At 39.9% G+C, this 65,866-nt stretch overlaps 1 protein-coding gene across 3 annotated transcripts; it reads left to right on the forward strand.

Moving 5' to 3' along the window:
* The first annotated feature begins 1,499 nt into the window (after positions 1–1,499).
* On the forward strand, positions 1,500–24,174 carry SLAMF6 (SLAM family member 6). 3 transcript variants are annotated; one of them, XM_037024066.2, is made up of 8 exons: positions 1,500–1,735; positions 14,962–15,294; positions 19,496–19,759; positions 20,170–20,199; positions 20,629–20,667; positions 21,703–21,782; positions 22,481–22,555; positions 22,913–24,174. In XM_037024066.2, the coding sequence occupies exons 1-8, from the start codon at positions 1,687–1,689 to the stop codon at positions 22,925–22,927; spliced, it is 885 nt and encodes a 294-aa protein (XP_036879961.2). In that variant the 5' UTR covers positions 1,500–1,686; the 3' UTR covers positions 22,928–24,174. The 3 variants fall into 3 exon arrangements, with proteins under 3 accessions (XP_036879961.2, XP_036879960.2, XP_073078245.1); XM_037024065.2 differs by having other exon boundaries at positions 1,506–1,735; positions 20,170–20,286; XM_073222144.1 differs by having other exon boundaries at positions 1,509–1,735; positions 15,111–15,294; positions 20,170–20,286.
* The last annotated feature ends 41,692 nt before the right edge of the window (positions 24,175–65,866 follow it).

The raw sequence follows: 65,866 nt of genomic DNA on the forward strand, positions 1-65,866 counted from the left end.
GTGAGCAGTAATGTTTCGAAAGGAGACTTTTTCTCTGAGTAGTAGGTCTCAGCTATGGGTTTAAAATATTCAATAAACCATGTTATAAACAGATGTGCTATAATCCAGGCTTTGTTGTTCTATTTATAGAGCTCAGGCAAAATAGATTTAGTATGATGCTTAAGAACCCTAGGATTTTCAGAATAGTCAATGAGCATTGACTTCAACTTAAAGTCACCAGCTGTATTAGCCCCTAACAGGAGAGTCAGCCTGTCCTTTGACGGTTTGAAGCCAGGCTTCAACTTCTCTCTAGCTGTGAAAGTCTCAGATGGCATCTTCTTCCGACTTAAGGCTCTTTTGTCTTCATGGAAAATCTGTTTAGTGCACCCACCTTCATGAATGATCTGAGCTAGATCTTCCGTATAACTTATTGCAGCTTCCACAGCAGCGTGCACTGCTTGACTTTGCACTTTTCTGTTATGGCAACGGCTTCTTTCCTTAAACATCACGAACCAACCTCTGCTAGCTTCAAACTTCTCTTCGGCAGCTTCCCCACCTCTCTCAGCCTTCATAGACCTAAAGAGAGTTCGGGCCTTGCTCCGCGTTAGGCTTTGCCTTAAGGGAATGTTGTGGCTGGTTTGATCTTCCATCCAGACCGTTAAAACTTTCTCTGTATCAACAGACAAAGCTGTTTTGCTTTCTTATTGTTTGTGTGTTCGCTGGAGTAGCGCTTTTCATTTTCTTTGAACTTTGGCTGTGTGTTTACAGCTTGGCTAACCAGTGCAAGAGGCCTAGCTTTTGGCTGATTTCGGCTATCAACACGCCTTCCACACTAAGCTTAATTATTTCTTAATTATTTGATTTAAAGTCCAACTCTCCTCATTGAACACTTGGAAGCCATTGTAGGGTTATTAACCGACCTAATTTCAATATTGCTGTGTCTCAAGGAATAGGGATGACTGAGAAGAGGGAGAGAGACAGGCAAGCGGCTGGTCAGTGCAACAGTGAGAACACAATGTTTATCAGTTAAGTTTGCCATCTTACACGGGAGCAGTTCATGGCACCCTAAAACAATTACAATGGTAACATCAAAGGTCACTCACTCATCGTGGATCAGCATAACAAATTGAATTGTAATGAAAAGTTTTGAAATATTGTGAGAATTACAAAAACGTGATGCAGACACAGAAGTAAGCAATTGCTGTTGGAAAAATGGAGCCGATAAACTTGCTTAATGCCAGATTGCCACAAGCCTTCAATTTGTCAAAAAACACAATGTCTGCAAAGCACAACAAAGTGAGGTGCAATAAGATGAGGTACTGGAATTAGGTGGTTGTATGACACCGTGAATGGAATTAATACCACTGAATTAAACGGTTAAAACAGTATGTTTTATGTTATATCACCACAATAGATAATTTCAGTTGTCTTACCACAATAGAATAATTTCAAAAAACAAGAAAAGTATATAGCTGGGAAGTGAAAATTCCAGCTCACATCGCACCCGTAAGATTTCTGTACTCTGCTCAGAAAAAAAGTAAAAGGAAAAACAAAATATAGTGAGGACTGTTAGTCTGGAGGAAAAATAATTTACCACGCCTCTGAGAGGAAGTAGAAGTCCCAGAAAGAGCCAGTTTCAGTTTCTGACAGAATGGTGAAGGATGCTGCCTGCCCGGAGGTCCCCGCTGCCAGTCTGCACCGCCGAGCATGAACTGGCTGTTCCCGCCCTTCGCACTGGTCTTCTGCCTCCGCCCAGGTAAGCGCTGAAGCAGACCCGTGTGGTCACTGAGTGACTCCCTGGTTTTGTGCAGCTTGATCGGTCTCAGTCACCTGTGCACAGGTGTCTGTCTGTCTCTCTGCCAGGGGACCAGGTGGGGCTCACGGTGGTGCCGGATGAACAGCCACCCTCTCTCACCTTAGAATGCTAAAGCCTTGAGGCACTTCAGAGTCAACAGCTTCAGCTGAATCTGCATTTAAAGCCTGTCTGCTGGGGCACTGGAAATAACCTTTTGTTGTGGAATCAAGATGTAGGATTAGGAAAATAAGTCCTCTTATGAAATAAGCTGCTCTCTTGCTGTGTGACCTCAGGTGGGTTACTTATTCTTTCTGAGCCTCACTATCCTCTAAAATATTGAAAATCTATGGATCGGCTTAGCCAGAATTTCTGAGCCCAACTAAAACACTAGAAATAATCCTCTGAATATTTGCTTACTGTGAAAAAAGAATTCTCTAGCTCTCCCTTCCTCTGATGCAATTCAGGGGCTTGCTAGTCCAGCAGTTCTTTATATGGGAGAGAGAAAGGAATTCACTGGTCCGGCCTCCTCATTCCCCGCTATCCAGTACATGGAAAACTAAAGGTTCATGTTGTGTTTGGGGAACCACAGGTGATCCACGGGGGCCAAAGTATAACATTTAAGGTCAGATGGGGCAGGAGATGAGAAAGAGAGGTAAGCCCACAACCAGCAACAGGTAACAGATAAAAACAGCTAATATTCATTGAGGACTTACCCTGTTCCAGGTGGGCCGAGTGCTCTATGCACATTAATATCTAAGCCTCATGAGAGCTCTATGAGTTTGTGCTATTTTTTGCCCCACTTTCAAATGAGGAGCCAAGATAATTTAAATAACTTGCCCAGTTTTCATCATCCAGCAGGTGGCAAGCTACTGCAAATAGTTCTGAGTGACAACTGAACAAACATGGCAGCAGCGCAAGAGAAAGGACAGAAAGGAGTGTCACCATAGATGTGAAATTAACTAGACTAACTGGCAATGGGAATGAGGGGAAAGGAGAACACACTCAATAAATACTCGTTGCCTAGCATTGTTCCTGTTTCTGGGGATGCGTCATGAACAAAGCTGGCAAAAATTCCTGTCCTCGTGAAGTTAGCATTTTAGCAGGGGAGACAAGCTATAAACAAGATGAGTAAGTGAAACAGTATATTGGATAGCAATAAATGATAAAGAGGAAATAAACCAAGCAGGGAAAGGGGATTTGAAGTGCGGTTTAAGGGGCAGTAAACTTCAGGTAGTGTAGCCAAAGGAGGTGACAAAGTTGAGGGGAAGAGGGAACAGCCATGGAAAAGGTGAGTTCAATTTTGGACCTACTAAATTTAAGCCATGAGGAGACTTCCTGAAAGCACCTGGAAGTTTAGGACTAGAGGTAGAGCCGAGGACAAAGGCTTCTAAGTCATAGCATGCAAATAGTAAGTGGGGCTAAGGAGAAAAGCAGAAGGATGGAACCTTGGGAAATACCTATAAGAAGAAGAAAGAAGAATTCATTCATTCATTCAACAGTCACTCCCTGACCTAGGGGCAGAGCCCCAGATCTTTGCCTCACTCTTAGATCCCTACACAATTAAACCCATCTTTAGAACTCAATATTTTGAATGTCCTTAGGTTAAAATTTCTCTGCTTCTCCCGGATACTTCCCATAAGGACGCTATGAAGTACACGCTGTTCCCATCCCCACTTCAAGGAAGAGGAAAGAAGACAGCAACACTTTAGAAACTTGCTTAATGTCACATCATTATGATGAGGTGGGGTGTGAAAATACAGCCCCATGAATAGTGTAGAAAAAGAAACATACTTGAATGAGTTTGCAGAGGCTCTGAAGCCCAGGAGGAGAGCAGTGATGGCCAAGGCTGGAGAACAGGAAGCCTGGCTCTGGAATCTGTGCTCAGTACTACTTCACTGCCCCTACTTAAGTTTACACACAGCTACACAGTTACATAAATGCATCTCTAATTACAAAGTGTGATGCTAGGAGGAAAATAAGCAGAGTTAAATGGGAGAGAACACATGGGCATCTGCTTCACCTGGGGTGATGTGGAAAGGATTTTCTGGAAAAGTAGCATCTCATCTGATAATTTAAAGGGTGTGAGAAGTCCAACAGGGGAGAAGTCTAACAAGAATCACTGTGGAAGCAGAGGGAATCACATGTGCAAAGGCCCTGAAGCCAGGAAGAGTTTGGATTGAGGGAAGAAAAGAAAAACATTGTAGCAAGAACGCAGCACAATCAAAGTCAATCTTGAAAACAAGCATGAAAGAAGATAACTCATGCCAGCCCACGTTCTTTCCAGTGGGTCAGACACAGTAACTTGCTCCTTTTAGAAAATTAAGCTGAAAAAATAAACCAGGTTGAGAAGTAATCCCAATATGTACAACTGAAATCAGGCAACATTATACCCTGGAAACAATGAATTTCATTTGTTTCTCCATTTCATTCTTTCTAGATAGGAATTTGTCAAACATTAATATGCCTACAAATTACTAGGGAATCTTATTATAATGCTGGTTCTGGGATGGAGATTAAGATTCTGCATTTATGAGCTCCTAGGTAAACAGAATGCTGCTCCATGGACCACACTTTGAGTAGCAAGGTTCTAGATGTCATGAGATGCTAGTCAAATTGGGGTTGGAGGGAGGGAGAAATAGGAACTATTTTTTTAAAATGTGTTTGCAGGAAGCAAATAGCAGTAATTCTGATGTCCAGGAGAGAAGAGTGGTTAGACATATAGGCAAAACAGATACATGTGGGCTAGTCAAACTATTCTGAGGTTTTGAGTCAAAACCTTACAGGCTCTTCTGCTAAACAATTGTAATCTAATGACTCCCTTATCACTCAGCAATGTTATTTTATTCTTACAGACTACCCATACCTTCAAGTGTTTATAGTTGCTCACAACAGGCAAAGAATCGTTTTACATTTTGTCATTATCTTCAAGAACAGCTGTGACTCCCCACCTCTCAGAATCTGCAGTCTCTCCCCCTGTAACCTCTAACCTCCAGTCTTCCATACCTCTCAATTTTCAGCCGCTTACTCTATGTAGATAGCCTCAGCTATGCCTCCATCCACACTCAGACTTTTTTTTTTATTTCATTAAGGTGAAATTTACAAAACATAATAATTTCAAAGTGTACAATTCAGTGGCATTTAATAAATTCACAAAGTTGTGCAACCACCACTCATTTCAAAACATTTGCACCACATGAAAAGAAAGCCCTGTACCCGTTAAGCAATCACTTCCTGTTTCTTCCCCCAGCCTCAAGAAAATACTCACCTGCTTTTTGTCTCCATGGGTTTACCTATGTTGGATATTTTCTATAAATGAAATCATACAATATGTGACCTTTTATGTCTGACTTCTTTCACTCAGTACATTTTCAAGCTCCGTTCATGTTGTATCCTGTGTCAGTACTTCATTCCTTTTACTGATGAATAATATTCCATTGTATATATGTACCCCATTTTCTTTATCCATGTGTCTCCAGATGGACACTTGTGTTGTTTCCAACTTTTGGCCATTGTAAATAGTGCTACAATGAAGATTTGTGCACAAGTATTTGTTTGAGTGCCTGTTTTCATTTCTTCTGGGTATATATCTAGGAATGGGATTGCTAGATCGTATGAAACTTCTATGATTAATTTTTTGAGGAGTTACTAGTTTTCCATAGCGACTGTTCCAGTTTGTATTCCCAACAGCAATGAATATTTCTCCACATTCTTACCAACACTTTTTTTCTTCTCCTCCTCCTCCTCCTTCTCCTTTTTCTTCTTCCCGCAATTCTAGTAGATATGAACATTTCTCATGTGATTTTGATTTGCACTTCCCCTAATGAATAATGATGTTGAACATCTTTTCATGTGCATATTAACTATTTTTATATATTCTTTGGAGAAATGTCTATTCCAGTCCTTTGCCCATTTTTAATTGGATTATTTGTCTTTTTGTTGTTGTTTTGTAAGAGTTCCTTATTAGACCTTTATTAGACACATGATTTACAATTATTTTCTCCCATCTGTAGATTGTCTTTTCATTTTCTTGATAATGTCCTTTGATGTAAAAATGTTTTAATTTTTATTAAGTCCAATTTATCTTTTTCTTTTCTTTTTTTGCTTATGCTTTTGGTGTCATATCTAAGAATCCCACTACTAAATTCGAGGTTATGAAGATTTACTGCTATGTTTTCTTCCAGCAGTTTTTTAAATTTTAGCTCTTATATATAAGTGTGAGGTAGAGATCCAACTTCATTCTTGTACATGTGGATATCTAGCTATCCCAGCATCATTTGTTGAAGCAACAATTCCTTACCCACTGAATGATCTTGGCACTCTTCTCAAAAATCAATTGGCCATAAATGTATAGGTTTATTTCTGGATTCCCCCCAATTCAGTTCCATATAGACAACTATGTGTCCATCCGTATGCCAGCACAAGATTGCTTTGATTACTGTGGCTGTGTAAGTTTTGAAATTGGGAGGCGTGAGTCCTCCAATTTTGTTTTTCTTTTTCAGTATTGTTTTGGCTGTTTGAGGTCCCTTGCATTTCACATGAATTTGAGAATTAGTTTTTCCAGTTTTGAAAAAAGTCACAAAGAGCATTTGAGTTTTGATAGGGATTTCATTGAATCCATAGGTTGCCTTGGGTATTATGGCCATCCTAATACTAAGTTTTCTGACCCATGAACATAGGATGTCTTTGCATGTATTTAGGTATTCTTTCATTTCTTTCAGAAATGTTTCACTTTTTAGTATATGTCTTGAATCTACTTGGTTAAATTATTCCTAGATATTTTATTCTTTAGATGTTATTATAAATGGAATTGTTTCCTTTATTTCCTTTACAGAATGTTCACTGCTAGTATGTAGGAATACAACTCAGTTTTGTATATTAATCTTCTATTCTGCAACTTTGCTGAATTCATTTATTAGTTTTGATGTCTTTGATGATTTTTTTACGGATTCTTTAGGATTTTCTATCTATAAGATCATGTCATCAGTGAATAAGAGTAGTTTCATTTCTTCCTTTCCAGTGAAGATACCTTTTATTTCTTTTTCCTGACTAATGCTGTGGCTAGGACTTCCAATACCATGTTGAATAGAAGTACTGAAAGCAAGTATTGTTTTGCTCCTGGTCTTAGGTGGAAGGCTTTCAGTCTTTCATCCTTGAGTAGGAAGTTAACTGGGGGGTTTTCAAAATATCTTTTATCAAGTTGAGGAAGTTCCCATCTATTCCTAGATTCCTAAGGATTTTTATATGAAAGTGTGTTGGATTTTGTCAAATGCTTTTTCAAATGTATCAACTGAGATTATCATGTGGCTTTTTTCCTTCATTCTATTAATGTGGTATATTGCATTGATTGATTTTCACTTGTTAAACCACACTTGCAATTCTGAGATAAATTCTACTGGACATGGTGTATCATCCTTGTACTGTCCTGCAGGATTCAGTATGTTAGCATTCTATTGAGGATTTTTGCATAAATTTCATAAAGGACATTGGTCTGCAGTTTTCTTTTTCTCTGATACCTTTGGTTTTGATATTAAGGTAATGCTTGTCTCATAGAATGAATTAGGAAGTGTTTTCTCCTCTTCTATATTTTTGGGAAGAGTTTGAGAAGGATTGGTATTATTCTTTAAATAACTGATAGAAGTCACCAGTGAAGCTGTCTGGTTCTGGAATTTTTTGTTTTGTTTTGTTTTTGCAAGGAGGATTTTGATTACTGATTCAATCTCTCTTCACTTGTAATAGATCCTCTCAGGTTTTCTAGTTCTTCTTAAGTCAGTCTTGGCAGTTTCCTTCTAGGAATGTATCTGACTCATCTAGGTTTCCTAATCTGTTTTCATACAGTTATTCATGGTATTCTCTTACAATCTTATTTTTTTTTAATTTCTGTAAGGTCTGCAGTAATATCCCCAGTATCATTTCTAATTTTAGAATTTGAGTCCTATCTTTTTCTCAATTAATATAGCTCAGTATAATTTCAATTTAGATTTCTTTTCAAAGAATCAGCGCTTGGTTTCATTGGTTTTCTTGGTTGTTTTCATATTCTCCGTTTTGGTTATTCCTACTCTAATCTTTAGTATTTCCTTCCCTATGGGCTTTGGGATTATTTTGCTCTTCCTTTTCTAGGTATAAAGTTAGGTTATTGATTTGAGATTATTCTTCTTTTTTAATGTAGATACCTATAGCTATAAATTTCCCTCTGAGCACTGCTTTCACTAAATCCTACAAGTTTTGTATGTTGTATTTTGATTTTAATTTATCTCAAAGCATTTTCTCATTTTCTTTATGATGTCTTCTTTGATCCATTGGTTGTTCAGGAATATGTTGTTTAATTTCCAAATATTTGTGAATTTTCCAATTTTCCTCTGTTCTTGATTTCTAGTTTCATTCTATTGTGGTGGGAGAAGACACTTTGAATGATTTTAGCCCTTTATAATTTTTGAGACTTATTTTGTGGCCTAACATATGGTCTATATTGGAGAACATCCATGGGCATTTTTGAAAACATGTTTTCTGCTGCATTTGGATGGAGGGTTCTTTGTATGTCTATTAGGTCTAGTTGGTTTATTGTGTTGTTCAAATTCTCTATTTCCTTATTGACCTTCTGTCTACTTGTTCTCACCATGAGTGCAAGTGAGTTATTGAAGTCTCCAACTATTCTTGTAGAATTGTCTATTTCTTCCTCATTTTTGTCAGCGCTTGCTTCATATATTTTGGGGCTCTGTAGTTTATAGTGCATATGTGTTTATAATTGTTATGTCTTCTTGCTGGGTTAATCCTTTTATCTGTGTATGTCCTTCTTTGTCTTGTAATAGTTTTTTACTTACATACTTGATATTAGTATAACCACTCCAGCTCTCATTTGTTTACTATATCTTTTTCCATCTTTTTATTTTCAACCTTTTGTGCATATGGGTGTGAGTCTCTGTAGACACTTCTAGATGTAGACAATAGTTGAATCATGTTTTTTAAATCCATTCTGCCAATCTCTGCATCTTAATTGATGAGTTCAATCCATTTACATTTAAAGTAATTACTAATATGGGAGGACTTATTTTTTGCATTTTTTAATTTTTCTCTTTCCCCCTCAACTCCTCCATTACTCTCTTCTTTTGTGTATAATTGATATTTTTTAATTTTGATCCCTTTCTCATATCCCTTTCTGTATATTTTTTAGTTATTGTCTTAGTTGTTACCTTGGGGATTATTATTAAACTCTTCAGAACCTATTTTGAACTAACATGATCTTAGCTTCAGTAATATAAAAATACAGATTCATTTTATGTTGTTATCACAAACTACATCTTTATACATGTGTGCCCACTAACAGAGACTTGTATTATGGCTTTATTCATTGGTCTTTTAATTCACATAGGAATAAAAGAGGAATTACAAAGCAAAAATACAATAATACTGACTCTTAATTTATCTATATAGTTACTTGTACCAGTATTCTTTATTTCTTGCTAGGAGTTTAAGTTACTGTCTGGTGTGCTTCCATTTCAACTCAAAGATTCCTTTTAGCATTTCTTATAGTGCCAATCTACTAACAATGAACTCCATCTGTGTATGTTTATCTAGGAATGTCTTCATTTTTTTTTCATTTTTTGAATAATAGTTTTGTTGGCCATAGAATTCTCAGCAGGTTTTTTCCCTCCACATTTTAAATATGTTATCCCATTGCCTTCTGGTTTCCATGGTTTCTACTGAGAATTTTATCAGTTGTACTGACGAGTCACATCCTCCTGCTGCATTTGAGACTCTCTCTTCGCCTTTGTCTTTCAGCAGTTTGATTACAGCATGTCTTGGTGTAGATCCCTTTGCAATTATCCTTCCTGGAGGTCACTGAGTTCCTTAAATGTGTAGATTTATGTCTTTTATGAAATTTGGGGAGCTTGGGGCCACTTTTTACAAATACTAATTTTGCCTTTTTTTCTCTCTTCTCTTCCTCTTGAAGTCTCATTATGTTTATGTGGATATGCTCAGTGGTGTCCCAGAGGAAATTTTTCTCCCTTATTGTTCTTTCTGCTTCTTAGACCAAATAATTTCAATTGACCCATCTTCAAGTTAGCTGATTCTTTCTTCTGCCTGCTCAAATCTGCTGTTGAAACCCTCTAGTGAATTTCTCACTTCAGTAATTTTTTTTCAGCTCCAGAACTTCTATTTGGTTCCTTGTTATAATTTCTATCACTTGTCATTTAGTCTCCTTTTTTACATATTCTCACAAAATACTTTATTTTGAATACAGATCTTCTTTAACTTACAAGGGGTTATGTCTCAATACACCCAATATAAGTTAGAAATATTTTAAGTCAAAATTCACTTAATGCACCTAACCTACTAGACATCATAGCTTACCCTAGGCCACTTTAAACATGCTCAAAATGATGCTTATATTAGCCTAAGTTGGTCAAAATCGTCTAACACATAGCTTATTTGATAGTAAAGTATTGGATATCTTGTGTAATTTGTTGGATATTGTACTGAAAGTGCACAACAGAATGGCTGTATAGGCAAAGAATGGCTTTAAATGTTATCAGTTGTTTGCCCTCATGATTGTGTGGCTGACTGGAAGTTGTGGCTTCTCCTTCCAGTGCCTTCTCCTTCCAGATGTGGGCTGCTCCTGCCCAGCATCATGACAGAGTTTCATACTGCATATTGCCAGCCCAGGAAAAGATCAAAATGCAAAATGCAGAGTATGATTTCTACTTAATGCATGTTGCTTTTATATCATCATAAAGTTGAAAAATCATAAATCAAACCACTGTAAGTTGGAGACCATCTGTAGTCCCTTTCATTATATCTTTAGTTTCTTTCTTTCCACCAGTTTCTTCTGCTCCAAATGAACTCATGACTCTATCACCCTAAAGAGTAACAACCCTTTACCCTACATTCTTCTTAAGGTCTTATCTGTTTCTCCTCCTTTCTCTATCAAATCTCAAGATATCAATCCTTACTCTCCTTCTGAACAGCAATCCACAGCTCCCAGCCAACCACACAATCAGAGGGTAAACAACTGATACACTTAAAGCCATTCTGCACCTATACAGCCATCTATTTTGCACTTCAGTAAATTACACGAGATACCCACCACCAAGCTGAAATAGTCCACTACATCCTTCTTTCCTGTAGACAAGCCTAAGCTAGTTCTCTAAGTTGAAAAACCCAAAGTTTCCCTAACTTTTCTCTCTTTTTCAGAATCAACTCAATCCTATCTTCCCCCCTCCTTCCTAAAACATTGCTTTCTATGTTTCTTAAAAAACATTAATCAGGTAACCATTAATGTTTTTCATTTCACTACCAATGGAGTGTTCATTGTTAGTAGACTGGCACTATAAGAAATGTTAAAAGGAATCTTTGAGGTTGAAATGGAAGCACCCTGGACAGTAACTCAAACTCCTAGCAAGAAATAAGGAACACTGATACAAGTAACTATATAGATAAATTAGAGTCAGTATTATTGTATTTTTGCTTTGTAATTCCTCTTTTATTCCTATAAACATTAACAGCATTTCACATTAAAATCTCGGTCTACCTAGAGTTCACTGATTTCCCTGGGCCAAGTTCTGGGGCTATAAAGAGCTAAGACATTGTTCCCAGAAGCACATCATCCGATGGGTGTAACGTGTAAACAAATGTACACCAAGTGTCTGCTGACTCAGGCAAGACCTCAGTACCACCCCCACGCTCCAAACGGTTCCCCAGTGATGTCTAAGGGTCCTCAAAGGGGTGCTTCCCATGGGCCCCCAAAGCAGCCTGCAGTTGCTGTCCTGAGGCATTCTCCCAATTCTTAACCTCTTCTGGCTCTAGCCCTCCACAACTGCTGCCTCCAGTGCCATTCAGAGGAGACCCAACGTCCTGTCTACCCCAAGAACATCAATATCCATGCCAAGGATGCTGGCCCAGATCATTCCCAAAGCATCAGTGCTGGTTCTAGGCAGAGTAGAGGAAAGGGCCTCCTTGCATCCTCTGGGCCACACCACACCACATCACCTGGCCCTGAAACGGCTCTCCTTGTGTCTAAAGTCTCACAGAGAGTCTTTTGAACATTTTCAGTAACTTCTTGCCTTCCTCTTCCCTGAGTTTAGTGCCTCAAATCTTTTTTCTTTTTCTTAGACTTACAAGGAACTACTTCTACCATCTCATTCTCCTTCTTCCACCACCTTGTTCTCTTTGTCCATCACAAACTCCTTTCTCCTTCCCCTGTACCAATGCAAAACCCCCACAAGTATAAGAGAGGCACACAGATATTCGACCTCATTATCAAAGGATATATAGGAGCTCACCAAGTGGGAAAGGTAGGGAAGAGCATTCTGGACACAAGGAGCAACAAAGCAAAGGAAGAGCAGGGCATTCTTGGAAGAATCACAAATAACTGAGCAATGGAGAAGCTCTTGCTTTTATTAAATCTTGTTACAATATTATCTCTTCTGTGAAGTGTTCCCTGACAACCCACAACTCTCCTGGGCTCATCATTGTTTGTACTCCCATAGAGCATATGCCTCTATTCAATTCAATATATGTCTTTTCAATTCAGCATGTATCGAGCTAGAAATAGTGCTGAGTGCTAGGGATGCAGAAATAATAAGTATGACCCCTACTCTCCAGGTTATGGAAAAGAGAGAAAAACAATCTCAATTATAATAAGGAGAAAGACGTACTTGATATTGAGTCCACAGGATGCAGTCGGTGGTACAAAGGCAATGACGAGGCAAGCCCTATCCTAGGTTAGTGCCTAACTCACCGCACCATAATCACTCATGTGCCTGTCGGGTTCCTCTACCACATGCTGAGACCAGAGGACTGACATGTCTTATTCATATTTGTATTCCCCATCTTTAAACTAGAAACTGGCACATAAAGGTATCTAATAATATGGTCTGAATGCCATGACTTCTAAGGCTTTACTCTCTGAATTGGCATAATACTGAGCAAATAATACAGAGAATGACCTGTTAAATAAGTGAGTAACTGTAATCTATCAAAACAAAGGCATCTTAAAGGAATGTGCCAGGCAGGGCAGGAAGAGTTCCTGGGGAGTCCTTGGGCCACAGGGCATGCTCACGCTCCTTACAAAGAGGAATTAGCCCTTCATTTCTTGGACAAAGACCCTCCAAGAGAAAGAATGGAGACGTGTCCTTCACTCAACAAATATTCGTTGGGTGCCTACTATGTGACAAGCATTATTCAAGAGTGTTCATGACAATGAACAAAACAGACAAAAACCCTTGCTTTCATGGAGCTTACATTATAGTGGAAGGGAAAGACAATAAGAAAAAAATAAATATGCAAATTTAAAGTGTGCTAGACGGTAGGTATTATAGAAAAATATAAATTCAAAGGTAGCTGTATGTACAGGGGTGAGGGTTGGCATTTAGGAGAGAGTGGTCACAGAAACCCTCTCTGAGAGGGAATGTTTGTATCAATGACCTAATAGAGACAGAAGACTGAACCACATGGGTACTGGGAGAAGCCCATTCCAAGGAGAGGGGATTTCAAGTGTGCAAGCCCTGGTCCATGCAAGGAATGACCAGGGCAGCATAACTTGAGCAAAGTGAGCAAGGAAATTTGGTCAAAGAGAGAAAAATGACCAGATCATTTTGGTCCTTACAGACCTTTGTAATTACTTTGTTTTGGTTTGGTTTTCTGCTGTTGTTTTACCATTTTTTTACTTAAATATAACATACAAAGAGAAAAATGTACAAATCCTACATGCCGGCTCAATTAATTATCACAAAATGAATAAATCTGTGTATCCAGACACGGGTCGAGAAGTAGAACCCCAGGTCCCCCCGTCATGCTCCCTCCAGCACCCCCTCGTCCTCAAAGGTGACCTGTGTCCTGGTGTCCTGACTTTTAACAGCATAGACTTGTTTGGCCTGTTTCTTTTAACTTTAAATACATAGAATCAATATTAAAATTAAAGCAAAATACATCTTTACCCAAGATTTCGCTTGTGATATTTACCCCTGTGGTTCCGAGAGTCAAGATGACAAATAGCTGCATGTTAAAGTGCTGAAGGGAAAGACGTAGTACAGAGGGGCATTAATGATGGCAGTGTTCATGTGCCTAGCAGCCACATGACAGTTCAAGAAAGAGGAAGTGTGAGCTTGCCCAGAAGCTATGCATCAGGATCCCAAGAGACATTTCCTCTCCTACTTACATCCTCTCCTGAGAAATGAGAGATCTCTGGAGGTTGGGGTCATGGTTATTGTTCTTTATGCATTGATTCACTCAAACATTTCTGGATCGTACTTTGTGTCTGGCACAGTGCTGGGATACAAAGTAATTAAGGCATGGTCAGACAAATCAGTACAGAGAAGACCACCAACTGGTGCTTGTAGCATTCCACACCAAAGAATGCTAAGGATGCATCCTCTTTAAGAATTGTGACTATTTTACCTTTTTTGCTCCAACATTAATGGCTCTGAGATAGGCTTATGAGACTATGGTCATTACACATTCCTTTGAAGTTATATTTATTACTTTTATATTTATCAGTTTTATCTCCCCATTAGCTAGATTATAATCTTTTTGAGAAGTGAAAAGACATCTCTGGTAGCATAAAAAGAGCATACAGTAGTTGGAGTCAAAGTTGGGTTTTATTCTTTAGCTGTGTAACCCTGGGAAAATTAAACTCTCTTCTTTTATCTATAAATGAAGATAATAATATCTATCCTACCTGCCTCAGAATCATCAGCAGCAAATGAAATAATGTATAAGAAGAACTGTAGATTCCTATCATTGGCCCTCTAAATCTCAGAAGCCTACTATGTTGGACAAACAGTGGTAGTCAGTAAATGTTAAGTTTAATTATGCTTCATCAGCACAGACTTGCAGCTTTTGGAGTCTATGCTGGGAAGTTAACATAGTTCCCTGTCTCCCTTCAAATCATGCCAGGGCTCAGAGGGCTGATTCAGATGATGTGGCCGTGACCCAGGAGTGACCAGCCAGTGCAGGAGGGTGGACTGGGCCAGGGTCATCTGGGCCAACTGCCCACTAACCAAGATTGGCAGACATATTGTGGGGCTGGAGCCTTTGTGATTGTCCAGCACAACCCTTGTCCTAATCCTTTCTTGCCCATGTCTCTGGGCTTCAGTATCAGAGTGCTGACAGGATGGCAGAGGCAGGGGGACGTGTGCAGAGAGCAGCGGGGGGACAGAGGCAGTGATGTCGGTTCCTTTCTGTGTTTACAGGGAACACAGTTCCACAAACCAGCTCAACCCCGCTGATGGTGGCCGGGGTTCTGGGGGAGGCCGTAACTCTTCCCCTGCAGCTTTCTGCAGGACGGGAGACTGAGTACATCACCTGGCTTCACAATGGAACATCGATCGTCTTCATACAGGTGAACCAAGTGGGAAGTCCTCAAATCATGGTGACCGACCCACGACGGAAAGATCGGCTGCAGGTCACTCAGTCCTACTCCCTGCAGCTCAGCAACCTGATGATGGCAGATACGGGAACTTACCGCGTCCAGATGGGCACAAACACCTCCATATTGTTTTCTGATTCCACGCTGAGGATCTTCAGTGAGTCAAGGAGTGGGATTTAACTATGTATGGGCTAGAAGATATTACATATTCCAATCCTATGTGACTGTAAGTGTGTACTATTGCCTAGTGGTAAAAGTATGTCATTTGGAGTCACACTGAGATTCCAGCTGTAAAGCAATTCAATGGCATTGCACAGCCAGTTAGTGACAGAGTTGAAAACAGAGCCTAAGTCTTATGACCTGGCCCCAAACCACTTCACTCTGCCTCACACAATAAATCAACCAGAAATGTTGAGGAAGTTAAGCAAGTCAGACATCTATGATTCTGTTCCCTTATGCATTACATATGTCTGTCATGTAACCCTCTCAAAAGCTCCTCCTTACCCCCGAGGTGCAGTGTCAGTCACACAAGCCTGAAAAGATAGCAAGTGGGAGAGCTTCCCACGTAACTACTTGACATGATACCTCCCTTTAAACAAAGGCGAGTCGGAGCTGATGGAGCACACGGTGTACAGAACAGTGGTCCACCCAGAAAGTGTTCCATAAGGATGCGCTGATAAACAAAAATACTTTTTCTATCAAGGTTATTTAATTTCGAACACTATTTTACCCAGAAAATTCAACATAGAATTATGGAAACTATGAGAGAGCTTATGAATCAATATCAGAAAAAAAAATCCTTCTAGCAATCAGTGATGTAGAGAGACGCCATGAATGACTTTAAGATAATCATTTAGAGGGAATGTTGTATAGGAGAGTCAAGCATTAAATTGGCAACTTTAAAGGCCACTCAGATAATCCTTATCTGCTAGAGAATCCACAGTGTCTAAAATTCATGCAGAGGTCTTTGGATTAAGACATGGTATCTAAAAAAAGCACCGTTAAAACAAAATGGCAACACAAATAGATTACAGGTTAACTTTTAGTATCCCCTGAGTTTTTGGCATATTTATCATATTCGATTAGTCAAAGTTATATCCCTGAAAGTATAGGACACAGAACAGGTCACTATGGGAGAGAGGATGTCTGGAAGGTTCTGAACACAGATTCTAACTGAAGGCACAAAATCACCCTGGGCCAGTGTATTAGTCTCCTGAGGCTGCCAAAATGAAATGTCACAGACTTGATGGTTTGAAACAACAGAAATTTTATTCTCTCACAGTTCTGGAAGCCAGAAATCCAAAATCGAGGTGTGGGCAGGACTGCATTCCTTGTGAGGCCCTAGATCAGGACAACCTGCTCTTTGCCTCCTCCGGCTTCTGCGTGCTGTCGGCTTTCCTTGGTGCTGCTTGGCCTGTGGCTGCGTCACTCCAACCTGTGCCTCGTGGCCACTGCCTCTGCCTCCTCTCTGTTTTCTCCTCTTCTATCTCTCAAATATCTCTCTGCTCTTCTCTTATGAGGACACTTGTCAGCGGCGTTAGGGCCCAGCCAGATCATCCAGGATCATCTCGTCTAACTCAATTACATCTGCAAAATCCCTTTTTTCAAATAAGATTCTGAGAATCAAAACATGCATATAACTTTTTAGGGGTCATCTCTCAACTCACTGCAGGCAGAATCACTCTGGGTAATCAGTGACCATCAAGGCAGCGCTAGGATGCTGGAGAGAAGAGAGACACATCCAGTGGAAGGTCTGGGAAAGGACCCCATATCGGGCTCCATTATACTTGTCAAGACAATGTTCTTCTGCCACTATTCAGAAGAGCACACATGACATCTGCAGCAACTACACTCCTGCAGTTCAATGCCAATCCCTTCTCAGGGCTTTTTGGAGTACCTCTCCTTCAAAGGCACGTACACAAAGGTATGTGCAAGTATACCATATAGTGCAAAGGAATTTCATGGTATGAACTGTATAGGTAGGTTTTTTAAGAAACATTGACCAATTATTCTGTATGTACCCAGCTAGGATGGCAAAGATATGATCTTATGGGCCAATATCAATTAATTGGGAGTTAATACTTAGAGTTCAGTGTTAAGGAAGATGTTGAAGCTATGTTAAGTCTATTTATTGGGGCAACAGTATTTGTTGACCATGAAGATGTATGAAACACTGTCCTAGGCATTTTGAATGTATCAGCGCCTAGTAGAAAACAAAGATCCCTGCTCCGATGGAGTGGCCCTCCTTGGTGGGGAATATAGGGGGAGATAATGAACAATACACACAATGTATAAACAAATGACACAGTATGAAGAAAGCCATGGGTGCTATGGAGAAAAGAGCCATTAGAACAGCAAACGAGCATCAGAAGTGACAGGGAGCAGAAGCCACTTTTAAATGGAGTGGTTATAATAGGCCTCATTGGGAAGATGACATCTGAGCCAAGACCGGTTGGCAGGGAGTAAGCCATGCAGATATCTGAATGAAGAGCCATCCATCACAGTCATTCCCCTGTGCCCGGCATGCTCAAGGACTATCAAGGAGGTCAGACATGAAGGAGCAGAGTGAGGGAGGGAGTAACAGGAAACAAGGTCAGTAAGGAAATAGGGGACTACATCAGGGAAGCCTTGAGAATCATCACAAGGATTTTGGCTTTTACTCTTAGTAAGCTTGAGAACCATTGGAGGGTCTTGCAGAGAAATGATACGACTTGACGTACGTGTTGAAAGGATCCGTTTGGCTGCTCTGTTAAGAACAGACCATAAGGGACCAGGGGAGAAGCCAATGTACCAATTAGGAGGTCACTGCAGCCCAAGCAAGAGATGATGTGCCTTACACCAGGGTGGCAGCAGTGGAGGCAGTGAGAAGTGGTTGGATTCTGGGTGTATTGTGGAGGTAAGGCCACCAGGTATCCCCATGTGGTGTGCAGTGGAGAGACAAGGCAGGGCTGTCTCCAGGGTTTGGGCTTGCGTGAATGGAAGGTGTAGTTGTTATCAATCAAAGTAGGGAAGGCTACAGAGCAAGCAGGTTTTGTAGGGGGAAAAAAAAAAAGAGTCCTTTTGAACATGCTGAGTTTGAGATACACATCATATATCCAAGTAGAACTGTTAAGTACACAGTTATATATTCATTAAGTGGAAAAAGTTAACAAGATAGATTTTTTAGGTCAGCCATGGACAGAGGTTGAAAGAGATATACATTCATGTCAAATATTTGCCATTGCCATTCTAGGCACTGTCTCATTTAATCCTTGTAATTACTTAAGAAATAGGTGTAATTGCCCAGTTTTACAGACAAGGAAACTGAGGCTTGGAGAGATTAAAAATTTACCCGTGTAGCCAGTAAATGACAAAACCATGATTCTAAAGTTGGTATTCCTAACTCCAGATCCAACACTTTTGTCACTACATGAAAGCTGTGTTCTGGCAAGATACGTCCCACCACTCCTACTCAGTCAGCTAAGCTTAAAGCATTGCTCGGTCTCCTCTGATCAGACAGCCGGAGTCATTCTGCTCTCTTTCGAGTCACCTATACTTCAACCGTCAGGCTAAGTCTAAATCAGTTGCCTTTTCTGCACTGTTCCCATTACCCCGTGGATTCATACCTACTGACATCTTACTAGCCAGTATTTTCTAGTCTCTGTTCTCAGAAATTTCTGTGATAGTTGTTTTCTCCAATGCATGAATATACTGCACTTTTTTCCTCCCTAGAACTGCTTGCCTTCTCAGTTTCTTTGCTTCTTCCTTTCACAGTGTTTTGGTTCTGAACATTTCACTCTCTGTCTTGCTGAAGCTGCACATTGGGTCTCTGTCATCACCAGAACCAGCATCGGATGCAAATGAGGACCAGAATTCCCACAGACCTGTGGGAATTACGGTTCCCCATGAAGCTAAGCTTTCATCTTTTACCCCAGCCCAGCTAGGGACTTCTGATGATGGAGGAATTGTACCTGGTCTTCTAGTTTCTCACCTTAAGGTAGAGGTGGCCCTCAGCTTAACCTCCAAAGTGCTTTTGTACAAGGAACAGTGTACAAGGGTAGGAAGGACCCCAGGAATAAACAGGGACCCAGAAAAGTAAAGTGATAGCCCCAAATCACCCAACTGCTGGGTAGCAACCTCAGTCGGTCCCTGCCCTCTTCTCCTATTGGCTGCTCTGTTTCACACCAATGTCCCTTATCATTTGGCCACCCCAAACCTTGGTCCCATCAGATGGGCAATGCAAACCAAGTTATTTACAGAATATAAAGGTCATACAGAAAAGTGTCAAGTAAAATACAGAAGCATTGAGGGGAAGGGTATTTTTCAGAAGGCTGAGCCAAGCCATTGGTCCTTAATCTTGGCCTTTTCTCTGCACACAGGGCGACTGAGGAACTTACAGATTGCCAGTCATCCTCAGTTGTATGAGAATGGAACCTGTGAGATCCACCTGACCTGCTATGTGGAGAATCCAAATGACAATGTCTCACTGAGGTGGCAGGCCTCAGGAAACACACTTTCAAGTGAAGCGAACCTCACTATCTCCAGGGACCTTAAGAATTTCAGTGAACAGAACTACACCTGCATAGCTGAGAATCCTGTCAGCCATTTATCCTCCTCTGTCTCTGCCCGGAGTCTGTGCAAAGGTAATGGTCTGTCCCAGGTCTCTCTGAGAGCCTTGAGCAGCTGTGAGCTGTGGTGTGTCCTCATACACTACGTGATTCCCAAAACACCCTTTGGCGTGCTGTACCTCTCACTATCCCCAGAGGTCTAGACTTCCTCCCTTCCCCTCCCCCAGCCCAGACTCCAACCCAAGAGCAAAGTCCTTGGGGGAACGCAGGATTGCTGCCCCCTCTCCTCCAACCAGGCTCCACCCTGCCCTGTCTACAACAGGGGGCTCCCCCTTCCAGAAAGGCTGCCCAGAGCATCTGGGTATCAATAAACCCACCCAACCCAACCCCCAAAGGTAGCCTGGAAAAGGCTCACGGGAGGCTCTGAGTAAAACTCTGGGCCTCACCTGATGCGTCTCAATACAACTTCTTTTTTCTCTTTTCAGGTGTTTTGAATAAGAACTCTCAATACCTGGGTACCAGTTGGATTATAATTATGGTTGTGGTTATTTTGATATGTTTAGCCATCTTTGTGTCACTTTTGCTTTGGAAGAAAATATCAGGCAGGTTTCCTTTCTTCCTACTTGTCTCTTCTCCAAGTTTCCAGAGACTTAGAGTCTGGGGTCTCCCTTTACCTGCCTTGTGGAAGTTGGGTAAAGGTGGGGAGGATGCAAACCCTGGCTGGGCGAGTCCACCAGGACAACTCCCGGCGGTGCCCCCACACCTGCTAGTCTCCTGAGGGAGGTGTCCTCCTGGGAAACTCAGGACCCAGCCCAGGGCCGTCCTGCCCTTCCTTTTCAGGTCCCCTCCTACCACATTCTCTAGAGGGACCCGTGCGGGGGTTGGGGGTGGAAACCTCTCTCGAGACAGTCACAAATTTCATTTCCCTTGATTTTACTTTCCAGCTCTCTTTCATTCATGGACTTGGCGACCCCAGAGTTCTGGTGAGCTTTCGGACTCTTAGGTTCTAATCATAAAACAGATGGGAAGAGGAAGGGGGCCGGTCTAAGGGCTGGATAATGAGAGAGGAGGAAGCCAGCATGCCAGCACTAGGTGGCCCAGATGGTGCAAGGGGAGATGGCCTGTAAGTGTGTAAGTCTGTCCCCAGTGGAACCGATAGAGTCCTTACGGGCATGAGAATCAGTCATTCTCACAATTCCTTAGATTGGGATTAGGGTCATTCCCTACTCTGCTGATGGAGAAACTAAGTGCCAGTGGAAGGGTTCATGGTCAGTCTGTTCTCACCTGGCAAGTCCAGGGCAGGGACGGGATTAGAACATCAAAGGCCCAAAGATGCACTGCCAGCCCCAACACTCTACTCAGCCACGCTCCAGGCATTGAGGAGACCCAGTCAAAAGCGAAAGTGTGATATAAGGACAGGAGCACACGCTCTGGATTCAGGCTGATAGTGAGCCTCCTTTCTTGGGTGAGAGATAGATGACATCCTATGTGGAGGACGGGGGATGAGGTTTGAAGTCAGAAGACATGCACACAAGTTCCTGCCCAGTCACATCTTGTGTGACTTTGCGGCAGGTCAACTGACTCTCTGAGGCTCCAGTTCCTCATCTCTAATATAATCAAAACCACCTTAAGGACCTCTGAGAGGCTTCATAATATTATATAGGGGAAACAACCTGGCTCCATTATGCTCGCCAACGAGGTCCTCTAGCTGTTGTATAGGCAGTGCCACCTGGACCCAGAAATTTCCTGGCCTGCATGTGCACCCAGAGGAAAACTCTGAAGCTTTAGGGTATTTTAAGACCACATCCCCCCAAGAGACAAGGTCAAAAATGGATCACATGGCTGAGAAGGTTCTAGTTCAACCCAGAACTCCAAAGAGTGTCAAAAATGAGTGAACCCGAAGGAAGGGCAATGCCTCAAACAACTGTTCCTTTGTGGCCAAAACATGTGCTGGGGTAAGCAAGGTCCTGGGAGAGCAGACTAGCCGTGCCATTGACTGTGCCTTTCTGTGTCAACAGCGGGGACCACGGGGAGCTCAGGGTACGCTTCATTCTCTCCGGGGAACACCGTGTACGCACAGGTCGCTCACCTGAACAGGGTGAGTCCTTTCAGCTTCATACTCTGTCACTGTCATTACTTTTCAGTCATTATTCACAAACTTGTCCCCACTACCATCTGGCCATTCCACCACGAAGAAGAGGACAGGCAGCGACAGGAGCTGCAGGTTACCGCGCAGACCTTTCCCGTTCCCACTGCTCCCGCCCCCACAGGGATGTTTACTCATACCCTGCTCTGCACAGTTCTCTGACTGCTTAATGCATCACTAAATCTTGGTCCTTCAGCTTAATTGCAAGCTTCCTGAAAGTGAAAATTACATCTTCCTCTCTTTTCTTTTATGTCCCCTGGGCACCATGCTCAGTAAATACTTGCCAAATGGATCAGAGTTCAATTAAGTTTGAGAGTTTCCAAAGGAGACAATTCCATAGCAGGAGGCTTCTCACCCTGAAAGTAGGGAAGAGAGGGGAGCTCAGAGCAGTCTCTCAAGAGGGGAAGAGGGGCAAGAACTTGCAACCTTCCACAGTAGAGGACACTAAAGGCATGATCAGCCCTTGGTCTCCCCGCCTCCCCTCTAACAGAAACAGGATGGTCTTGGTCAGGCATCAGGAACTCTTCTGCCATGCATGGGCAATTCCCCACCCCCCTGCAGGTGGCATATTTCTAAATAACACTATATATCCTGGGAGGCCAGTTTCCATGTCTTTCTGTGAGCCAAATGGTTGTAATTATTTTTTACAGAATGTGGATATCCCAACACCTGTGAAAAGCAATGATTGCTCTACAATTTACTCCATAGTTTATCATCCCAAAGAGGTAAGCTCCTGATTGCCCCATGGGCTTACATTCTTACCCCTCTCCTCAGACATATGACTGCAAATAAAGTAAAAAGCAAAGGAACCATTTTACAGATGCACAAACACCAGCAGGACACAGGAAGTCTCAGGAGATCACCAAAGCATATCCAAGAAGCTATCTTGCATTAAGATTAACATGCATAACTGATGCATGTTTTCAACCCACTTGTTTTTTTAATTTAGTCCTGCCTTAGCTATCAATATCCCTGTCTTCCTGTTAATGCTCTCCACACCTCCTCTGCAGCCATTCGGGGTGGCTTGAAGTTCAGGCCCCTAACAAATGACTTCATTTTCCTCTTTTTCCCATTTCTTCCAGGGCAACTGCCATTAACAGCATCACCTACGGTCTCAAAGGATCCTCTCCTGATCCCATGAAAGAGGACAGAACTTGGTTTCCGCCTGGCAACAGAATGAATACCTAGATGATCATTTCCAGTCCTTCAGACTTGAACCTACTTACCTAGGTCAACATCTAAGAAAAATCATCATGTCCAGAATGTATCCAAATAACATTTTCAAATCCTCTCCAAGCCAAAACACGCTTTGGATAACACACATGGATGTTGACTTTCTCTTTGGTAACAAATGGAGTTACGGCTGATAGAGACATTGTAACTCAGAGGCAGCCACCTCTCTCCTTTCAGCAAGCAGCAGGACTGCGACTCATGGGGTGAGAGTGTGCCGTTACGAATTGTCTCTGGTGTTGGACAGGCCGTGCTCAAATATACATACATAATTTACTAGACATGTTACCTAACCTCTTGGAGCTTTGGTCTCCTAGACTGAGAAAGGATGGTAATGCAGCAGCCCTGTTCCTCAAACCAGCAACCGGAGGTATCTTCAACTTCAGCTTCTCCATCACCAGGCCTGTTGGACTCTTATCTTGAAATATACGTTTTGGGTCTATCCATTTCTCTCCAAATCTCCAACCATCATCCTCTATCTAACTATCATCATCCCAAACCTGAAATGTATAATAAACTCCCCAACTCTCCCCAACTTTTGCTCTGGTGTCCTCCAAACCATTCACCACAAGACAGAGTAATATTTTTTAATACCAGTCATGTGCTTAAAACTCTGCAAGACAGTCCAGTGCCCGTGGAATGAAACCATGTCCCCACGGCCCTGGGCGGGCTGGCCCACCTGGAGCCTCAGCTATGGCCACCCTCCCCTGTCTCTGTTTATTCTTCGTGATCTTCTCTCAGCAGCTCTGTCATAGAAAAGAGCTCTAGGGCAGAGTCATTCACATCTGCCTAAAGGCCCCTCCTCTGTCTGCCTGGTTCCTCCGTATTCTTTAGGTCTCAGCTTGCATCATCACCCTGTAAGAGCGGCTGCAGGCCCCTCAGTCTAAACAGGATCCCTTACTGTTCTGCCACGCCTTCCATGGCATTTATCACATCATTAAATATTTATTTGTATTTGTTTAATGTTTGTTTCTCCTACTATACTGTAAGCTTTGCAGGAGCAGGGACCGTGCCAATTTGTTTGTCACTGCATCCCTATCACCTGTCACAGTATCTTGTTCATAAATTGTTCAATAAACATTTTTAAATAAATAAATGAAAGAGTAACAGTTTTGTAAGAATAAGAAACCCTTAACAGAGTTTAGCACATAAACGACCTCAATGAGTGTCAGCCATCGCTGTCACCATTCCTGTTGTTATTAAATTATATTCTCTGACAGAATCATCTCACAAACCTTCAACAAAATAAGAATGGAGAAAGGACACATTGTATGAGCCTCCCCCTCCACATCATTTCCTACCTTTCTGAGCTCAGATTTTTTAATTCTGTTCTTTCACCCCATATGAGAAATTATATTCCACTTTCCCTTGGAAGAATTCTCTGATTTTTTGTGGGCTTAATTTTTTTTTAATTTTTAAAACACTTCATTGAGGTATGATTAACATACAAAAAGTGTACATATTTAATGCATATAATTTGATGAAGTTGGAAGTAAGTTTGTACATTTGTGAAACCATGACTATAATCAATTCTATAAACATATCCATCACCTCCAAGTTTTCTCCACCCTCTTTATCTTTAATTTTTAACTTTTGTGTATGATAAGAATACTTAACATAAGATCTACCTTCTTAGAAAAGTCTTAAATATTCAATACAATATTGTTAACTATAGACACTATGTTGCACAGCATTATCTCTATGAAGATTCTTCTTGCCTAACTGAAATTTTATACGCTTTGACCAACACCTTCTCTGTTCCTCCCCACCTATCCCATGGTAACTACCATTCACTCTCTGCTTCTGTAAGTTTAACTGTTTGAGATTCCTCATCTAAATAGGATCATGTAGCATTTATTATTTTGTGTCTTGTTTATTTCACTTATCAAAATGTACTCCAAGTTCATCCGTGAATTTCATTTCCTTTGGATATATTCAGAAATGGGATTGCGGATCATATGATAGTTTCATTTTTAATTTTTGGAGGAAACTTATATTGTTTTCCACTGACCAAACCAATATACATTCTCACCAACAGTGTACAAGGGCTCCTTTTTATCCAAATCTTCATGGACGCCTGTTACTTAATATCCATTCTAACTGGTTGAGGTGATACCTCACTGTGGTTTTGAATTACATTTCTCTGATGACTAGTGATGTTGAGCACTTTTTCATATACTTGTTGCCTATTTACATGCCTTCTCTGGATAAATATCTATTCAGGTCCTTTGCCCATTTTAATTGGGTTATTTGGTTTTTTGCTATTGAGTTTTAGGAGCTTCTTATATATTTTAGATATTAACCCTTTATCAGATTCATTACCAGATACATGGTGTACAAATGTTTTCTTCATTCCATAGTTTGCCTTTTAATCTTTTTTATTGTTTCCTTTGCTGTGCAGAAGCTTTTTAGTTCAATGAAATTCTATTTGTTTATTTTTGCTTTTGTCTTCTGTGCTTTGCTGTCAAATGCAAGAAATAATTGCCAAGACCAATGTCAAAAAGTTTTTTCTTATGTTTTCTTCTGGAAGTTTGACAGTTTCAAGTGTTATGCTTAAGTTTTTAATCCATTTTCAGTTTATTTTTATGTATGGTATAAGCTAAGGGTCCAATTTCATGCCTTTGCATGTGGACATACAGTTTCCCTATACCATATATTAAAGAGGTGATCCTTCCTCATTGTATATTCTTGGCACCCTTATCAAAGATCCTTTTACCATATATTTGAGGATTTTATTTCTTGACTATTTATTTTATTCTATTTTATTGGTCTCTATGTCTGTCTTATGCAAGCACCATACTGTTTTGATTACTGTAGCTTTGCAGCAAGTTTTGAAATCAAGAAATATGAGTCCTCTAAATTTATGCTCCTTCCACATTATTCTGGCCATTGGGGTTGGTCCCTTGAGATTCCATATGAACTTTAGGATGAGTTTTCCTATTTCTGCAAAAATATTGTTGGGGTTTGAACCACAAAAGACCCCGAATAGCCAAAGCAATCCTGAGAAGGAAGAATAAAGCTGGGGGGATTATGCTCCCCAACTTGAAGCTCTACTACAAAGCCACAGTAATCAAGACAATTTGGTACTGGCACAAGAACAGACCCATAGACCAATGGAACAGACTAGAGATCCCTGATGTAAACCCAACCATATATGATCAATTAATATATGATAAAGGAGCCATGGACATGCAATGGGGAAACGGCAGCCTCTTCAATAGCTGGTGTTGGAAAAACTGGACAGCTACATGTGAGAGAATGAAACTGGATTATTGTTTAACCCCATACACAAAAGTAAACTCGAAATGGATCAAATACCTGAATATAAATCATGAAACCATAAAACTCTTAGAAGACAACATAGGCAAAAATCTCCTGAATATAAATAAGCATGAGCAACTTCTTCCTGAACACATCTCCTCAAGCAAGGGAAATGAAAGCAAAAATGAACTCATGGGACTACATCAAACTAAAAAGTTTCTGTATAGCAAAGAACACTATCAACAGAACAAAAAGGCATCCTACAGTATGAGAGAACATATTTGTAAACAACATAGCTGACAAGGGGTTAACATCCAAAATATATAAAGAACTTAAATGCCTCAACACCCAAAAAGAAAATAACCCGATTAAAAAATGGGCAGAGGATATGAAGAGACAGTTCTCCAAAGAATTTCAGATGGCCAACAGACACATGAAAAGATGCTCCACATCACTAATCAACAGGGAAATGCAAATTAAACCACAATGAGATATCACCTCACATCAGTAAGATGGCCAGCATCAAAAAGACTAAGAACAATCAATGCTGGTGAGGATGCAGAGAAAGGGGAACCCTCCTACACTACTAATAAAAATATAAACTAGTTCAACCATTGTGGAAAGCAATATGGAGGTTCCTCAAAAAACTAAAAATAGAAATACCATTTGACCGAGGAACCCCACTCCTTGGAATTTACCCAAACAATACAACTTCTCAGACTCAAAAAGACATATGCACCCCTATGTTTATTGCAGCACTTTTTACAATAGCCAAGATATGGAAGCAATCTAAGTGTCCATTAGTAGATGAATGAATAAAGAAGAGGTGGAATACTATTCAGCCATAAGAAGGAAACAAATCCTACCATTTGCAACAACATGGATGGAGCTGGAGGATATTATGCTCAGTGAAATAAGCCAGGCAGAGGACGACAAGTGCCAAACGATTTCCCTCATTTGTGGAGTATAACAATGAAGCAAAACTGAAGGAACAAAACAGCAGCAGACTCACAGACTCCAAGAATGAACTAGTGGTTACAAAAGGGGAGGGGTGTGGGAAGGTGGGTGGGGAGGGAGAGAGAAGGGGATTGAGGGGTATTATGTTTAGTACACATGGTGTGGGGGATCACGGGGAGAACAGTGTAGCACAGAGAAGGCAAACAGTGAATCTGCGGCATCTTACTACACTGAAGGACAGTGACTGCATTGGAGTTTGGGTGGGGATTTGATAATATGGGTAAATGTAGTAACCACATTGTTTTTTCATGTGAAACCTTCATAAGAGTATATATCAATAATACCTTAATAAAAAAATATGTTGTTGGGGTTTGATAGAAATTTCATTGACTCTGTAGATCACTTTGAGGAACATGGACATTTTAACAACAGTAATTTAAATCCACAAACATGGGTGTCTTTTCATTAATTTGTGTCTTTTTGGATTTCAGCAATGTTTTGTAGTTTTCAGTGTACAAGCCTTTCACCTCCTCAGACTGTAAGCCTTCTCCCTAACCTGCAGAGCCAGGCCAAGTGCTGACTCACCAGTCCCTGGAGGGGTGCTCAGAGCAGCCAGGATAATGGATGCAAACTCCATTGCTTTCCTTCCTTACTGAACAAGCAGTCTCAGGGTTATGCACCTTCTCCCAGTCCTGCAGAGTCAAGCCAGCTACTGAGATCCATGCTGGCGGCCAAAACCTGTGCGCTGGTTGTAGGGGCATGCTTGAGGTGCTGTCTCTGGGGACACATATGGAGCACTGTTTGCAAGGGCTTATGTGGGCCAGCTGCCAGGATCTACGCTGGGCCTGCTAACTGCTGGGGTCCCTGAGTGGGCCAGCTGACTGTCAGGTCTGTGGGCCAGTTGTTGAGATCCACATGTCAGTTGTGAGACTCGGTCCCTTTTCTTTCTTCTTAGCTGACCCTCAATGATCCAGAAATGCAAATACCCTTAGGATTCTGGGTGAGACAAGAGAGAAGCAGGCTTCTTGGGTAGCTGAAAACTGGGGAAGCAGGACACCCACTCTCTCTTTCTCCTGTGGGAGAAATCACAGACTGGGGGAATACCTCTCAGTACTGTGCTGTGCCAGCTCGGGGAAGGGGTGACATGAGTAAAGTGAAACTGTTCTTGCCCTTTTCACTGTGGTTGTTCTCAGATTTTGTGCTTTACTGGATGCTGGAATCTCTTGACTAGACTCAGGAGCTCTCATAAAGGTATTTTTGGCCATGAATGGTTGTAAAATCAGTATTTCTGTGGGAGGACAAGGACTAGGACCTCTTATTCCACCATATTTTTCTGATCACAAAAATAATAAATTCATGTTCATTGTGAATAATTCAAACGTACCCCAAAAACACCTTATAATCTCCAAGATAACTACCATTAATGGTCCCTTATTAGAAAGTATAATTTTTCTTACCAGAATGAAATATTTTTTTAGAATATGCTATTTTTCTTTGTGCTTAAGAATATTTCTAAAGCTTTTCAATGTCCAAATATGTAGTGCTGCTATATTCTTTTTGCTCTTATTAATTTTTATTAGTTTTACCTACAAATAGTTAAAAGTCAAATGGTGCTTTAAAATGCATATAACAATTAACCATGGTGTTTGATTTTACAATTTATATTCCACTCTCCATTTCTTCCCCTTCTCTGTACATACACACAAAAGATGTTATTTTCTATTGACTACTTATTTGTTCAGATTCCCTTTGTCTGCCCCATCCTCCTAATACAAAGATGTCTTGATTTTGGTTAAATACATATTCAAACATTTTCATCATTTTGACTGTAGAAAATATGGTCAAACCAAAATACTGTTGGTTACTGAGCCAAGAATTGACGGGATTACATTTCCCTCTCGCACAGTGTTTAGTTTTTCTTGGAGTTAATTGCTTGTTTTCCCCTTCTGTTTTCATTTAACACCTGTCTTTCCGCACCCACCATTAGCTCTGTAAAAGTGATTCTCAACATAGTTTTCCACCTAGTTAAGTCTGTTAAATAATTTTTCAGTTTCATGTTCTTCTAGATACATCCCTATTGGAGTACCTGGCCTTATATCCTATCCTGCACTGTTTATTTTCTATGCCTGACACACAGCAATTGAGACTTTCATTTGCCATCACCTTAGGCAATGCTTTTACCTATGTCCTCTGTGGGGTACCCCAACTTTTGTATCCCATGATTTCCTCCATATATCTCTGAATTGTTCAAATAGAGTCACAATGTACTTTTTCACAACTTTAAACCAATCCAATGCTTCAAAAATTTTAAGTCAGTTTTTAAAATTAAGTACAAAATTTTAAATAGCCCAGGACCATTGGAGAATACCCACTTGTTGAAGGGAGACCAGGTCCCAGGATCTCAAGATTCAATGGGAAGGGGCAGGGAGGTTGGATAGGGAAGAAGTGAAATAATGACTGAAAACAACAAATGAGAGAAACAAAATTCACCAAAGTTAAATTAATCTCAAATATTGGCTCTTAACTACATTATCAGTCAGTGGAACAGGACAGAACTGAGGGAGTTTGACCAGGAAGAAGGAAGAAATTCCAGTAATAGAGCCATGGAGGCATCAAAGAAAAGAGAAGAGGGTGCCATGTCTGTGCAAGTTGGGCTAAAGCCCAGGTGAAATCTCTTTGGGTGGGTAAAAGAGTGCCTTCCTTATCAAGGGGATCAAAGTTTAAAAAAAGAGCAAGACTTCTAAGATCCTTCATAGGGGAGGAAGAATTAACCTGTGAAGTCAGGGCAGGTAGAGAAATGTTTTCAACATCCAGTATGCCCAAAATGAGCCAGAAAATTAGAGGTCGTGGAAAGGACTGCTAATCCACCCAGAGCAAGAAATCTACTGGAACCCACCTTGAATCTGGGCAGCACTGGGGAGGATCACCACCAAATAAGAACTGGAAATGTGTTCATGAATAACTAAGTGAGTAAGAAAAAAGCTTCTGAGAACAACTAAGCTTACATTTCACCATAGACCAGGTAATACAATATAGACTTCTTGACTATTACGTTTCCTTGAACCTTTTAAGTATCCCCCACATTTATTATCAATGCCACACCCTCTTCTCTTGGCTTCTGTGACACCACATGCCCATAGTTTTCCTCCTTCCTTACAAGCTGCCTGTCAGTCTCTTTCTAAACCTTCTCCTCTGCAGGAGTGGTAAAGACTGGAGCTAAGACTCAGACTGGAACACTATCTACATATTCTTCTTATACAATGTCAACCATTCACATTGCCTTAATATCACTTAGATGCTAATAGTTTCCAAATTTATATTTTTAGCCCTGGCTTCTTGGCTTCATCTGCAATTGCCTTCTTGGCTTCTCCACTTATATTTCTAATACACATATCAAAATTTAGATGTCAAAAAGAAAAAACCTAGATTTCCCTCTCCCTCTCCAAGTCTTTTCTTCTACTACTCTTCCTCATATCAGTAAGTGGCACCATTGTTATGGGACACTACAGATTTTTATAGGCCTGAAGATCACCCAACACTCACCATATAATTAGTCATTTTTTTCCCTTCTGGTGGGAAACAAATTAACCAACTGTAACTAATGTATTGCTCTGAAGGTAAACATACTAAAACCCAGATGTCCCATTCCCAAAAGATAAATTATGCATTTTGTCCCCCAGGAAGAAAACACGCAATGCTTACAAAATTCCTACTGCCAAAAAAACTTTCTTTGTCCAAAGAGTAAACTTGTTCTTTAATTCTTTTCTTAATTTTATTGTAGAATGGAGGAAACTGCACTACTGTTAAACTGCTTTGATTAAGGTAAGAAGGCACTCAGTAAATACTTGGATGAATGAACAAATGATAAGAGGTAAGCTTGGTAGTCAGGGGTGGAGGAGGAAATTTGAAGAGTACAGCAAGGGCCACGGTACAGAATGAAAGACATTGACATTGTTAGGATATAGTCAGTGTTGGAAAATGCTGGGAACACCAGAGGGGTTCCTTCTATCCAGAGGAACAGCTCTTCAGTGGGGTCCCTCAAGCCCCAAACTTTCTCATCAAAATGACAAACTCAAAAGCTCCTCATCATGATGGCCTGATCTGCCTCTGAAATCTCAGATTTTAAAATTACCCCTTCCTCTTCCTCACCTCCACTCTCACTGGTGTCTCCTCCCTACTATGTTCATTTTATGTCCCTTAGGCCCTTAGTCCCTATCTGAATATCTTCCATTCCCTGTTTACAGATCAACAAAGTCATTATTAACACTCTGTGTGCCCTCTTCCTTAGCTTTCTACTTTGTCAGGTCAATATCAAGTCCAAAGGATTCCCTGTCCCCCATCCTGGCTCCCCAGTGATCACACTCAACCTGAAAAATCCATACAAGAAAATGAACGAATGTTTAGCTCACCACAAATCCATTTGATTTCTCTTTGGGCGTTTCCTCCATTCAGTGACACTTCTACTCCCCAGCTATTCCAAACTCTCTCGCCCTCCTCATAGCCTCAGTAGCATCCCGAACACCCCCTGCTCAGGGGCTGTTAACCCTTTGGCTGTTCTTCAGAACCACCTGAGGAGCTCTTAAAACTACCCATGCAGGACCCAGCACCTGGCGATACTGATTTAATTGGTCTAAGCTGCGACTCAGGCAGCACTATCTTCTAACCTGCCAGTCTATTCCAGTCTACTTAATAGGAAAAACATTCATTTTTGCATGTAGATTACATGGGGTAGTTTTCAAGAGGAAATTAATCTTCTCAGTGAGGTTATGTATTCATCTTCAGGTTCTTTAAGAGAAAACTGATGGCATCTGTAGATAAAATGAGAGTTCCTGTGGCCAGGATTCTCACCTGGCCCTGGTTGACTAGCTCACTGGACACCTGTGGGCAATACATGACTGTTGACTCTATACAAAGAGCTTTGCCCAATGCTCTCGGTGTGACACAGTGGCAGGTCTGCAAGGCTGCAGGAGAGCAGAGCAGAGGCTGGAGTGGTGGCAGCGCCGAGGCCAGAGGCCCAGAGGACGGCTGTGCGGACAGAGGGGCCCACAAGCAGAGGCTGGCTTGCTGCGTGCAGACTCGCTCTGAGTGAACGGGATTTTAGTGACTGACCTGCCACCTGGAAGTAAAGTTGGGTATAACCCTTTCACCCCAAGAACGTTTTGCTGTCATTTTCTTTGGTCACACTGTATCCAGAGCAAACGTGCCCGGGGCGGAAAACCATTGGCAAGACAGCATCTTTTTGGATTAGAGAAACTGGACTAAAGTTGAAACATCTCTAATCTTTCCCCCATTCCTCTACTTCCTTCAGAGCCAGCAGGTGAGGATGAAGGAGAAAACCGTCTAAGTACAGTGTATGGCTGAGGAAAGGCAGCCCAGGGATACCAGAAGTGTTTTGGAGTTGAAGCTTAAGTAACAAATTAAAGAATGAGTAAAGTAGATGCTTGATATATTTTCTTAAGTCCTGAGCCAGAAATCATAAACTGACAGTTGGAGACTAGGGTCCTATCTACAGATGTTTGGCCCCCATGGTGCTTTAATTTTTTAATTAGTAACATGAAAAATCTGGACAATTCACCTAGAGATCTTGATTTCCTACTTTTCTTTTAAAATGTTTTCCAGATATCTGAGCACACTGGGACCACATTCCTACAAAGCAACAGCTACCTGGCACTGAGTAACATTCATCTTATTCTAAATGGGGCTTGCACTCTGTGCTTCATCCCTGGCCTTGATCTGCTATTTCCCTCATTTATTATATCTACCTGATACCTATAATATTTAAGTTTCCAACCTCTAGCTTATGCCATGAAGATTTGGCCCACCTCATGTTGGTCAAAGGAGTAAATTAGCTAGCCCCAAAATAACAATGTCTGATCTCCCTTGCCTACTCCCATTCTACCCTCAAACCAACACTTGGATCCTGTGTGGCTTTAGGTAAGAACCACTTAAAATCCCTCAGGATCCAGTGCATATGTTAATATGAGGAAGATAGCCACAGATGGATGCAGATGCAGAACAGAGAGAAGGTAACTGTGGATAAAGTGAAGGTTCCTATGGCCAGGATTCTCACCTGGCACTGGTTGGCTAGCTCACTACACATGTGTGTGCAATATGTCATTATTGACTCTATATAAGGAGCTCCACCCAGTGCTCTGGCAACATGGTGGCATGGCTGCCTCACAGCTGCAAGTCTGCAGGACAGCAGAGGCTGGAGTGGTGGCAGTGCCGAGGACAGAAGCTGAGATGGCTGCAGGGGTAGAGAGGCCCAGAGGCAGAGAGCATGCAGACTTGCTCTGAGTGGACAGGATTCTAGTGATTGACCTGCCATTGTGGAAATAAACTTGGGTATAACCCCTTCAGCCCCAGAACGTTCCATTGTCATTCTTTGGTCTCATTGAATCCATAGTGAACTTGCCCAGAGCTGGGACCCATTGGCAAGACAGTAACCCTGCTCCAGAGTCACTAGACAGACACTTTATTCTAAATTTCAAGGTGATGAGAATGGTGGAGAAGTGACTTCTCAACTACAGAAAGAAAGTCTGATTATGTGACTTCCCTTTTCCCAGAAGTTAGCTTAAGACACTTCCATGGGAAGGAAAAAAGGGGACATTGTTACTAGCCTTTGAGGACCAGACCTCTAGAAACAGTAGCTTATGTCTAAAGCTTTCACATCCTCACACCTTGTCCCCACTTCTGAAGTTGCACTCTTAAAAGGCACCGATGTCCAGATGCAGGGGTCTTTTCTCTGTATTCTGGTGCTCTCTGCAGCATTTGATGCTGCAGAATCCTCCCCTCTCAATATGGTTAAAACTCCTAGTGGCCCAAGTAATGGAGGACATCCCTATCAAAGCCCCTCTAAGGATAAGACAACAATCTAAATCATAAGGTGAGTTCACAGGAATTTAAGACAAAGGGGAAAGTAACTTGAACATCCAAGTGCTTAGACCAGAGATTGTCAAGGGAGGAAGGGTGCAGGAAAGGAGCCTGCTTATGATGGAGGGTAGAATGTGTAGTTTGAAAAGTCATAGTTAATATTATAGTTTTATATTTAAAAAATGAAAGTAGCTCTTTTTTATTTAGCACAACAAATCTTACAAATAACTTGATTTATTAAGTAGTTGTTATTCAGTTGTTCATTCATTCAGTAAACATTTAACTGCTCACTGTGTGCCAGGTACTAGTTATGGACCTCATACCCAAATAGTAGATCTAGATAGGTAAACACAAATAGCTACATGTTTATGGGCTGTATTAAGTGCTATAAAGGAGGCCTTCAGAGATATTGACAGCGTCTTTGAACATGCCAAGCTTTACCACGTAGGGTCTTTACACTTGCTACTCTCTTTGTGGAGATTTCTTTCCCCAGGTACTTGCGTGACTAGCTTCTTTTCATGATTTGTATCTACACTAAAATCTCATCTCCTCAAAGAGGCATTCCCTGACTTTCCCACCTAAAACTGCCCCCATCTCCCTATCCCCATCACTCGGTCTTGTTCCCCTTATTTTCTTATAGCACAGGTCACTACTGGGAAATACATTACTTATTTCTATATAGGTTTCTTGCCTGGCTCCCCTACTAGACTCTAAATCCAATGAAGGAATACATTTTGTCCCTTTTCTTCACTGTATTCCTAGCACTCAAAATAGTGCCTGATACAAGATAGATACTCTAAATTTTTAGCAAACCAGTGAAGGAATAATTAGAGAATAATACAGAGAAGCCTACTGAGATAGGGTGATCAAGGAAGACTTCCCTGAGGTAGTGACTTTTTTACAATCTACAAATAATAAACTGCAACAGAAATGTCATATCCGGTGTGAGTACACACACCAAAAAAATAGGACAATTCTAAATCTAGAACATGCTTTTTCTTGGGGAGCCACATCTCAGGATGACATGTCAGGGTAGTGGGTTGACATTCAACATCCATTCCACCATCTTTCTATGTGTCTCCCTGTGCTACAGAGACAGAACATCTTATACAAATATTTCCTAGACTTCTAGGAAGCTAGGGCAATACCTGTGTGTTTTTTTTCTCCACCAGCTTTTTATTGTACAGATATAGGCTTGAAGGAGGCAAAGAGCTGGATTTAATCAGTGTTGACAATACAGAAATAGACTTCTCAGTTCAGAAGTAGAATTCAAAAGAACTGGTGACTTAACTAACATATGGGAGATGAGGAAGAGGACATGACTGGTGAGTCAAATATATCTTAGTGATTGACTGAAATTCAAAAGTAAAGAAAAGGAGGTTTGGAGAGGATAATTAAGATGGAATAAATTCAAGCTGTCGGAAGGACATCCAAATGCTACTCAGTGGGCACTCAGAAATATGGGACTGAAGGAAGGGTGCAGAGTTTGGGCTGGAGCTACTGATTTCGGAGCCATATGCATTTATTTGGATGGCAGATGAATCCATGAGATCGGTGAGATCATCCAGGGAGTGTATGTACAGTGAGAAGAGAAAAGGACCTATAGGGAGCCCTGGGTAACGGAGAAGCTACCACTGAGAAGGAGAATCCAAGAGGTGAGAACAAAAGGAACTGACAAAGAGATCAGAAGAACCAACAGATCTCAGTGTCGCAACCTCTCAAGAAAAAAGAAGTTCAAGAAAGTGGAAGTGATGGCAAATTCTGCAGAAAACAAGATAAAATTTTGGTAAGTAGGTCATGCATGACCGTGACATGAGCAATTTTAGCTTTGAATCTCGTGTTCTGGGACTGTAATATCACTACTGCGGTCGCAGTCAGCACTGTCCTCAGTCACTGCCCCCCATTCCTGGGAGAGCTGAGCTCCTGGCTGACCCGTACATTCTTTAATACTACTCCTTTCCTATTTCTGTCCCTGAAGGTGGTCCCCCCCATTAGCTTTGCTTTTCAGATGTTTGATGTCCTCTCCTCCAGTGATTTTTGTCTTCCACCTCTTTCTTTCCTTTAGTGACCCAGTTGTACCACCCTTGTCTTCACCTCTGTCTTTCTGGCTCCTCTTCACCTCTCTTGCCTTGGCCTCTCTTAGATTCTTGTCCCATAAATTGATTTGTTTCCCTAGATTCTGCTGACAAGACAGCTCCTATGATCCTACCCTAGTACCAAAAGCTACAGTCCTCCTATAATTTTAATGTCCAACACCCTATTCTCTCTAATCACCATCTGCTATCTTTCCATGTCACTCCCTCTTGTACCCCACCTCCAATAATCCTTTAACCTCCATCCCAACCTGCAGTCCACTAACCCACCTTTCCCTGTCCCTCATGCCTTTCACGTCATCACTTTCCTCCTCACCCAGTTTAAATTCTTTAGTCAGTCATTATCGTCACTCCCTCCCACACACCCTCAACTCCCTTGTTCCATTTTGGGTTGTAGTTGCCTAGCTGGGAAAAAAAAAAAGTCAATACTGCTTAAATCCAACTGTTAGGCTCTCATTGCCTGAACTCAGCAACTACAGGTAGCTAGAGAAAAGCACACAACCATGCTATTGTTAGTCTCACTTACGTTTATGATCCCTAACGTCAGTGTTGCCAGTCAATCATACTTTATTTTCCTAGCTTATTCCCTCATTCTCCTTAACAAGTAGATGAGGGCAGGGAATTAGTGGGGAACACCAATCCCCCAATCGTCTTCACCCATTCTCACTCTTATTGAGAAAGTAGAAGCCATTTGAAGAGTATTTCCATATGCTTCCTCTATAACATCTATCTACCTTTCTATATCTGTATCTTACTTTACCTTTTCTTCTCTGCCTCTTTCTTTATCTTCCTGTTACTATGGATGAATTTAACTGTGTCAGGAAAGGGATAGTTCTTCTAATTATGCACTGGAACCCATCCTCTCTCAAGGACATGGCTCTAGGAATTCTCCCCTTTTCTCTCTGTTTTTTTTTTTCCTCTCTACATGATCTTTCCTATCAGATTACAAACATGTTGTTTTCTCCCATCTAACAAACAAAACAAAACTCTCCTGATCCCACTTATCTAACTACTGCTCCATTTCTCTCCCATTTACAGCAAAATTCCTATTTTTCTCCTCCCAGTCTCTTGGCCGGTTGAAACACCCAGGCCTCAATTTACTTGACCTATCTGTAATATTTGATATGGTCAATCCTCCCTCTTTCTTGAAATATTTATTTAATCATCTTCCAGGACACCACACTCTTCTAATTGTCTTCCCACCTAATGGCTCCTCCCTTTACTGGTTCATTCTCCTCCTCCCTGGCTTTTAATACTAGGTTACCCCAAGCCTCAGTTCTTAGAACATTTCTCTTTTCTATTTATTCTCATTCCTGTTATGATTATTCTCATAAGTTTAAATACCATCTTCAGGATGTTGACTCCCAAATTTGTATCTCTAGTCCTATTTAACCACTAAACTCCAACCTTTATCTGGCTACCTAGAGACTTCTACATTTGAATGTCTGTCCAAGAGGCATCTCGTATTTGATTGGCACAAACGTGATCACCTAATCTTTCCCCTAACCTGCTCTCCCACAGTATTCCCCATCTCAGTAAATTGCAACTCCATCCTTCCAGTTACTCGGGACAAAAATCTTTGAGTCCTCCTTATTTCTCAGACTCTACATCCAATCTGTCATCATGTTATTGGTTCTCTCTTTAAAAAAGATCCATAACCAGCTACTTTGCTGCTGCTACCTTGATCCGGGTCACCATCATCCTTCATCTAGGTCACCGGCCCGGCAAGAGCCTGCTAATCAGGTAATCCTATTTCCTATAGATCTTTTCAACCTATTCTCAACATAGAATGACCCTTTTAAAACCACTCAGAACATCTCACTCCTCTGCTCAAATATCACCCATGGCTTTTCATTTCAGTGTCAGTAGAAGTTGGCTCATTAAAATGGCCTATTGGACCTTACATGACTTGATCTTTCCCTTCTCCCCTTATTTCTCTGACTTCATTTCCTACTAATTTTCCCTTATTCTCTCAGCTCCAACCACACTGGCTTCCCTGTCCTTCTTGGAACATGCCAAACACTCTCCCACCTTGGGACCTTTACATTTGTGATTTCCACTCCTTGAAATGACATCTTTCCAGATATTTGCATAGCTCACTCCCTCACCTCTGTGTGGTCTTTGTTCAAATGTCATTTTCTTAGAGCAGAACAAAGGAAAATGGTTGGGGCTGAAGATACAGATTTGGAGAGCATTTGCATCTGAGTAACAGCCAAAGCTATGGTATTGGCAAGGTCACCCAAGGACTGTGTGTTTAGTGGGAAGAGAAGACGATTATCTACAGACTACAGAGTACCTGAGTAATATCACTGAGGAAAAAAATGTCAACAGAAGGATAAAAAGGAAATGATAGAAAGTTTGAAAAACCAGAAGACACTAGTGTCATAAAATTCAAGGAAAGAGAGAGTTGCAAGAAATAGGGAGTGTGTAAATACATTTTGCAGAAAACTTAAGTAATATATGTTTGGTGTGTAGGAAGTCAGGGACCTTAGCAAGGACAGTTTTATTGATGTGGTGGGGTTGGAGCTAGTAAGCAATGAGTTGAGAAATCACTGAAAGATATGGCAGTAGAGACTGAAATTGGAGATTACTATTTTGAGAAGCTTGGTTCAATAGACAAAGACAAAAATTAGATGGTAGCTAGGGAGTCAATGCAGGTATATGAGATGAAAGTTTTTGTTCTTTTGGGATTTCTGTCTTATAGGGTTAAAAAAAAAGCTTGAGTTTGTTTATAGACTGAAAGATAGGAAGTAAAAGATTCAGTAAAGGAAAGGAATAGTTGATGTAGCAAAGTCCTGCAAAGAGGATTCAATAGCATCCAACAGATATTTATGGTGGACCTACTATCACACGATGGCAAGTGTTGGAATATAATAATAAATGAAATAAACACTTAGCATATTGTAGCATAATGGGTATGGATGAGGTTAAGGCCACAACTGTAGGTTCTGATTTTAAAACTGAAGGAAAACAATAAAAGGAGGAAAGGATTGGTTATAGGAAATTGAGGAACTTCATAGTTTTATGGCCTCAATTTTTTCACTAAGCAAGAGACTGCACTGTGTTGAGAGTGAAGGGAACATGAGAAGGGGATGTAAGGAAGGTAGTACAGATTTAAAAGATTTGGAAAATAACGAAAGGAAACAGGAGAGGAAGCCAATAAAACCAAAATTAAAAAGAACTATCAAACAGCTTTGAATGACTAAATAATATTAAAGCCTATTAATTTGTAGAGACTCCATTCTCTACAATTCTGTGATTTTTTTTTTGTATCCAGTAATACCCAGCACTCAAATATAGAATGGTTTGTAGAACTAGATGGTTTGTGGCTTATAGGACAGGTAAAGAGGTAAGATAAGGTGCCAGGATCCAGAAAATAATCTAAGTTATCAAGTTGGGTTTCCCCTTTCCAAGTCTTCTTTCCCTTGCCCACCTCTAATACAGAGATAGTAAAAGCTAACACATAATTTCCTAGCCACCGTGCAGCCAGGGGAGGCTATGTGACACACTTCTGGTCAATGAGACATAAGCATAAGCCTCCAGATGATGCCTCTCTATTTCCCTCTTTCTAGCGCCTAGAGCACAGTCAAGAAATCTAGAGAGGCAGCAGCCACTTGACAACCTTAAGGCGACATGTAGGAGGACAAAGTGAACGTAGTAAAGAGTACAGAGCAGGAAGGTGGAAAGGACTGGGGTTCCTGATGGTATTGTGGAGTTGCTGCATCAGCTTTGGAGTGTTTTGCCTCAGACTTCTTATTCAGAACAAATAAGCCCTTTTTGTATAAGACATGGTTTTTGTGTTTTCTGGTAACTTGCAATCAAATGTGTTCATTATTGAAACAGAAGTTCAGGCTATGTCACTATGTTAGTCATGATGCTTTTGGTTGTAAAAAACAAAAACATTATAAAGGAATATAACGAAAAAAAATATGGGAGAGGATTTATTGGCTCACACAGCTGGCACATCCAAGAGAGAGAACTGGCTTTAGGCCCAGCAGTATGTATAATTCAAATAATGACATAACAACATTACCTTGTGACATCGCTCAGCTCTGATTGACTTCATCCTCTCCAAAGTTTCTCCAAGTATGGCAGGACAATCTACAGCAGCTCCATTTTTACAGATTCCTTAGAATTCATGATCCCAAGGGCAGATCCTGGCCCTTTCTCTCACAGGGTATGTATCAATCCTCGAAAGGATTGCTCGGGCAGCCTGGGCGAGGGGCTGAAGGGCCCATACCTATTGGTGGGAGTGGCGAAGCGATATGACCAACAGCCCCACCAATACTATGTGGAATGGAAGAAAAGCACTTCCCAAGAGATACAGATGTTCAGCCTACAGAAAAGCCATAGGTCAACTATGGTTTATAAAGTGAGGCCATAAAAGACACAAATAAATTGAGGAAAAATGAGTGGGCCATTGGACTACAGACATTGTAGAGGTTTATCTGTGTGGAAAAATGACATAAGAGATAAAAGGATTAAAAATTGTGGTCAAAAGTAGAATATAGGAAAAGTTCAATATTTCAGACAGGTGGAGCAGTTCTAGATAATAATTGGCAAGTTCTAGTTTGTGTATATAGAAGAGGGTGATAAAAATAAAAATCTGAGTCAAAATTACAGTCAGGTAGTAGATCATGATTATCAAGAATAGATTTAAATCTGTAAGGTCTTAAACTAGTAAAACATTTAGGGTACTTGTATTAGTTATCTATTGCTATGTAACAAATTACCCCCAAATTTAGCAGCTTGAAACAGCAGACATCTATTATCTCACACAGATTCAAGAATGGCTTAGCTGGGTTGTTCTGGCTCAGGGTTTCTTATGAGGCTGCAGTAGAGATGCCAGCCAAGGCTGCAGTCGTCTGAAGGCTGGGGCATCCACTTCCAAGTTCATTCACGTGGTCACTGGCAGGTCTCAGATCCTCACTGGCTGTTGGCCATAGACATTAGTTTTTGGTCATGTGGGCCTCTCCATAAGCTCCCTGAGTGTCCTCCTGACATGGCAGCTGGCTTCCCACAGAGCGAACGATCCAAGACAGAGCAATCAAATCTCCTGTGCCTTTAAACTGAATCTTGGAAGTGACATGCCATCCCTTCTGCCATATTCTATAGGTCACATAGAACAACTGTGTGGTGGGAGGGGACTTTGAAAGGTGTGAATACCAGGAGGCAGAAGTCATTGGAGGCCATCTTGGGGACTAGCTACCTCAGTATTTCAACCATATATAATTAAAAATTCAAATAATACCAAAGTCAACCCAGGGTCTTAGATCTAGGCTTAGAAGTTAAGTCACTTGCCCAAGTTCCCACTAAAGAAAGAGGGAGAGTGAAGACTAAAATCCAAGACCAAAAGCAAATTTCATGCTTCCACAGTCCATGGTTTTGATTTGATAAATGCACACATCGTCCTGCAGGCAGGGTCAGCACCTGTGAGCATGTATCAGCTCTAGAGTTACCACAGCAGTCCAAGTAGGAGAGGAGCAAGCCACCAAAGGAACCATAACTGATTTAATGACACATTCACAGTTTCATGTGCCACCCACGCATACTGAGACATCCATGGCTTTATCCTTGAGACAAGCATGTGCTAGTGGCAATATCAACCACAAAAGGAAGTGGGTTTCAAAAGCCTAACATGATGGCAGTCAGTTTACAGGCCAGTCTGGAGAAAGACCCCAGGAAACCAGAAACCATTACAGTTAGAGAGCTATGGAATAACTCAGCTATAGGATGACAGCGGCAACCAGAATAAAAATGGAGAGATAGGGCAACATTACCAAGAAAACACTAACAGAACTTTAAAACTGGTTGCACATGGAAAGTAAAGAAGGGCTATTAAAAAATGAATCCAAGGCCTCATGCTTGGTGATTGCATACAAAAATAGAAACTTTATAGTGTGGAGAAACCAGCTTGAGAGATGAGCTGGAAAACACTCCTGTGTTTCTCCTTTGCTCTTATACAACTGTGATGCTCACCACCCTTCTGACACCAGATGTATGTTTTCCACACATCAGGCAGTTCTCCATCACCAGCTGGGTGTCCTATAATTCAATTTGGTTCTGATACTTGTCCTATAATTCAATTTGGGTCAGATCCCACAGGTTAAGGGCTCAGTCCCACAAAACTGCAACGCCCCCTCCCCCAGCAACTTCAGATGCCAATGGTAAGTCCCAGGTTGCCACCTATACTTCTGACTGATCAGCTATAAATCAGAGTCCCCACCGCTCCTTTATTGGGCTCAATAATCTTCTAAAATGGCTCACAGAACTCAGAGAAACACTTACTTACATTTACTGGTTTGTTATAAAAGGATATGGTAAAGGATACAGATGAACATCCAGAAGGGAGAGATGTGTAGGGGAAAGGGCAGGGAAGTAGGCACAACCGTCCCCGTGACTTCCCAGAACGACAACAACCTGGTTGGTTGTTCACCAACCCAGAGGCTCCCCACCCGTTACTTTGGGGATTTCTACAGAGACTTCCTCACACAGGGATGATAGATCATCAACTCACTCTCCAGCTCCTCTCCCCTTCCTGGAGGATGGAGGCTGGGGCCGAAAACTCCAAGCTTCTCATCACGGCTTCGTCTTTCTGGTGACCAGCCCCCAGCCAGGAGCCCACCAAGAATCATTAGAACAAAAGACATGCCTATCACCCAGCAAATTCCAGGATTTAGATGCTCTGTGGCAGAAACCGGGATCAAAGATAAATAGTAAAACAATTACGAAGGATTTAGGAGCTCTCTGTCAGGAACTGGGGGCAGAGACCAATATGTATTTTATTTTAATTCACAGGGGGATTTATGAGTTTGGTTGCAAATAAATTGAGAATGAGATGAAAACAGAATATTAAGTGGGAAAGTAGAGCCAGAGGCATAATTTAGCCTTCTTGTAAATAATCAAACAAGCAACTCTGACAAATTAGAAAAGTGGTTACAGATGATTTTTTTTAACTCAAATGTAAGAATTATATAGTAAACCATATTTAACCAGCATCATTAAGGAACAAAGTGATTTGCATTAATACTTTTTTCAGATAACTGCAGCTTACCTCTCCAAGCAACTTTTTTGTTGTAAACATTTTTTATGGAAATTTGTTTAGAATATCTGATTAGGATCTTCCTTCTTAGATAGACCACAGTAACTATTATTTCACCATTTCTGATCATCAATAAATTAGTACAACTATTCATCACTTTTGTCATTATAGCAATTACAGTTTGTCAGTATATTATAATATATATTATAATTTGTCGTAGCTGTTAATGACTATAATCTATTAGGTCCTCCTATTATCACCTAACCTATCAGAAGAACAATGGCTACTTCTTTTTATAGAGCCTATCTCTTATGACCCAGTATCTTCTTGCCTGTTGTCCCATTTTTGCTGTGGTCTGAGAAATACAATTACCATTGATTCTCTAAGAATTGAGAACTGGTGGGCTCTGAGAGATGACCTGTGGGACCTCTCCTCCAGGGCGTGGTGGCAGCCATTTAGCCACTTAGTTCTTCTTTACATATGGCTTCTCCTGGTCTGTTATTCCAAATGTCTATGGTTTCTGGAAGTCTAGGGCAATTACTGTAATAATTTTGCTGGCATAACTTTAAGAACTTGCTTTTAGTACTGTCAAATGATAAAACTAAAACAATTAAGGAACAAGTTTGATGTCCTTTATTCAAGGGAAACCATCCATGCACCAGGGAGTCCAGTGCCTCACGGGCAGGGGAGCACTCTGCCTGAGGGATTTGGGGTCAAGAGAATTTTATAGTGTTAGAAGAGGTAATGCAGCCACAGGGCACGATTGGCTAGGATATCCGGTATTTCCCGATTGGCTAGGATATCCGGGGTTTCCCGAGCAAGCTAGCAGGTCTTATTTTCTAGGGGAAGGTGAGCTAGCTAAAGTTGCATTGGAGAACTGTGAGTAGTGTATGTTAGTTTTCCTTGACAGGTATTTCCTGTAAGTGCAGGGTGACTGAGATAAATCTGTGACATGCACTGAGCCACTGGGGTGGCCTCCATATTGTGGGTCCCCCAATATGAGAATTAACTTTATCAGTACAGATTGCCATGCATCCCTATTGCCAAGAAGAAAATGGGGATGGAAAAGTGGCCCCTCTAAATTAGAACACCTCTTCACTTATCCAATATCCAAAGAAAATAATCAAGCTTATCTCTTCATGTCATTCTTATTCATTTAAACCACTTTTAAAATGAAGTATTTCTTAACTATGTAAACCACTATGTAACTATGTAAACTATGTCTCCAGGTCTTCTAGTTAGGGTCACCCTTCACTTTAACATCCAAATAAAACACCTCAATCCCCATCCCATGCTCAGTTGGAAATCCGTATTTCTGAGGATTGCTGGATAGAAGGGAAGAGGGCATGCTTTTATTCTCCTGGTAACTTCTCACTGCAAATTGCTACCCTACAGAATGTCCAGCCCCTGTTGCCATCTCATCCTATAGCTGTGTTCTTTCCATGCTCTTTCATCACCAGCCTGGACTCTGACCCTCAAAGTACCACCAAACACAAGTCTGTGTGCCTATCACACTTTCACTTGTTGAAATAACTTTCTGGGCCCAAGGTAGAGCTGCTCCTGCCCCTGAAAATGAAACATAGGTAACTTCCATGTCCCTGGAAATGTGGTGCTTGCTCAGAAATGCACTCAGTATATCCAGTCAGCCAATCCCCAAATGCCAAGCCAACTCTGGGCACTACACTTACTTCCCTGTTCCTTATCTTTATCCTATAAAACTTTCTGCCTTCCACCCCATTTTGCAGTTCTCCCCAACTTCATGAAGTGTTAAATAAAGTTTGTGTCATCTACATTGTCTACTTTAATCATTTTTTAACATGCTAGAGACTTGAGGAAAAGGTCTGGAGTCTGCAGCCCAGCACAGAATGGGAAACAAATTAAAATTAAGCTCTTTAAATTGCTGTCCTCAAAGTCCCTTGGTCATCCCTGCAGACACTTCTGCATTGGGTATCATTTTCCTTCGCCTCCAGCCTGTACCCTTCCTGGGAGCCCGTTCTCATTCTCTCTTCTCTCAAAGTTCCAGGGCTCCCCAAACTACAGGTATGCCAGAAGTGCTCAAACAGGTTCACATAAGTCAACTGTTAAAAATTCAGGAATTTCATAAGCCTGTGGTTCATCACAACCATTATTAAAAACTAAATTACATATGCTTACATTGAAGCAAATTAATTTTAAAAGGTACTCAAAATGCATTACTTCCCAATTATTTTACTACATTTTACTATTCTCTGCTCATGAGATAATTTGCATCTTTCGTAACTGTCGAGTGGAAATACTATGTAATAGCAGACATCTTTATGCAAACACTACCACAGAAATGGGCAAACGCTGCAAATCAGGGTTTTGTAGGGCTTTGTTTGTTACTTTTATTGGAGAGGTGGTTGTTAAACATTACCAGCACATTCCCTGCCCACTCGCCCTCCCAAGAGAAAACAGAAACACACCTGTTACTCTATTAGAGACCAATTTAAACTCCCTGTCACCGCACTTCTCCTTTTCACAGCAGGCTCTGGGGCCTCGATCTGGACAAAGGAGGCCCTGCTGGGAGCTTTTCTAAAGCAGAGAGCCTTCCACTCCTCAGGTGAATTTTACCACATCCATACAATTTATAACTGCTTCTGTGATTTTTCTTTTTTTAAACAACGCATTTTCAAATCTTTGACTAATCCTGTTTCTTCAGTAGCAAATACTGAACACAAATATTCTGTATTATGATGCTTTAAGAGAAATTAGAAGGCAGGCAAGTTTGACATGACTGGAAAAACTGAATCTTCCGCATAGGAGGGAGTTAGTAGAGGCTGAGTTGTTGAGGGAAAAATCCTAAAAACAAAGCTAGTGGAAACACTTCTTCCTGTGAGGGCAATAGCAGAAGTGAGGGGAGCACCCCTTCTATGGTTTATGAGTCATTTCCTATTTTAATTCTTTGTGTTTGTCCTTGGTTTTTCCACAGTGATTGTTGAGTCCCTACCTGTGCCCACCCGTCCCACCCTGGTCATGATAACCGCAGCTCTTATGATTGGTGAATATGCTGGGAACTCTGAAGCACTTTGATGTTCAAAGTTATAAGGGAGCTAGAAATGACTTCTACATTTGCAAAGTTTCCAGTACCTGTGAGCTTATCTGAGTAAATATGTAAATACAACCTCCAGACCTAGCCCTGGTCTGAATGCATTTTCTCTCTTTTCTTCCTTTCTTTCTTTCCTTCTTTCTTCCTTCCTTTGTCCCTCCCTCCATTCCTTTTATCCTTTCTTCTCTCTCTCTCCCTCTTCCTCTCTCTCTCTCTGTCTTATTTTCTGATCTTTCTGCCCCTCACCTTCTTTCTTTTTTCATGAGTGTTGCTCTCAGAACTTTAAATGTATCTTGATTGGGGAGTGATATGACGTAGAGGAAATACAAGTCTGAACATCAGATTTGGAGGCTCATAACTGAACTATTGTCAGTCCACCAGAGGCATGAGAAAGACAGATAAGAGAAAGGAACAAAACAGTGTTCCTTTGAAAGGGGAACCATAAGCATGAAACTTCCTAGCCTTGCTTACTTTTTTCCAAATAACATCAGACTATCTACATCTGAGAATAATAACAGCCCAACTCTGTGTGGCTACTTTCCTCTGAAGTGTCCATCCAAGTATCTGGAAAGAGCACAGACTTTGTCATAGGACAATTCTAAGAGTAGTCCTGGACACCCCCCTCACTGGCTGTTTGACCCAAGGCTGTTGACCTGTGTGAGCTGTTAAGCCTCTTTAAGCCTGGTTCTTCGTGGCCCATATTCCAGCAGGCTGAGCAGGCATTTACTGGCTGGCAGCATTCTGACTGGCCGCTGCCTGTGCTGTACCGGTTGCTAAATGTTTTAAACAGTGTTTGTAAAAAGCCTATCATAGAGTCTGCCTGGAACATAGTAGTGGATGTTCAGTAAATTTTAGTTACACCAATTATTTTCCTACCCACCCACCCCCAAACCTCATCACTAACATAGTTCCATTGGGAAACAGCAAAAAGAAGAAAAGAAAAATAATTACTGTTATGTTCCATAGTATACATAAAGGAAAACTTAGACACAGAGGTAAAGGGACTAAGCACACAATAATGAGTCAGTGGCACCAGCCCTTGATCACGGACCCTCACGCCTGATTCAAGGGAGTAATCACAAGACTACGACTTCCTGGTAATCAATTAACAGTTTTTAAATGTAAAGAGTATCAACTTTGGAGTCAGAAAGATCAGGTTTAGATTCTAGCCCTGCCACTTAACTATCTATACTATCTCAAACAAGTCATATAAACTCTAACCCTATTTCCCCATGTGTGAAGTAGGGCCTATATACCTAAATGTTTAAGTGGGATAATGCATGTGTAAAAGGAGCTTAAAATGGTAGTATTTTTTTTTTCAGTTTGGGCTCTCCAAAAACCAAAAATAAAACAATAGATGCTAAGCTCTCCCCACATTACAAAGTTTGTCCACTCAGGAATTTTCAAAGGATATGATTGAAAGCTGGCTTTCACCTGTATCAGGAGTTAAAGCTGAAAAGAAGGGGGAAGATAGAATTTCTTTGGAAAGGGTTGTGGGAATATTGTGTTCTGCACAGCAAGGGGTGAGGGACTTCCCCCTTACCACCAGCCAATTGGATGAGCTTCAGTAGAACCGCGTGTGGCTGACCACTCAGAGTAACATGTATCTTCTTGAGTTCGGGGTATATATAAGGGCTGTGAAGAGAGGCTGTGGATAGGTGATCCTGAGGCCACAAACAGTGGGATAGAAAGGCAGGGGTGTTGCCCAGATCAGACATAGGCTCTCCAAGATGGAGTTGACCTGGAGCTGGTTTGAAAGCTCATCATTCCATAGAGATCCCCTGTGACTGACTATGAGACGCTTGGACCCAAAATAGGAAGATCCTGAGCTCACTTCCTCTGACAGAACTGCCAAGCCTGCAACAGCATAGACAGCAACTATGAGAATGACCTGAAGACTGGCAGAACAGTTCTTCCACAGCTAAAGATATAAAGAAAAAGACACATAGAAAAAGATAGTTGGGGCAAAGACACAGTCTGGTCAGAAACCAAACCCCCAGTGCAGAGACCCACAGGCAGGAGGGAGATAGAGGAGAGGAGCTGCTCCCTGAGGAGCCAAGAGTTCAAGCCCCACATTAGGCACCCCCACTTTGAGGCTCTGCACTGGGAAGACAAGCCCCATGGTGCCTGGCTTTGCTTATCAGTAGGGCTTAACTCCAGGCGTTTTGGAAATCAGCAGGGCTTAACTCGGCAAGAGCCAGAGGGCTGTAGGAACCTAAGACTGCCCTTAAAGGGCTCACACCGATTCTCACTCACTCCAACGACAGAAGTCAGTTTGAAAAGTACCTGGCTCAAACGTGAAGGAGATTCATTAAGTAATGCTAGGGTGCGGGCTGGAGGGCAGTGGATCTGCAGGAACTTCCTCTGGGGATGGAAGTGCTGTCCTTGCTGCCCTTTAGTCTAGCTAGCCCAGTGCTGGCAGGGGCCACTTCTGACACTCCACCTACCTTACTAGCACTCCTTGCCCCACCCCAGGCTTCCCCTGCAGAACTGCCTCACTCCATCCACCTACCCCACCATGCACCCTGCTAAAGTGGCTCCTGCCCTTCCACACCTGATGGGAAGCCTCGGCCAGGACTATCACCCTCCAAAATGACTCGTGCCTCTGAGACAGGAGTAGTCCTGCCTGCATGCCTGCAGCAGTCACAGCTTAATCATGACAAGAGGGTGCCTTCTTCCTAGACAGAACATCTCTGCAGCACATGGTTCTGGTGACCAAGGGGGATTGTACTTCAGAATCCCACAGGACACCTTCTATGTTAAGGCCACTACCTTTAAGACTAGAAAACATAGTGGATCTACCTAATAAATAGAAACAAATACAGAGAGTCAGACAAAATGAGGAGACAGAGGAATATATTCCAAACAAAACAAAACGAAGCCTCAGGAAAAGAACTAGCTGACATAGAGATACCAATCTACCTAATAAAGACTTCAAAGTAATGATCTTAAGAATGATCACTGAACTTGCAAGAGAGTGGATGAGCTCAGGGAGGACTTCAACAAAGAGATATAAAATATAAAAATGAAACAATCAGAGATGAAGAATACAATAACTGAAATGAAAAATACACTAGAAGGAATTAGCAGATTAGAGGATGCAGAAGAATGTATCAGCAATCTAGAAGATAGAGTGGTAGCAATCATCCAAGCTGAACAACAGAAAGAAAGAAAAACTTTAAAAATTAGGTTAGGTTAAGGGACCTCAGGCAACATCAAACATACTAACATTTGCATGATAGGTGCCCCAGAAGAAAGAGAGAGGAAGGAAGAAAATCTATTTGAAGAAATAAGATGAAAAATTCCCTACACTGGGGAAAGAAACAGATATTCAGGTCCAGGACCACAGAGAGCCTCAAATAAGATGAACCCCAAAAGGTCCACACCAAGATGCATAATAATTAAAACAGCAAAAATTAAAGATAAAGAGAGAATGTTAAAAACAACAGGAGAAAAGCAGTTACATACAAGGGAAATCCCATAAAGCTATCAGCTGACTTTTCAGCAGTAACTTTTCAGGCCAAAAGGGAGTGGCATTATATATTCAGAGTGCTGAAAGAAAAAAAAAAAAAAAACCTATTACCAAGAATACTCTACTCAGCAAGGTTATCATTCAGAATTCAAAGAGAGATAAAGAGCTTCTCAGATAAACACAGTAAAAGGAGTTCACCTCAACTAAGCCAGCCTTACAAGAAATGCTAAAGGTAGAAAATAAAAGGCCATAAATGGAAGTAAGAAAATTATGAAAAAAAATTAACTGGTAAGAGCAAACATATAGTAAAGGTAGTATATCAATCACTTATAAAACTAATATTAGGTTTAAAAGAAAAGTAGCAAAATCAACTATATCTACAATAATTAGTTAAGGGATACACAAAATAAAAAGATGTAAAATATGACTTCAAATACATAAAATGTGGGTGTTTTCAGAATGTTTGACCTTAAGCAACTGTGGGTAAAATTGTAACATTTCCAGAGTATCTTGCCTGGATTTAGTGCATTTGCATCATTCTTCAGGAGTGGAGAGAAGTTCATCTCCATATCAATGGGTAATTACCTGGGCAACTGGAGGGCTTATCTGTACCTGAGAGGTGAGGGGGAGGGCCAGTTTTGCTTCTGCTGGAGCAGGAGAGAGAAACTGCCCCAGACAGCAGTTTGTAAGCAATAAATCAATTTTAAACTTTATTTCTCCCTTTGACTGATTTTGGTTTTTAGAGGTATTTTGCCCTGAAATGTCCTTTCCTCGGACTTACAGCAACCATCAATTTAAAACAGACTACTATGCACATAGGGTATTATATATGAACCTCACTGTAATGACAAACCAAAAATCCATAATCAGAACATAAAAAAAGGAGAGATAAATCCAAGCATAACTAAAGAAAATCATCAAAGGGAAGAGAGCAAGAGAAGAAAGGAACAGAGAACAACTACGAAACAACCAGAAAACAATTAACAAAATGACAATAAGTACATGTCTATCAATAATTACTTCAAATATAAATGGACTAAATGCTCCAATCAAAAGACATAGGGTGACTGAATGGATTTGAAAACAAGACCTATCTACATGCTGCCTACAAGAGACTCACTTCAGACCTAAAGACACATGCAGATTGAGAGTGAAGGGATGGAAAGAGATATTCCATGCAAATGTAAACAAAAAAAATCTGGGGTAACAATACTTATACCAGCCAAAATAGACTTTAAGACACAGGGCATTATGTAATGATAAAGTGATCAAACCAACATGAGGATATAACAATTGTAAATATCTATGTACCCAATATAGCAGTACCTAAATATATAAAGCAAATACTAACAGACATAAAGGGAGAAATTGACAGTAGTGTAATAATAATAGGGACTTTAACACCCCACTTACATCAGTGGATAGATCACACAAACAGAACATTGATAAGGACACACTGGCTTTAAGTGATACATAAGACTAGATGGACTTAATAGATATATATAAAATATTCTATCTGAAAACAGCAGAATACCCATTCTTTTCAAGTGCACGTGGAACATTCTCAAAAAGACTACATGTTAAGCCACAAAAAAAGTCTTGATAAGTTTAAGAGGATTGAAATCAATATTAACCATCTTTTCAAATCACAATGGCATGAAAGTATAAATAAATTACAAAGGGAAAAAAGGAAAAAAATATATGAAGTTTAAACATGTTACTAAACAACCAATTGGTCAATAAAGAAACCAAAGAGGAAAATCAGAATCAAAAAATATCTTGAGACAAATGAAAATAGAAACACAACATTCCAAAATCTTTGGGATGCAGGAAAATAACTTCTAAGAGGGAAATTTACAGTGGTACAGGTCTACCTGAAGAAAAATCTCAAATAAGCAATCTAACCCTACAACTACAGAAGTAGAAAAATAACCAAAGTTGGTAGAAGGAAGGGAAAAATCAGAGTGGAAACAAATGAAATAGAAACAAAAAAAATAGAAATGATCAACAAAACTAAGAGCTAGTTCTTTGAAAAGACAAACAAAATTGATAAAATTTTATTTTAGCCAGACTGAGAAAAGAGAACGCAAATAAATAAAATAAGGAATGAAAGAGGAAAAGTTACAACCAACACCACAGAAAAGCAAAGGATTATAAGAGACTATTTCAAAAAATTATTTGCTAACAAACTGGACAAACTAGAAAAAATGGATAAATTCATAGAAACATACAAACTTTCAAGACTGAATAAGAAAGAAATAGAAAATCTGAACAGACCAATTGCTAGTAATGAAATTAAATTAGTAGTTTTAAAAACTCCGAAAAAAACAGAATTCCAGAGCTAGACAGTTTCACAGATAAATTGTAGCAAGAATTTAAAGAGTTAATACCTATCCTTCTCAAATTATTCTAAAAGATCAAAGAGGAAGTAATGCCTCCAAATTCATTCTCTGAGGACAGTGGAACCCTGACACCAAAATCAGACAAAAATACTACAAAAAAGACAATATAGGCCAATAATCCATAATGAACATAAATACAAAAACTTCAACAAAATATTAGCAAGCCAAATTAAACAATACATTAAAAGATCATTCACCATGATCAAGTGGGGTTTATTCCAGTATATAAGGATGATTCGATATCTGCAAATTCAATCAACATTATATACTACATTAACAAAATGAAGGATAATCATATTACTATCTTAATAGATGCAGAAAAAGCATTTGGCAAAATTCAACATCTATTCATGATAAAAACTCTCAACAAACTGGGTATAAAGGGAACATACCTCAACATAATAAAAGCCATATAAGAGAAAATCACAGCTAATATCATACTCAATGGTGAAAAGCTAAAAGCTTTTCTTCTAAGATCATGAACAAGACAAGGATGTCCACTCTCACCACTTCTATTCAACATGGTACTAAAAGTCCTAGTTTTGATTGTCATAGCAATAAGACAAGACAAAGAAATAAAAGACATCCAAATTCATAAGGAAGAAGTAAAACTGTCACTATTAGCAAATGACATGATACTATACATAGAAAACCCTAAATTCTACACCAACACCTAAAGAACTAATAAATGAATTCAGTAAAGTTGCAGGAAACAAAATTAATACCCAGCAATCTGTTGCATTTCTATCCACTAATAACAAATAAACAGAAAGAGAAAGAGAAATTAAGAAAACAATCCTATTTACAACTGCAAAAGAATCAAATACATAGGAATAAATTTAACCAAGGAATTAAAAGACCTGTACTCTGAAACCTATAGGACACTAAGGAAAGAAATTGAAGATGACACAAATAAATGGAAAGATATACCATGTTCATTGATTAGAAGAATTAATATTGTTTAAATGTCCATACTTACCCAAAGAAATCTACAAATTTAATGCAATCCCTATCAAAATACCAACAGCATTTTTCACAGAACTAGAACAAATAATCCTAAAATTTGGACAAAAGACCCGAAGTAGCCAAAGCAATCTTGAGGAAGAAGAACTGAAGGTATCACACTCCTAGATCTCAAATTATACTACAAAAACCATAGTGATCAAAACAGTATGGTACTGGCACAAGAAGAGACACATAGATCAATGAAACAGAATAGTAAGCCCAGAAATAAGCCTACACTTATATAGCCAGTTAATCTGCAATAAAGGAGGCAAGAATATACAATGGGGAAAAGACAGTCTCTTCAATACATGGTGTTTGAAAAACTGGACAGCTACATGTAAAAGAATGAAACTGATCACTTGTATACCATATACAAAACTCAACTTAAAGTGAATTAAAGACCTAAATGTAAGAGTTGTAACCATAAAACTCCCAAGAGAAAACATAGGCAATGCACTTTTGGAAATCAGCCTTAGCAATTATTTTCTGGATACATCTCCCCAGGCAATGGAAATAAAAGCAAAAACTAAAAAGTGGAATTGTATCAAACTAAAAATCTTCTGCACAGTGAAGGAAAACATCAACAAAGCGAAAAGGCAACCTACTGAATAGGAGAAGATATTTGCAAATAATATATCCAACAAGGGATTAATATCCAAAATATATAAAGAACTCCCACAATTCAACACCAAAACAACAATCTGATTTTAAAATGGGCAGAGGATCTGAATAGACATATTTCCAAAGAAGACATACAGATGGCCAAGAGGCACATGAAAAAATGTTCAACATCACTAATCATCAGGGAAATGCAAATCATAACCACAATGAGACTGGGTATAACTTCACACCAGTGTGGGTAGCATCAAAAAGACAAGAAATAACAAGTGTTGGCAAAGATTTGGAAAAGAAAATTTGTTGGTAAGAAGGTAAATTGGTGCAGCCACTGTGGAAAGCAGTTTGGAATTCCTCAAAAAAATTCAAAACATAAATAACAATACAATTCATCAATTCCACTTCTAGATATTTACCCAAAGAAAACAAAAAACACTGATTTGAAAATATATGTGCATCCTATGTTTATTGCAGCATTATTTACAACAGCCAAGATATGGAAGCAATTTAAGTGTCCATTGATAGATGAATGGATAAAGAAATGGTACCTACATAAAAATGGACAAACTTAAAAAAGAATGAAATCTCACCATTTGCAACAATGTGGATGTACCTACAGAGTATTATGCTAAGTGAAATAAGTCAAAGACAAATACTACATGATTTCACTTGTATGTGGAATCTAAAAAACAAAACAAACGAACAAATAAAACAGAAACAGGATCATAAATACAGAAGACAAACTGGTGGTTGCCAGAGGGTAGAAGGGTGGAGGGATGGGTGAAATAGGTGAAGTCGATTAAGAAGTACAACTTCCAGATATAAAATAAATAACTCAAAGGGATATAAAGCACAGTATAGGGAATAGTTGCTGATATTATAATAATAACTTTGTATGGGGATGGTGAGCATTTCATAAGGTATATTAACATTGAACCACTATGCTATACACCTGAAATTAATATATGTCAAATATACTTGAATTAAAAATAAAAATAAAAAATAAAATATCCAATTAGAGAAGAAGTATCACCTGCATCACAGGAATTACAGTTAAAGATTCCTTTTGGGGTATCTTTGAAGAACCTACAATACCCCACGGGAAAGTAGTCAACCATGTTAATCTGCCACAATCCAGGTCACAGGGATACATAAAATGGGCTCAAACCTCCTTTATTCTTCTTCTGGCAATCCAATGCCCTTTTTCAGGGCACTGTTCTCATGGTCACCTTTGGCTCCAAATTCCTGCCTCTGCTAAATTATTTCAGCTTATGAATCATTTGACCACCTGTGTGTTTTCCTATTCCTTACTACCTTAAACACAGGCAAGGCTCAGAATCCTTGCCAAAATCTCCACCTAAAAAGACACATTTACATAAAGCTGTTCCATGGATAGAAGAACATTTTGATTGTATGGGAGGTTTTTGGAAAAGAAGTTTACATTGAAGAAACACAAAGAGTCAACTACTATTTTTATCCTTCCAGCAAGCATTTCCATTCCCATTCTTCTGTTAATAAACCCTTTCCCCACATAAACTGTGTTGGACAATCGTAGTGTCATATTTCACAGGTACTGGTGATTGGTCCAAGGAACAGACATGCAATCCAAGCAGGGCTAATTAGAACATGTCCCAGGAATTGTTATATGCATACTGGGACCAAAAAATAAAGCTCTTTTTCTATGCTTTCTCAGCTGGGCCTGGAAGCAACCATGTTTCCTGCCACATAGCCAACTCCTGTCTACAGCAGGAAAGAGTGAAATAAACATGGAAAGAGAAACAGAGTCAAGCAGAGATGAGCAAGACAGGAAAAGAAGGAAGAGAGAGAGGAAGGGAAAGAGAGATCTGGCAATGTTAACTCAAGTTTCTGGTTCCAGTTTCCTACGGCTCTGGTTTCTGCAATTCTTCCTTAGATGCTACAAACTCTCCTACAGTCATTCCAAACATTCTGAGCCACTACGACACTTTTTTATTTAAGTTTCTTTGAATTGGGTTTGTATCGTTTTCAAACATAGGAAGCCTAATTAATACAGCAAAAGACTTCTAATTAAATATTGTGTATCTCTAGTCTTAAAAGCCTGCTCCCTTTTCTACCTTCAGGAATGCTCACCCGTTGTAACTCTCAAGTTTTATACTCATTTGACGGCCTCACTCCTTTTCCTTGCTCATCCCCCTTAGTCCCTCTCTTTCCTGTTCTCTCCTTGGCAGGAGCCATGCTACTGCTGCTGTTTGACAAGGTCCGGGCACAAGGAGGTTTCCTGAAAGTCAGGAAGCCTCACAGCTGGCTCCTGCTACTCCCTACTTTGATTTTTGCTGCTATGTTGTTAATAATTGGACTTAGGTATGGGAAACATCATGTACAAAACAATTTGACCCTCATAAAAGGGATGATTGGACCCAGGGCTATACCTGGAACAGTGATTCTGAGAATAAACGTAATTTTATGGGACCTACCGTTCCAGGCGTTCTGCCCCAAGCAAATGAGGCAGAACAACCCAGCCTCCCATAAAACCAGCTGCAGCTACTCCTCCTTTTTATAATAATACAAACATGACGATGAGGAATCTTTTACAGAATTAACTAAGAAAAAGTTATGGGAACCCGGTCCATAGAAAAACCCAGCTTCCCCAGAAATCTCTGAAGCAACAAAGCAATAAAAAGAGACTAGTAGCCCCCACCGGCCAAGGCCCCCCTAACATTGCTTATAATATAGGAGGGCACCTCTGGTATTCCGCTCGAGGAAAAAATTCTATGAATAAGATAGGGAGATTTGCATTTACCAATATCCCATATACAAGAATTTATGATGAAAATATAATGAAATATTACTATATTAATGGAAAAGTAGTAAGAGCAGATTCTGTGTCAGATAAAGAGAGCTAGGAAACCATATTGCTTATGGACACGAGAGGAGAGATGCAAGGAGTTAAAAATGTGGAATGAATATTATGATAGAATAAGATGCTCATATTGCATCCGTAAGAAGGATGAAGATTGTGGAGACCTAGGTATCAGCCATTTTTCTCCATTAATTTATTTTGGGTGTAAACCTAAAAAACAGACAGAGTATAGGAAGGTATTAGAGAATAGTTTAGAAACAAATCATATAGCCTGAATTTTATATAACCTTAGGTATAAGTCTTGAACGTTGTATAACCTCACACACTTAAAAGCAAAAATATGACCCGCACTTTGCCACAGGCCATATTCTGCCTGGCATCTAGCACGTAGCCTGCATGAATCACTAATCAGAGCAGACAGAGAGAAAGTTAAAGATCAAATGTTAGAAGGAAAATGCAAGGAAATGATGGTATTTGTTTAAGGGTAATGAGCCGGAATTATGCAGAAACTGAAAGGAAAAAAAGATTGTATCATCAATGATCAAAGAAAGATATTTTGCTACATGTAGAATTAAAATGCTATAAAAATAAAGACGCTGCTGGCTTATGCTAAGAGACGCCTCAACCTAATCTTGAGTCTCATCTCTTCATTCGCCGACACTGTCCTTTCCTTCGTCATTCCCACCCCGGTTGGAACTGGACTCCTACACCTCCTAGAGACAAAATTAAATTCCTTCCTATTTGTATGCCAAAATAATTCAGTTACTTTTTTCTTTATATGAATCCTGAAATCAATGTCCTTAAATTACACCTTTATCATGAGTGGTTTATCAATGTATTTTCCTAAATAAAGTTCAATACAAGAAAATGTCTTAGGCCATTTGTTGGCTGCTAGTGAAAAAAAATCCAGTCCAGACATTTCCTAACAAATCTCTGGGTAAATGATCAGGTAAATTAATTAAATTTTTTTGTCTATAAAATTGCATTTTAGGGTTAAAGAGTCTATATAGATGAGCAAGCCCAACCCCTTTAATAAGCTTAAAGAATTTAAGTGGTTTTTCCAATATGGAAAATGAGCTGGTAGTAGTGCCCGTTTTCCCGATTCTTTGCACAGGGCCTCAGGTTACAGACAAAAGAATAAGCTTTTGTGACCTGGCTGTTGCCATAATATACCTTGGGTTAGGTTTGTAAACTTAGTATTCAGAAGGAACTTCTAAGCTTCAGTCCCTTAACTATAATTGAAGTAACAGAGATCACCAGTTCTGAAACACTTTTAGATCTTAAGACTTTTATGTAAATGAATCCTAAATTGACTACAAATAAAAGTAAGATAATGATAATAATAACTACATTAGTTCAGATGCTCCAAGAAACAAGATGTCAAAGATTTATTGGGGAAGATTATTTTTCCTATGAGAGAAAAAGAAGAAAGAACTGGAGAGGTGGGGAGACTCTTCACACCATGGTGTAGATTTAACACTTAGGAAAAAGATAGGAAAGGAAGGATAGGATTAATAGAATCTCAGACTGATGTGAAATTTTTAAAAATTTTCAGCTAAGCTAATGAATCCTCAAGCCAAAGTCACCCATCAGAGAAGTCTTCATCTTGCAGGAAAAGACCTGCATTATTATTCATAACACATCTGATCACTGACTAGGAGCAGCCTATGAAAAATGTGGCTTCAGCACAAACACAATGATGGATTCAGAGTGTGCTGCTGGAGTCCTCAATCAATTAGGCTTCATGCAACAAAAGATCTGAGTAGTGTGCATTCATGGCTACCTCAATTTTTTTTTAATGTTTCTAAGCAGAAGTTGTATTTGGTTCTTTTCTATATCTTCCAGTTCTCTCCTTGTGATGTGCATGCAGAAAGAAATGGAAGATACAGAAAATAACCAAAGGGAAGCTACAGAGTTGAATAATACAACATCTGATATGACAATTCACTAGGTAGACTTAACAGATGCAAAATAAATGATCAGTGAACTTGATAATATAGTAATAGAAACCATCCAAATAGAAGAATAGAGAAAGAAAACTTTTATAAACAGAGAGAGAAGCACAGGGCCTCAGTAAAGTATGGCACTGCTAAACAGTCTAACATAAATATAATCAGAGGCCCAAGAAGGGAAAAACAGAAACAGTTCAAGGAATAATGACCAAACATATTCCAAACTTGATAAAACTATATTCTCACAGATTCAGGAATCCCAATGAACCCTAAGCAAAATAAAAATAAAAAACACACCAAGTAATATCACAGCCAAATTATTAAAAACCAGTGATAAAAATAAAGTCTTAAAAGTAGCCAAAGGAAAATGGAACATTACATTCAGCATTCAGGAAAAGAAAGATAAAAATTATTTAAGACTTCCAGTAAAAAAAAAATGCAAGCCAGAAAACAGTATCTTTAAAGTATTAAAAGAAAAATCATAATCTAGAATTCTATCTAGAGAAAATATCTTTCAAGTGAAGGCAAAATGAAGAATTTTTAAAAAGAATAAAGGGATGGAAGAATTCATGGCCAGAAGAACTATATATACTATAAGAAATATTAAAAGAAGTTCTTAAGGATTAAGTAAAGATTCCAGAAGGAAACTTGGACATATACAAAGGACTAAAGAGGACTAGCTCTAATCTCAACTAACAAAACTTAAAAGCAAGCCTCAAAATATCAAGTGGTTTGCAAGTAAATTAACTGCACACACAACCCAAAATTATCTAAAAGAATTTTTAAAATTCAATAACCCAAAATTCACTTTATCTGGCATCTGATAAAAAATTATCAGACATGTAACAAGGCAGGAAACTATGACCCATAATGAAGTCAAAAACAAATAAATATAAACAAAAAAATACATACGATAGAATTAGTAGAAAAAGACATTTAAACAACTGTTTCAAACACATTCTATACACCCAAGAAGGTAGAAAGCAACACAAGCATATTAAGGAGAGACATGGAAGATATAAAATAGGTCCAAATTGAACTAGAAATAAAAAGATACAAATAAAATGATATCAAAGAATACACTGGGTGGAACTGAGAACTGGTTAAAAAAGGATTAGTGAATTTGAAGACAGAACAGTAGAAACTATCCAAAATGAAACAGAGAAAAGACTGAAAACAAAATAAGGAAGAATCAATGACCTTTAGGGCAACTTCAAATGGACAAATACACATGTAAGTGGAGTCCAGGAAAGGGGGAAGGGCAAAAAGTTTGAAAAAATAGTGGTCAAATTTTCCAAATTTGATGGAATTATGAAAGATCCAAGAAGTTCAATAAATCCTAATGACAAGAAACTTGAGAAAACTATGCAAGACACACCATAACCAAGTTGCTTAAAACCAGTGATACAGAGAAAAGCTTAAAAGCAGCCAGAGGAAAAAAGACATTATGTACAGAGGAATAAAGATAAAAATGACAGCAAACTTCTCAATGGAAACAATGCAAGCCAGAAGACAGTGAACAACATCTTGAGCACGAGGGACAAAAACTATCAACCTAGAATTCTATACCCAGGGTAAAAAAACAAAGCTGAAAGAAGGACTCAGACATACAAAAGCTGAAAGGATTCATTATTATCAATCAGCACTACAAGAAATGTTAAAAGAAGCCCTTCAGAAGGAATGATGAAACTAGATGGCTTCATCAGAGGAGGTTGTACAGCTACCGCTCAGCCCCTTCCCTTATTTCTCCACCAAGGTGCTCTAGGTGGAGCCTCTGGTGATGGCTAAGGATGCCTCGGAACCACCTCAAATGATTTCTAAGGGCTCTTCCAGTTCTCACCCTGTGAAATCACTTGATTCTGGAATTTGTGTTTTCTTATGGACACTCAGCCTAATAGCAGAATGAACAGCCATCCATCCAATAAACATTAGTGAATGAATTATAGTTTCATGATGCAGAGATTCAGGAATAGGGATTAATTTAATGAGATGGTTATACAAAACCATCCTTTTCCTAGTATTGGTGATGTATACCAAGTATTATTTTGATCATCAGTAGCCAGAGATGTGGCAGAGAATTACAAAGAGGTAGAATTTATGCTAGAATAAGAATCACACAAAACCAAAAGTAAAATTATTCATGGTATATAGTAGTTGAAAGCATACTGAAGCTGAAACTGAGTGCTCGGCTAACTGATGAGCTTGAGACACTCTTCTCTCCTGGGCCTCAGTTTCTTCATATTTATAATTAGGATTTGGGTCAGACGACTCTGAAAAATCCTTCCAATTCAAACTGTCCATGAGTCTACAAGTGTAACTGAACTCAGACTAATCTCATCCTGTTTGTGACTGTCTCGCCTTTCTCAATTTGACTAGTTATCAGCAGGGAAATTCCCACAACCCCAAAATAGCCATTATTTTTATCATTCAAAAATTAAAATTTGATAACATGGAAGGACCCTGAGGGCATTAAGTTAAGTGAAGTAAGTCAGAGAAAGACAAATATGGTATGATGTTGCTTATAAGTTTAATTTAACCTTATCCCCCCCAAAAAAAAATAAGCTTATGGATACAGAGAACAGATTGTGTTTGCCAGAGATAGGGTGGAAAAAATGGGTAAAGGTGGTTGAAAGGTACAAAGTTCTACTTATAAAATAAATAAGTCATGGGGAATGCACAGCATGGTGACTATAGTTAATAACGTTGAATTGTATATTTGAAAGTTGCAAAGAGAATAGATCTTAAAAGTCTAATCACAAGTAAAAATATCTTGTAACTATGTAAGGTGATGGATATTAACTAGACATACTATGGTGCTCATTTCACAATAAACGCAAGTATTGAGTTATTATATTGTGTACCTAAAATTAATAGAATGTTATATGTCAATTATATCTCAATTAAAAAATTTAAATGGGTAAATGTTAAGTTTGAAAATCTTTTCAAATTTTATATATCATAAAATGTCCTTGAAAAGACAAATTATAGGAGCAGAGAACAGATTAGTGATTGCCAGAGTTTGTGGGTTGGGAAAAGGGTTGACTATAAATGGGCCACACAACAAAATTTTTTAGCATGATGGAGTTGTTCCATATCTTGATTATGGTAGTGGTTGTATGACTATATGCATTTGTGAAACTGATAGGATGGTATACCAGAAAGAATGAGTTTTACTGTATGTAAATTTTAAAATAAATAATTTTTAAAAGAGTAAGCCAATAGCTTCAGTGGATATTCACATTCATTTTTTTAAAGTTTACATCATTTTAATATATCGTAGATAATTTTCCAGGCAGTACATTTAACTTCTCATTTGAATATCTAGTCTCTTTAAAATATCACAACTCTTAGCATATAGTTTAAAATGTGTAATGTAAAATAATTATTTTAAAAATATGACAGTGTATGGTCTTAGACTTTTTTAAAAACAGATTCCTTAAGGCATAATTTATAATTTACATACTATACATTCATCCATTTTAAGTGTACACTTCAATGACTTCTAGTAAATTTACAGAATTATGCAACCATCACCATAATCCAACTTTAGAACATTTTGTCACCCCCAAAAAATCCCTCATGCCCATCTTCAGCTTCAGAGACTTTCAAAAAAGGAAAGGAAGAAGAACCAATAATAAATTTGCTAACACAGAATCGCCAGACTTTCAGAATTGTGAAGCTCTTAAGACTATCTCTCTCAAGCTTCCACCCATGCTCAAATGCTTCGGTAACATGTTTAATGAGTAGTTACTGAGCCTAGTTAGACAACATTCAGTGATAAGGAAGTGGTTATCTTCTCTAACAACCCATTCATTTCATCCCTGGCCAGGTCTCTTTACTGCAGTTATTTTTACTTTGAAGCTTTGCAGCCTTACATGGACCATCTCCCATATGCCCTAACCCTCCGCTTGATAACTTCAAAAAGTCCCAATTCCAACAGCCTTAAGACCATGCAAATCAAAAGTATCTCTGTTCTAGGAAAGTTGGGAACCTCTGGGACTGAGAATTGAATTAGTATCCAAGGAAGGTACCAGGAAAATTTTTAAAGGAATTATTCTTAAGCACTTGGGATGCAAATCAAAAGCTGAAATACGTAAAAGAAACTGGCAAGGCTTAAAGTAGAAGCAGCAGCCAAGGGAATTGAGCACAGCATTCAGAGACGGACGAGCTGCAGGATGGCTGCAGAGCGTGTCTGGGGCAGAGGATGAGGAGCACCAGAGTAAGAAATTAGGTGATGCCCATGGAAACATCCAAAGGACTGTTTAAAACCAGTCACGGCAGAATTCTGAAGTAAATCAAGCCAAGAGGACTGTCAATAAAATAGATCAAAACCAGTACTATGTAATTAAAAATGAAACTGAAACTAAGATTACTTACATTTGGGCATATTGACCCATCCCATGAATTCCCTCTACTTTCTACTAAGTAGGCAATAACTTGCATGGACGGGTCCTCATGTCTTGCACTGGACCAGTTAAAAGACTGGTGGAGAGATCATATATACCTATAAACCATCAACAGACAGAAAGAGAGCAGATACACTGGATACCTGGGAAATTACAAAACCACCAATGGGCTTGTGATTTGGATGCCGGACACACATACAGGGTCGCACATTTACAGGTTCTCTGCAGGTAGTTTAGCGCTCTGCTGTTGACATCCTGCAATTCTTAATTATTTCTTAACAAGAGTTCCTGTTTTCATCTTGCAACAAGCCATGCAAATTCTGTAGCTAGTCCTGAAACTCACTCACTTTGAGAGTGGTGGGTGGGGAGATAGTAATAACCACACATCACATTTGCACATACCCTTTAGATTTCCAAGTCCTTTTGCACATCTTCATTGATCCTTACAATGTCTCTTTTAAGAAGGTAAAAAAGATGAACGGTGTGGTTTGTCCAAGGGCACAGAATCGGAGAATTTTAGAAGAGATGTTATCAACTGTGTGGTTTATCTTTCCCTGCCTCATTTTACAAATAAAAAGCTCAGGTTCAGGGAAATCAGGAGACTTGCCCAAGATCATACAATAAGTATAATACCAGGAAGTTACTATACTTCTCATTCTTACACCAGTATTCTTTCAACTATGTCACGTTGTCTCTGTGGAAGTTCTGGACTATGAGCTCCATGAAAGCTGGAATTGATTACTTATTTGTTTTTGCAGGTACCCACTGAGGGGTACTCAGTGAATATATATACAATTGCTTCTATTTTTTAAATACTTTATTATTTATATTTGTAATACATCATTTGATCTTCCCAACAAGTATATAAAGTAAATAAGGAAGGTATTGGTATCCTCATTTGCCAGTGAAGGAAACAGTTGCAAAGAGGCATATGTGTTAGGTACAGAGCTTTATAGTGACTCGGGGGGCAGTGGATGGGCCTTTACCACCAACTTCTCACCATCCCTCACCACGTAGGAGATCTCCTCCCAGTTCCTCCTTACATATATCAGTGCTGTTCTCAAATGGGTAAGAAATCAGGTATTTATTAAATACTCAATCTGGATAGATACTGTAAGAGAAACTGGAGCTATAGAAAAAGAAACTAAGATTCTCTTCATACAGTCACACAGGAAGATGGTGCAGAGTCCCATTTGAATTTTAGAAGTGAAAGAGTTATTGGTGCTCATGTAATTCAACAAATAAGAACACTGCAGTCAGGCTAAGGTCACACATAAAATAGTTACAGGAAGGACCCAGGTTTCTTGGCTCCAGATCCAGGACACAATTTCTTCAGGCAGTGCTTCTTCGGTTCACATTGCTAATTCTTTGCCTGAGGATTTGCATTATCCCTTTTTTCTCATCTAAGTATCAACATCTGAGAGGCAGCTATTAACAGCTCTGATCTGCATAACTGGAGGCAAGGCAACAGTTGGAGACCCCATACTCAGGGGAACTTACAGGTCATTACGAATGTGGTAGTCTGCCTAGAACTAACCCAAGGATGTTCAGAGAGAGTTCATATTGGTTATACTTTAGTATTTTCATAATACTACATCTATAAAATAATCACATGGAAACAATGGGAAGAGGATATATAACAGAACTGGCAGTGCATATCAATGGGAAAGGATGGATTTTTAAAATAAACAGCATGGGACAATTATTTATTTTTTAAATAAATCCCCTTACCTGGCTCCATTCACATACTCAATTCCAGGAAGATTAAAGACCTGTATATAAGAGGCAAAATATGCAGAATTCTACAAGATAATACAGAATATCTCCATGATCTTGGCATAGGAAAGGATTTCTTTTTTTTTTTAATTAAAGTATCATTGGTATACAATCTTATGAAGGTTTCACATGAGCAACATTGTGGTTTCAACATTCACCCATATTATCAAGACCCCCACCCCCATTGCAATCACTGCCCATCAGCATAGTAAGATGCTATAGAGTCGTTACTTGTCTTCTCCACGCTGTACTGCCTTCCCCATGACCTACCTATATTGTGAGTGCTAATTATATTGCCCCTTAATCACCTCTCTCCATCCCCACCCACCCTCCCCCATTGCTCCCCTTTGCTAACTGCTAGTCCCTTCTTGGAGTCTGAGTCTGCTGCTATTTTGTTTCTTCAGTTTTGCTTTGTTGTTATACTCTACAAATGAGTGAAATCATTTGGTACATGTCTTTCTCTGCCTGGCTTATTTCACTGAGCATAATACTCTCTAGCTCCATCCATAATTGTTGCAAATGGTAGGATTTGTTTTCTTCTTATGGCTGAATAGTATTCCATTGTGTATATGTACCACATTTTCTTTACCATTCATCTACTAATGGACACTTAGGTTGCTTCCATTTCTTGGCTATTGTAAATAGTGCTGCAATAAACAGAGGAGTGCATGTCTTTTTGAATCAGGGATCTTGTTTTCTTTGGGTCAGTTCCTAGTGCGAAAGGCGTCTCTTGATGCAACAAGCAAGAGGAATTTATTCAGGAACCAGCTAGCTGGGGTCCAAGTGTTATCCCGACACAGCGGGTCTCAACAAGGACCCCGAGCAGCTAGAGCCAGAGGTTTTTATAGCATTTTCCAAGAGGACAGTATTGTTCTACAAGCACGTAACAGGGTTTTTCATAGACACATGAATTGTCGGCTGGCGCCACATCCTGGGGGGTTCAGTGAGATAAGATCACTCTCAGAATGCTAGAGTGGGTTTCAACAAGATAAGCTTGGTATGTATGATTAACTGATTGAGGTTGGCTGACTAAAGGTCACTGCAGT

Source organism: Manis javanica, chromosome 14 (genome assembly GCF_040802235.1).
Source record: "Manis javanica isolate MJ-LG chromosome 14, MJ_LKY, whole genome shotgun sequence".
Lineage (NCBI taxonomy): Eukaryota > Metazoa > Chordata > Mammalia > Pholidota > Manidae > Manis > Manis javanica.

Coding starts and splice junctions, on each gene's coding strand:
- SLAMF6 (XM_037024065.2), top strand. CDS start 1,687: ATGAACTGGCTGTTCCCGCCCTTCGCACTGGTCTTCTGCCTCCGCCCA. Junction 19,760..20,169: donor TGCCCGGAGTCTGTGCAAAG/GTAATGGTCTGT, acceptor TTCTCTTTTCAG/GTGTTTTGAATAAGAACTCT. Junction 21,783..22,480: donor AGGTCGCTCACCTGAACAGG/GTGAGTCCTTTC, acceptor TATTTTTTACAG/AATGTGGATATCCCAACACC.